Below are 72,089 nucleotides of genomic sequence, written 5' to 3' on the forward strand. Positions count from 1 at the left end.
GCCAGTAGCCTGGAATTAGAGGGTAGGGAAGCCAAGCAGCTGGGATCCCTTTCGAGGGAAGGGGGCATTGACAAAGCAATTGGAAAAGGGACACGTATCCTCAGCCTTTGGAGGCGACTCTTGTCAAGCGTGAAGGAAAGGTATCCCTTCAAGGAAGATCTCATATGTCACCCAGGCAAGTGGATCACCATGGAGAAAGGTAATCCAGTTTCTGAGAGAATTAGCTGTGCTGGAGGTGATTTATGGTGACCTGAACAATGAACAGCTATCCAAAGATCCAGATGAAGTCAAGCGCACACGAAAGTATTGCAAAGTGTGGGGACCTGGGCATGACATAGAATAAGGGATGGATACTGTCCTGGTTTCGGCAGGGATAGGGTTAATTTCCTTCCTAGTAGCTGGTACAGTGCTGTGTTTTGGATTTAGGATGAGAACAAAGTTGATAACACACTGATGTTTTAGTTGTTGCTAGGTAGTGCTTACACTAGCCAAGGACTTTTCAGCTTTTCATGCCCTGCCAGCAAGAAGCTGGGAGGGGGCACAGCCAGGACAGCTGACCCAAACTGGCCAAAGGGATATTCCATACCATATGACGTCATGCTCAGTACATAAACTAGGGGAAAGCTGGCTGGTGGTGTCGCTGCTCAGGGACTGGCTGGGTGTTGGTCAGTGGGTGGTGAGCAATTGCATTGTTCATCAATTACTTTGTGTATTCTTTTATTATTGTTATTATTTTATTTCAGTTATTAAATTTTTCTTATCTCAACCCACGAGTTTTCTCACTTTTGCTTTTCTGATTCTCTCCCCCATCCCACCGGGGTGGGGAGAGTAGGCGAGCGGCTGTGTAGTGCTCAGTTGCCGGCTGAGGTTAAACCATTACAGACTACTTCTGTTCCACATTGTGCTGTCTATGGCTGGGATACAGTTAATTTTCTTCCTGGTAGCTGGTACGGGGCTGTGTTTTGGATCTGTGCTGAAAACAGTGTTGATAACGCAGGGATGTTTTTGTTAGTGCTGAGCAGTGCTGACATAGAGTCAAGGCCTTTTCTGCTTCTCACCCCACCCCACCAGCGAGTAGGCTGGGGGTGCACAAGAAGGTGGAAGGGGACGCAGCCGGGACAGCTGACCCCAACTGACCACAGGGATATTCCATACCATGTGACATCATGCTCAGCTTATAAAGCTGGGGGAAGAAGAAGGAAGTGGGGGGACGTTGGGAGTGATGGTGTTCTGTCTTCCCAAGTCACCGTTATGCGTGATGGAGCCCTGCTGTCCTGGAGATGGCTGAACACCTGCCTGCCGATGGGAAACAGTGAATGAATTCTTTGTTTTGCGTTGCTTGTATGCGCGGCTTTTGCTTTGCCTATTAAACTGTCTTTATCTCAACTCATGGGTTTTCTCACTTTTACCCTTCCGATTCTCTCCCCCTTTGCACCGTGGGAGAGTGAGCGGGTGGTTGTGTGGGGCTCAGTTGCCGGCTGGGGTTAAACCACGACAGACGTGTACACCTCTCTTCCCAGACTTTCTTCCAAAAATATTAATGTTTCTATTCAACACTTCTAGTATGACTGAGCTGTTACTGCCATTTTTGCAGTTAAAAATAATCTCAGGTGTGGTGAATGGTGTACTTGGTTTGTATTTACTAGAGAGTAATTAGTGTTCATGTCCAACTTCTTCAATTAAAATACTGCTGTGACTATTCTCATGTGATTTTTCTTAGCTCCTGTGTGTTACCATTTTTGATTCAAAATTCATAAAGAAAATAAATAGGTGAAGAAAATGGAAACAGTGAAATAATCAGAAAGAATGAAGTTAGTTATTTTAGGAATAAATGCTAGGATTTTTAATACTTTTCTGTACTTTCCAAGAGTTAACATGCTGCAACGTTGATACTACTTAGCAATTTAATTGTCTTCATTGGACCATACAGGTAATTTGTAACTAGGTGTGACCATTAAGCACTGAGCATGGATTAAGGAGACAATATTTGGAATAAGGATGACGTCTTAGTCTAATAGGTTTAGTTCTGATAGTCTGCTTGGCTTTCTGCACATATAATTGTCTGTGTACTCTCTGTCAAAGTCACAGGGCTAATGTCATTAGTTTCTTCATCTTACGCATGTCAGGCAGAAAGGCAATTTTAGTTGTGGGAAGAAACAGCCAAGTGTGTCGTCTTTTTTTCCCCCCCGTCCTTGACTTTTGAGATCACCTTGTGCTCTTTGACAGCATTTAGTGCTGGGAGGGGCAGGCTTGACAAAGCACATGGCTGGGCTTCTGCAGTGTGTGTGCCATGATGCTGCCTAATGATGTGAGGAAGTCGTTTATGCAGTTATGTAACGCTAGGTTGGCTGATCAAGATAGCAAGCAACGCACAAAGCTGAGACTAGACTATGAACCCAAACAATACTCTTTGCTCGTCATGTAAAAGCTAGGTGGGAACTAGGGAGACTGGGCTTACCATCCTAACTCTGTGAACTACACTAGGAAACCTAGGCAAAGATTTTATCTTTATTTTTTAAATATATATAGGCTGCAGGGGACATACATGTGATTCAGGCACAGATTCATTTTGCTGAACTGAGGCATTCAAGATAGGAGATTAGTCACCCTAGGTCTTCCTCTGGTCAGTGAAGAGATCTGGGTACTGCCAGACTGAGAACTACGGTGGGTGAATTGCTTTCTGCAGGTATTTTCTTGACTGGTTCTAAAGTCTTAGGCAGGTTGGTTAGATGCCTTAAACTAATCCAGACTCTTAAGTGCAAGCTTAAATTTTTGTTTTAAAAAAAATCATGTTCACTTTTTGCTAGGGCTAGAGACAGCTGTTTGCAAGGCAGAGATAAGCAATGTTTAACATCTTTACTAGTAATAGTTATAAAATATTTTAAGAAATTATGAAAGACAAAAATCAGATGGATGACGTGAACAAACTTATTTTTGGACTTGCCAGGAAGCTGTGTGGAAAGTTATACAAGTTAGAACAACTAAGGACATCCTGTTTTCTGCCAGCCTTCAAGGGGATCCATAAAGAACCATATATATGCTGTCAAAAATATTTCTATAAAGTTGTCTTTTTTAGAAATTGAAATGTAAAAAAAAAAAATCTGTCTATGGCTTTTAGGAGGACAAGATAGCCAAATTACCAGTTGTTCTAAACATTCTAAAATGGACCATGATAAAGGGTTCAATTCTGACTAAAGGATCTTGTGTAGTCTGGAGAGCAAAAACCATGAACTCCAGACTTTTCTCAGAACTTCCAGGAGGAAGTGAGCTTCGACTGGAACAGCAAAGGTAGATGTGAACACCAAAGAAGAGCCCATCACCAGGTTGTTCTGAGGCAAGGCTAAAAGGGGAGGAAAGAGACATAAACTCTGCTAGCCTGGCTAGACAAGGATGTCAAAGCTTGAGGCATGAGCAAAGGACAGCATGAGTTTGTTGTCAGAATTGCAGTTCCAATTTAACACTAAAAAAAGCATATAGACTGATGACTTTAAAAGAGACAAAAGCAGACATTTGACTGATTTTTTAGTAGCATTTTTTAATAGGTTATAACAGGTGCTATGTGTCTATGGGCAATTTAACATAGCCAGATTTAGGTAACTGCATCTTTAGATGCAGAAATACATGCATGTCCCTCTTATGAAAGTTATTTGTCAGAAAAAATATATGAATTATTTTGTATTGCAGAGTTTACAGGAATAAATGCATCATCATGGTTCAAATCTTGCAAATGTATGTCATTGATATGAATCCACACTAGTGGTAATGTATTATTAGATTTGCAAAATCAATTTTATTACATCATTCAATACTACTTTTTTAACTAGTGCTTTTATTTATAATGTAAATTTAATTTAGCTTTGAAAAAGGTTTTAATTTATTGTGAAAGTCCTCAAAATATCCATAAAACCTTTCAGAACTGTTTCTTCCTTTCACAACTATCACCACACTCACTTTTGAAGGTCAAAGATACTTTCAGTACTTTTACAGGCCAGATGGTAATGCTTTCGCATTTGTACCTCAGACTTTCACGCTGTGCCTCATTCCCATTGAAATTAGAAGGAACTGGGCATCTTGGCATGAGTTCACAGTGTGTTAGTAAGGCACATATTAGAGAACAGAGATTGTTCTCCCTTCACATTAGTAATATCATTCCTATTTGTTCTGGTGCCTATGCCAAAATACAGTGTTTCCCTTACAAAGAGTAGATTCCAAGGAGCTGTCTTTGGCCTTTTCAAACAGGGGAATAAGAGGAGCATGGAGAGAGGGTTTGGTATGACTCTTTAGTTTTATGTCACATTCAAAACTTAGTTTCGAAGATATTTTATTATTCAAACGTTTAGGTTCATACATCTTTGGACTAAGTCCAAATAATTAAATCATGTCCTAACTTCTGGCATTTCTGAGACTTTTTCATATTCTTATGGTAGACTTATATTTCCAAGTTGTATTAAAATGAAAAAATACTAGCATTTGAGTGGATTTTATTTATTTACTTATTTATTTTGCAACTTTTTAGCTGCATTTGCTGTGAGGCATAGCTGTAATACCAACGGTAATTTTAATCTTTTCCAGCTTTCAGTCCTTGAAGGATAACAAAGCCAGGAGTGCAAAATTTACTATGGTGAAAGCATCTCAGAAATACACAGATGAAATGCTTTAAAATTAGCAGCTGTTGAAATGCAGTTCATAACTGATCACTAACATTTCCAGTCTCCTTTGACTGCATTTTGGTACATATTTTAAACAGACATTCAATTTTGTTTTTTATTATAGATGAGAATTCCATGAAGCTACAAGACTTTGAAATATCTGGTTTTAATAAATCATGTTTTGCCATTAGCATTCCATATTTTGTGGGACATTTTCATCAAGTTCTTTAAAAATCAGTCTGATTCTTCCACTTTTCAACTGCTGAGGGTCTTCATAAATCAGTAGTTGCACTGGTATTTCTTGGATATCAGCATGATTCCAGGTATGATTCAGACCCAGCATTGATCTTTATTGGTCCCAGGTGCCTTCCTCTGGCTGCAGGTTCCAGGTGCCCTCTCCCATAGCTGAGACCACCCTGCAATTCCATGTGATTCCCACCATGCTCAGTGACTCAGAGAAGGAGACCTTGTTCAGCTGATAAAACTCAAACTAGACAGCATCCTTCTTTGCCTACCACCCTCACTGTTCTTGCCAAAATGCACATTAACTGAACAAACAAAACACAGTAAGTTCTGCCCATTCTGCAGGAACTTTTTAGAGATTTCTAACTTTGGCTGTGTTGCCTCAAAGCAACATCAGAGAATGAATGAGAGTGCAGATCCCCATACTTTCCTGGATAGGAAATCAAGGCTGAACCTGTTACGTTTTAAGAAAAAGCCTGAAACAGGTCCAGGTCAAACCACTGTCTAACATGGTTTCCCGTTACACATTGAATGTCACTTTAAAAAGCTCTGAATTCTACTTTACCTGGGACTTTACTTATTTGTATTACAGTATCCATTTGCTCATTCATACAGACATTTACTTGTGGTTTGTTCTTTGTCTTGTTTTGTTTACTGGATCTTTAGAAAGTAATGATAGGGTACCTTTTAATAAATATGGTTCCTATCAGCAGCTTGTAAAACTTCTACCTGCAGGTTGATAAGCTGTGATACAGAATTGCTAATGTTAGTGGAGGTCTACCTTATGCTGGTATTTGGTACTATCTGTGCTAGGATGGACTTATAGGACTTGTGCAAGCTAAATAAAGTTCTAGGAGACGGCAAATACTGTACAAGTTAGGGGAAACATTTTCAGATATGCTTGCCATATTTTAACAATTTAAAAAAATATTTATTTGTTGAAAACTTGTGTGACCTTGTGTTCAAGCCACATTTTAACTGAATCTTGAGTTTCCACTAAGACTTAGAAACACAGTGGATTAATAGATGTGTTTTGCCTTTAATGCTAGGTTATCCAACTATCCAACAATCCCAAAAGAATTAACTGGTAGGGCCATGAATCCTTTGAAAAGCCTATGCCTTTCTGTGCCTAAATCCAAAATTGCTGTCTGACACTGAGAAAGATTTGGTTTAAAATTTCTTACTGAATAGATTAGAAAGTAACCCAAGTTGGATCCATCTATAGCCATATCTATTTTTATTCTGATTGTCCTGAAAGGTTGGTTTGTTTTTTTTTTTACCTCCAGATAAAATGTAGCTATAACAGGTTGCATATTCAGGGACTGAGAAGCTGTGTTTTTAATACTTTGAGTCTGATGCCAATGTAATAACAAACAACATTCTAATGGTTCACTACTCTGATTATCTATCTAGGGCAACAACTTGCATATAAAACTTATGAAATTACTGATGCTTTTAATGTAATGTGCTTAAAAATATATCAAAGTATATTAGCATTTCTCTAAATGCTTCATTCTGTGGGTAATGAAATTACATTTCAAAACTACAAAATACTCCACCAAACAGAATTTTTACTTTCCCAGTGAGCCCTCAGTTAAAGGTCAAAATTGATTGATACATATGAAGGTCTAGTTTTTATATCAATTATTTCTCTAATAGAAGTGCTCATTATGATGGCAGTAATGGTTTATGTACAAGCTTGTGTGTGCCTATGTGTGCAAATACATTCATTGCAAACTTCTCTATTTTATTTTTGTTCTTCCACAGCTGTTACTACATAAATTTCTGCTATGGTAATGAAAAAGAAGTCACTGCCAAGTCAGCCTGGATCTGAAACGGTAAATTAGGCCCCTAAGGAATCACAGAATCACCACTTTAATTTTCAGAATTTCTATGGAAAGATACATAACAGTGTTCCTAGGCCATATCCCAATGCTTTGTAACCCCACAGTGATCAACTAGAGATAGCCATCCCATGAAACATAAAATCACTTCATCTTGTTTGACTTCCAAAGTATTTAAAACTACAATTGAGATAGAAATTACAAAAAGAAATGTTTGTGGTTATGTTTGGAATCATGCTGGTTAGCCACCTGCTAACCAATCTATCCCTCTTTAGTTGAAATATTTTCTTCTCCAGCAAAGTATGTGTTAAGCCTGAGGGCCTAGCCGTATTTACCTTTGTTGGGTTATAACTTGGCTATGTGCTGCACTCAGCTGTGGGAAAGAGAAACTGTGTTCTGCAGTGTGGTCCATCTGCCCTTGTGGTAACCTACTGACTATGTAAAAGCCATCTAGGGAGTAGCGACTACTCATCTTTATTTTATAATAATATTTTATTCACACTCTTCTCTTTGTTAACATTTTTTAAATGTTCACATTTAACAAAGATTTTTCTCTTTTTCATGTCAAACATTTAATGTTCTTTTCATAGAATTTGAGGTTAACATAACCAGCCTCAGAAGTTTCATACTTTTATAAGGCCAAGTGGTTTAGCATATCCATTTTGTATATCCTTCAAATTAAAAATATAACATCAATTCTGTCAACATAAAACACTTAATGGCTGCCTATGAGATCTGCAATTATCTAGTCACAAATGTCTTGTGCAAAGAATAGATGCAAAAAAAGCTTGTAAGCTATCGTAATGTTATGTTGCTGCTTTTTTTTTTTTTAGTGTCACATAAACTTAGCTCTTTAATGCTTGGATTAATAACTCTCTGTTTCTGAGATATTTTTTACATTTTTTCTCCCCAGTATTAGGTGACTAGCTCATTCATAGTGAAATGCTTAAGATTTCTTTCATCACAGCAACGGTATAACAAATGCTTAATAAATATTTAAAAGCTCCATCTGCCAGAGCAAGCTAGCACAGGCAAAGCTTCCGTGTCCTCTGGAGGTAGTTAGCCCAACATATTCCACAGGAAGTCATTGCTCTAGGAAGGCATATCCTGGCTCTATATGGGAATAAAATGATTGTAAGGCAATCAGTTATGAATTACATGCTTCTTTTGGCAATAAGGCCTTCATAGAGAACGCTCTTTCTTGATAGTATGAATAAAGTAGCAAAGATGAAACAAATGAATTTTTTTTGGTCTGATTCTGTTGGTGTAAAAAAATATTGCCTGTGTAGTTAGCAGAGCAGATTATGGTGGTGGAGTTAATTCCATCCAGGAATGAAATCTAAGGTTTCTAGAGAATGTTAAGCATGTGTGGTTAATAACGTGGCACAACAGCTTCTTGAGAAATCTCTTAGTGTGATATAGCTAGCTCTGACAAATGATGGCTATATTTGTCACTTTGCATTCTTGTTCAAGCAGTATCTTTTATTCTTCAGTTTGTTCCCTGGGGGATTGCTGAGGTGTGCGAAATCTTGAGTGTATTTGGAAGGATTAGACTATCAAAGGGTAAAGTTATCATTCATATGAGTGTCATTCTTCATAGGATATATAAAATGTGAAATATATCAGGTGGCCCAGAGTGGAAAGAATCTGCAGAGATGTTTTTTCCATCAGCAGAGGATGGTTGTTCTGCTTTCCAGAATGCCAATGAGTGCATCAGCAGTTGCTGCTCTAGCAGGTCTTTTTCAAAGCACCTTTAAAAACAGGGGAATGATGGGAGGAGCTTTTCTTTGAGGATTTTAAATGCCATAATAAAAATGTGCTTGTCCAGTTTCACATTATTCCACTTCACATTTGGATTGGATGTAGAAATAGGCTAAACTGCCAATACTCTTATATTAAAATCATAGTCCTATGATCAGCTGAACTAAAACTGAAGACCAGACTGACCTAGAGAGAAAAAAAAAAAATTACCTCCAAGTTGTAAAAGCTTAGTTTAAGATTTGATAGCATGGAGATTTTTTTTATTTGCATTTACTGCACTCTCAGAGATGGCCTAGAGTTGGATGAAAAACTTATTGACAGCATGATTCTTCATCTTTTAAAGTATTACATTCAATCAGGATTTTTTGTCTGTCCTATCAATTTAAGCAGAAGTGATAAATGGGATAGCTGGTGCACCCCTTCATCCAGTTAATGATCTGAGGAAAGAAATATGTGAATAATTTTGAAATGTGTTGGAAACACTCATTTGTCTCTGTGTTTCCGTGACTGAAAGCATGGAGTGAAATCGGAGTAAGGAATACAATACATTGTGCGAAATAATTTCTTGTTAAACATGGGCATCATAAACTTGATTATTGTGTAGGAATAAGCAGTGGTTTGTAAGAGTCACATTCAATCTTACGAGTTACATGAGAAGTCTTTTAAAGCAAACTCCAGAGCTTACTCCAGCTGGTTTATTTTCGAACCTTATTGTAGGTGATGAAAGTAGTTTGGTAATGCTCTGAAAACTGCATAAGAATCACTAAAAAAATCAGCTGCCAAAATATCTTATATTGTGCATGTTTTTTCAAAGCAATTATAGCTAACTCGTCCCCAAGTGGTTTGGACAGATACATTGAGAAAGCATAAGCTTAATTCTTACTCTTTCTGCACTAGTTCTTTGTGAAAGGTTTTCAAATATCTTAAACAAAACTCTGAGGCAGAAACCTTTGAACTGCAGTCAAAAATCAGGGTTAGAGGACATCTTAACACTTCAGTGGGGTGTTTCCCTCATCCCACAGTGCTCCTCTCTCCCACATTGAACAGCAGAATAAAGATATTTTAATGCCACTGTCAGTTCTCCCTCACCAAGAGATCCCTGTATGGTCAGCATCCTCGAGGGACCTGTTAGGCACCGTTCAGAGTACTTTTTAATGACTGAGGTTTCATTACAGCACTTTAACATGGTTAAGGATATGCAACTTAGGTTATGCTAAAGTATTTATGGTCTCTTCAAGGTTTGTTTTTTGTTTTTTTTTTTAACTTGATGTTCTGCAAGTATTCAGTTTATCTGAAAGAAATAAGGACATTATGTCTTTTAGGAAAATATTCATTGAAAGCTATTGTTTTCATTTCAAAGTTGTGATTATTTCTTCCATTTAAGATGCAATAATTTTTATAGTGCTGAGGTTTTTTTCAGTTTCAGACCCTTGCATGTATTTTCTGCTTTAGAATTAAGGCCCTGCAGAGTGAAAGTTGCCCAAGAAATCAAGACATTAGTAAAAGTTGCCATCTAAAGATAGTAGGGGGCAGTGAATGCTTTTTTTGGTATATTACCCATACTCATAGAAGTTCATCCTTGTGATTGATTTGGCTCCTTTGCAACATACCGAGGAAGATTAAATACCTTGCACCTCCTAAATAAATAAAAACATTCAGAGATTCAATATTTTCCCTAACATTTGGTCATTTGAGACATCTATGGCACAGGTGGTAGAAAATCTATATCTGTCTTAACCTGGAGGGAAAAATCAAATTAAATTGGATTTAAAAGGTGTATCCAATAAACTAGTGGAGAATGATGTCATAAACTGCAGGCATTGGGGAATCAGTTCAGGGCCCACAACTCCTAAAAGCCTCAATGATAAAGAATGAGGATATTTATTTCATTGACAGAATGTATGAAGACCAGAGTGAACAATTCAATCTTAATATGTGTATTTAGAAGACACTGGGAGAGTCTCCTACTTATGCCAGATAGATTCAAGACATTATTGAAAGGAAAGCAGAAACATTTACTACATATGCCACAAAGAATTTTTTTAAACCACCTGAACACTTCTCAGTGGGCCTGGAACTAGCTAAAGAATCTCTTGCTGTTGATTTTGGTTTTATTGAAGTTATTGAAATATTTTATAGTTATTCAAGTGATTGAACAGATACAGTCATAGTATGATTAATTTATATCTATATAAATCTACTTACCCTAGGAAATTTATTTCCTTTCTGGTAACACCAGAAATGTCTATGCTAGTAATTTCACTTGAGTCAGGGTGTCAAAAGGTATGATTTCTGTTCTGCTGGAAAATGTATGGGTAAAGTTGCACTGGCAAACTTACTATTTTGTCACTATAGGTATTGATTGGGTTCAGAGGATGAAGTACAAGTGGTATTTTTCCACTTTCCTGGAAAAGTTTCGTGTATAGAATATATTTCAATCAGCAACATGAATGCAGTAAAATGCTGTTCTTCTATATGAGGTACTTATTAGGACTGTTGGACAGATACGGCTGCATTTGCGTTAGAATGATCATACCGCACTATTAGTGTAGGATAGCCAGCTCAACTGCTTAGTATGTGATGCTAATAACTTTATAGCTGTGGCTATAAACTCACAAGCTGATTATAACCTGTCCTCCACTGCCACCTCTGTTCAGCAAATACCTAGCTATTGTTCAAATCTGAGTACAGGAGTAAGCTCTAGAAATGTTTTTGTTTTGATGAGGTGTTTTAAATTTTTCCTTATAGATCAAAAGACATGGATTTGTGACCTGATATAACATTTTAAAATTATTAAGATCAGACTGTTTTTAAAATGAATTGTAATTATTTTTTCTTGGGGCGTAAAATTCTTTGCACTTCTATAGGTTTCAGACATCAAAAATGCAGTGCATGTGTTATATGATACTGTCTGTTAACAGTGATATGTCACAATATACATGAATCAAGAAATCCCTTTTAGTAGTTGGATGAGCCAGCTAACTTCATTCTTTTAATGCACTTTCTGAAGCTCACATCAAGGCACCATACATCTGAGGAATTTATTAATGTTACACGCAGAAGTGAACGCTCTTCTCACTCTTTAATTAACCAAGTATGAATACGAAGTTTTAGACATTAGATTTGTGGTGTTCTTGTTTTCCATACACAGTTTATAAAATTTAACTGCAACTCTGCTCCAGGCCAAAGTCCATCTCAGTAGCTCATCTTCAGGAATGGCAACTGGAAATGCCAAGGAAAACCACAGAAGAAACAGTTAATGCAACAACTACATGTGTCTGGCAATCAGTAGTTTATCAGAGGATTCCTGAGCTATACATTTCATGTGAGCTATTATTCTCAATAGTCATTTTTTGATCTGTTTTGTGTCTTTACCTAATTCCTTTCTGATATTCTTTATCTTGGTAGGTTTCACAAGAAATACATGGAAGGATATCAACACAGTTAATAATCTCTTTTCACTGTGAAAATTGTCCATTTATTCCAGTCCCTTGCTTTCTATCTTTTAAATCAGTATTCATTTAGAAGTTGACTTTCTTTTATATCTTGCAAGACTTTAATTGCTTTATTTGTCTTGGTGAGGTATCTCATCAAAATCATTCAGAAGACCAAGCATGTTATATCAACTCCATAACCTAGATGAAAATGCCTGTTGGAACACTGGAAGAAATACACTGTGAAGTCTCACATCCCTGTGTTACCTTCCCCTAGTATGATAGAACTCTGTTGGTTACCTAGGATGTCTGTAGTAACTGTTATAACTCTTATCAGCTAGGTTGGTGTGGAAATCAGGTTTTCATACCTGCACTTGCCAGGTCCACCTCTAAAACTATGCTTCAATACCAATGTGGTATTTGCCATCTTTCATTCCTCTGACACCGAGTTTGCTTTACACGTAGGAATTGATATTTAACCAGGTGTAATGACCGAACACAGACATCAAATTGCTGCAGAACTGTCTGATCCTATTGATTGAATGTTGTTCAATTTATTGAGTTGTGTTTTGTGTGGGCTTTAGTTGTTTTAAACATCTGAGCCTTTTCTCTGACAGTGGATCCCTATCCAGGTTTGGTGTGAGAACTGTCTTACCACCATTAGGAATACCAATACAAATAATGGGTTTAGCCTTTCTGCAATAGCCTTAGTTTCACTGACTGGTCCTTTTACCTCTTGATCATCTATCAGCTTTCCTGGCTTTCTGTTATATAGTTTCCAATACTTTTATTATTAAATTAAATAATTTTATTAAATATTAAATTAAAATTAAATAATTTTATTATTAAATCAGTTTCCAAGACTTTTATTATTAAAGGCATAAAAACTGATAAGCTGCTCCTTAGCCCTTTGGCCTATCCTGTTGTGATATTATATGTAAATTGTTAGATATTAAGTTGTTAACTATTTTCCTTTCCTATATTTCCTTGAATATATCTTTCTGATATGCAGTAGTGTCATCTTCAACTTCCCCCCCCCCCCGGGAATAGAAGAAGGGAAAGAAGTGAAAAGAAGTGGTAAAGGGGAAGCATGAGTCAATATCTGTGTCTAGGTATTATGTCTTTAAATGATCTCCATGTCATCTGCAGGCATTTTACATATTTAACTGCTCATTTTCTTATTTATTTCTGAATTACTTTTTGTGTACTTTCTCTTTTTAAGTGCTAAGGACTGAGTGACTGAGTGCATTGTGAACTTTATCATTTCACATAGCAAGCAAGCAAGTCTCCATGTAGTTCCTGATGACACCTTTCATGTCTGTGTTCTTAATAACTAGATTCCCAGTAGTGTCTGTGTCTCATCTTATTGGCTGGTACCCTTGCCTTCAGAGGAGTATGCCTGGAGCAAGAGGCTGTAGGATACATTATGATATCAAAACCTCTTTTACCTTTTTAGATCTCATGTTAACCTCAGTCAGACTGGAATTAAGCTTAGTGTCAATGTTGATCATTTCAAAATTCATATCCATAATATTTAATATCTAGGATATTGTACCATTTTGGCTTCAAAGGTCATGCAGTTCACTCTGGTGTCTCTGACAGAAAGGTGAATGAACTTTGTAGAAAGGACAGAGGGATACTTTACTGACAATGTTAAAATATAATTTGATTTCTAAAGGTATAGGTACAGATTAAATGTTCTCAGACAAATAAATAAGTGACCAGCTGCTAGATATGACTATGCTTGAGCTGTTAGCCTGTGATAAAATCAAAATAAAGTGGGTTTATTGAACCAGTATCTGTTGGTCACAGCTGGTCTGGGCCAGAGAGTGCATAAGCTCAAATACTGTTGTTCAAGGGATAGACAGGGTCAAAACTATGGTAATGTTGCAATGTTTGATCATATGTTCATAGCTGCATAGCTAGAGATTTTCTAAAGCCCCAAAGCAGCAGATTTACAACTGCTATGTTTATGGTTGCTATTTTAACAACTTTCATTGGCAATGGGTTCCACAATTTAATCACAATATGAGAAACATTTACTTTTATCAGTGGACCATTTGTCATCTTTTCATATAGTTGAATATTTCTTTGTTTTAGGCAGAGGGAACACACACTCTTGCTCTAAATCCTTTTACCATTCTTCATTCCATCTACATTTACTAAGTCACCTCTGTCATCCTTTTCTTTAGCATAACCAATCCTTGTATCTTTCAATCATTTTTTTTCTCAGATCCTTGACCATTTCTATCACTTTTCACTGAATGTTTTATTAAGTTTTGCTTCCTTTTAAAGAGCGGTATAAACACTGTATGATTAAATCTCAAGAAACTACTGCAAGTTAAAGAAGGGAAAGATATCCTCATCTGATGGGGAAGCCACAACAAAAATGAGGAAAGAAACACGAGTAGAGAAAGGTTCAGGTACAAAAATACCTAACCGCGTTGGTATCTGCCAGATATCCCTTACTTTTGTGGGATTTAGTCTAGATGCCTTGCTTAGTCAAAAGCTCCTCTGTTGGGAGGGAGTACCTCCCAACAGGGACTATATCAATTCATACATTAGGAACCTCACATCCTTAAATTAAAGGCCTAAAATCAAATGACCTGAATCTCTCTTTCCAGAGAGACTAGTAAAAGGTTTTTTAAGGTACTTAAATCAGTAGTTGAATATCTTGAAAATTCTAGCTTTGATTTGCTTAAGATTAAATAGGATACCTGAAGCCAATTAGGAAATCGAATCCAGGTTGTCTTTGTTCAAAGCTAGCATTGCAACAACTATTCCATTTCGCCATCCCATAAAATATGTACATTCGAGGATTTCTATTCTGGCTTTCATTTTTGCTGTATTATTTAATTACGTAGAAGGAAATAAAAACAACAGTGAGTTTTCAGGAATAGTCCTTTTATTCATACAATTACAGATAGATAATGCTCACAGTTTCTTTGTACTAATGCCCTATTCATTGAAAAGATTTAAATATTTGTTTAAATCATTATTATTATGGATTTTTTTTTTCCTTTCCTCTCTTTATGCATACAACTTCTCTTCCTCTCATGTAATGTTTTTCATTTTGGGACCCCTATTTCTGTGAAATCCATGTAAATCACTTTTTCTTATAAAGCACGTGTGTTTGGTGTGGCTGGGATAGAGTTAATTTTCTTCGTAGTAGCTAGTATGGGGCTGTGTATTGGATTTGTGCTGGAAATGGTGTTGATAACACAGGGGTGGTTTAGTTACTGCTGAGCAGTGCTGACACAGAGTCAAGGCCTTTTCTGCCTCTCACCCCACCCCACCAGCGAGTAGGCTGGGGGTGCACAAGAAGGTGGAAGGGGACACAGCCGGGACCGCTGACTCCAACTGACCACAGGTATATTCCATACCATATGACGTCATGCTCAGCATATAAAGCTGGGGGAAGAAGAAAGAAAGGGGAGACGTTTGGAGTGATGGCATTGGTCTTCCCAAGTCACCGTTACGCGTGATGGAGCCCTGCTTTCCTTGGGGATGGCTGAATGGGATTCCATTCAGCCATTCAGAATGGCTTTCCCTGCCGATGGGAAACAGTGAATGAATTCCTTGGTTTGCTTTGCTTGTGTGCGCAGCTTTTGCTTTCCCTATTAAACTGTCTTTATCTCAACCCACGAGTTTTCTCACTTTTACTCTTCTGATTCTCTCCCCCTTTGCACCATGGGGGAGTGAGCAAGCAGCTGTGTGGTCCTAGTTGCTGGCTGGGGTTAAAACACAACAGTCCTTTTTAGCGCCCAACATGGGGCTCGAAGGGTTTGAGATAATGACAGATTTGATTGGAATGTGCTAGATCGAATTTATAGCTGTTATTCCTGTTTAGCTATTAATTGGCAGGCTTCTGTGTTTTCCATGGGGCTTGCTTGCGTTACTGAATATTAGAGTCTAGTGCTCGTTAGTGGCTGCTTTTTGCTTTCGCTGCATGCTGTACTGTTGTACTGCTGATCATCTTACTCTGCTGTGCCTGGGAACATTTTGATAACAGCAATGGCGATGCGCCTGGGCTGGCAGATGGCCAGGGCATCGCTGCTGTACTGGACAGGCTGGAACTCCAGTGCGAACGTGAGTCAAAGGGACTCACAGTCAAAGGGACTGTGACCTGTGGATAAGTCCATGTGGGAGCAGGACACCCCGAAGCATCTGTGGCCGTGGTTATGTCTGTGCCGCAGCAGCTAAACCTCTGAAAGGACTGTGGCCCATGGAGAAGGCCACACTGGAACAGCTGCATCTCAAAGCAACTGTGGCTGTGGATAAGTCTATGCTGCAGCAGGTATACCCCTGGAGAGACCGTGGCACATAGATAAGGCTCCACTTGGAGCAGGTACTCCCCTAAGGGACTGCAGTCTGTGGATAAGTCCAAGCCGAAGCACGGGCAAGGGGAGGAGTTCATTGCAATGTTAAACCCAATGGTCTGGTCCAAAGGGACCAGGGGTGGAGACTGCAATGGAAATACCTTTAAACTGTTGTAAGCCGTGATTTGAGTTGCATGTTATGGGAATTACTGTAGCAGGAACCACCTGAACCAATGGAGGAGAAGCCTTACAAGAAGCAGTGCAAGTGCAGCAGTGACCCGACCTGAGCTGGCTTTGGTGCCCAATAACTCCACACAACATACCACCAATATCTTAATATTCATAAAACTTAGTTTGCTTTTCTCCCCAAATCTATTTTTGGGCCTAATTAAAGTTGTAATGTCCCCCCTAAGCTATTAAATTCCTTACAGTCTCTTTTTAGTCCTGATGTGCCATTTCATTGACATTTTGGAATTAGTTCAGACATCACAACTGCCAGAGCCCTTTGATCATGCAGATCTGGCCCTCCTGCTACTGTTGCTGTTCAGAGCATTCATGGCTACAGCTGCTCAAAATGAGATCAGCCAGCTTACGCTCTGGGCTCTCCGCAAGCTTGCTCCTGTAGCTGATGTACTTCCACCTGCTCTACCCTGAGTAAAGAATTTGTATTGAATGAATACACAAGGACCAAAAGAGTACCAAATGAGGTGCCATGGTTGTTGCCTTCAGCCCAGTGCAGCTCCAGTGACCAATTCAGCACCCACTCGGCAGCATCATATAACTGTCAATGTCTGAGTTTCCTTTCCATCCGGGAGCTGGACACAGGGGGAATCTGTTCCACTACTGATTTACTGTTATATATTTAGTAAAAAGATACTGCTTTGTGTTCATTCTACTGCTACTTTTTCCTGTCTAACGTAATAAGAACTTTTTTCATTAACTATAACTTATTAATAGCTTACATATGATAAATAAATAATTAATTGATGTCCTAAGCCTGTTTTGCACTTGAGTTGTATTTATTTATGGAGTGGTATTTGTTACTGATGGTAAGAAATGAATTAGTAGATGCTTGTTAAATGATGTTTGTGCATAAATATATGAAACCTACTATGTCCTGAATTTAACAAAACAGTTATTGAACAATCTAACCACATATGTAAATTATCTAAAATTTTACCCTTAATATAAGACCAAACCAAACATTACATTGAAAGTTTTATAGTAAATTTATGTAATTAGATTTTTATGGTGCGATTTATATTTCATACACTCCTGACACTCTTTTTTTTTTTAAATGAATCCTTCTATATTTCAACCTCTATAACAGTTTTAAAAGAAACAAACAACAGAGTTTAGAGTAAAATTGTACCAAATATACATCATGTAGGTATATTTGAAACATCTGTAGTACTAATGGTTCAGCTGCTTGACAAGCAGCTACTCCCATCCCTGGATGTAGCCTACTAGCATCCAGTACTGACACTTAGCCCACAACAGTTGTTCATTTATTTTATGCTTGTGCTAGTTAATTTGTTTTGATATGAATTTAGTGCTATGGGCTATGAACAATAGCAGAGGCCCAGCAGTGTTAGTGTGCAATTTATGAAAGTCTCTCTAACCACTATCTCAGGAACTTCAAATTCCTACATGTGCTATTTCTACTCTTCTCTCTTTCAAATATTTATATTAACAGATCATCTAATCATTTCAACTCACATTTTGGTAACTAGTTGTTTCTTGTTTAGGTATTTTAACTCATTCTCTCCACTTTAATTTCTCAAAACAGTTTAAGAATGCATCAATTACAATTACAGACCCTGCAATTGTTTCCAGCATGCAGTAATAGAATATTTCCATTGATGAGATTTCATATGCCTGATGATTCCGTATGTCCTTATAATTTTTGTCACAGCTATTTTCCTGTTACCTTCGCTCTCCTGACCTGCTGCTGCTTCTTCCCCCCCCCCCCCCCCACTGGCTCCTTTTACACTCTTTAAATATGCTCCAAAGCTAAGAGTAGTCCATGTTTAACTCATTTGTTGAGGACATGAGCAATGATGATTACTTTGTTAGACTTGTCTTTACTTCTCTGTACATGCTTTACTTCAGAGCAATATCAAACCAACCGGCAGGGCTCCATGTTGGTCACTGAGAAGCTTGTTTGGCATAATTTATTTCAAACAGTAAAGAAATTTCCTAAATTTATTATTAGGATCAAGTTTTCAGAGTGAGGCTATCTAAGAGATGGCCTCTTAGTTCTCTTAAGTCTGCATGAAAGAGCCATTATTTTAACAAGTTCATCTAAAGGAATAAAATGGGGAATGAAGAAGTTAAAGTTGTTAGGAATAAGTTGGACAACGAATACAAATATGTTTGATAGATACATATAACATAAGTGACTGGAATTTCTCATCAACACAGTAAGCCACCTTCTTTGTATAGTCTTTGTATCTCACCTTTTGATATGCCCTTCAAAAGAAAAGCCTAGATTCTTATCTCTGTAGGTAAGGACTTCAGGGTTGCATTTTAATTTGCATGATGCTATATTCACCTTATATTTCTATTATTAGGATTTTGAGGTACTTTGTTTGCTACACTCCATATCTAAATAACATCACTTTTTTATTAGAAAATTTCACTGCATTTCTTTGGTGCAGTGCATGCAAGGAAACTAAGGCATCTTAAGCAAGTAAGCAACCTTTAGTAAGCAACCAAAATCCCAGAAGATGGAGTATATATCAAAAAATATTTCTGTATGCAGAACTCTTCTGCTGTTTTGATTGCTATTTGACTGGTTCAGTGGGTTTTGTGTTTTTGTTTTGGGAGCGGTGACAAAGTAAGAAGAAAAGTTTGTAAAATCAGAGAATGAAAGCTGAAAAGTGTGCAGGAGGCATGTTTCTCACCACGTAGATTGCTTGCCTACTAATATTTGCAGCTGTCAGTTTCCAGTGACAGCACAGCTGGTGAAGGAGAAGGTTGTGTCACAAGGGGGACTGCTGCACCTGTAGCCTTGTAGCACGGGCAACTATGCAAAGGACTGTTCCTATGCAGAGGTTTCCTCCACAAAACTACATTTTTGCTTTATGAAATGGAGGGATGGTTTAAAAGTTCAGTCACCTCTGAGGGAAGTAGCACCCTCATTTCTTGCAACAAAAATTAGAAGAAACTGAATGGGACAAAAGGACTATGCTGGGAAATAGTTTATTATTAATGAGGAAGAGAAAAATACTGAAGAAACTGAATGAAGGAAACTTTTTAGCAGTGAAATAGGGACACCTTAGCTTTGATTCAAAAGGGCATCCATAGGAATATAATTATGTAAATGTCAAGAAGGCTAGAAGTGGTTTTAATGTTGTACATTAAGATATACATTAATAATATGATGGAATTAGGAACAGAAAAGCCTATAATAAATATAATGAAAAACGTTCTGACAGGAAGATACATTAGGCTGTGGAATAGTTTTCCATAGGGAAGCCATCACTTAAGGGTTTTTACTTCCATCAGTAAGTTCCCCAATTCTATGAAGATTCATACTCAGCTCTTCATGTCCAAATAGCAAATTAAACAAGAGAGATAATTTAAGCATATCCCTAAGTCCCTCAGTAATTTTAAGGAAATTCAGTTACAACCTCTTATCAAAATATCCCTTGCTGGGGTTAAGAATAGACCTCTCTTTATATATTTTATCAAGTTATGTTTAAAAAATAATTTCATTTAATTAAAAAGTGCAGATCTTTCTCCAAGTTTTGATCTCAGTCTTTTTGTGATTTTTCTGTCACATACTTTGTCCTTCTGCAAAATTCTGGCGCTTTTGGCTGTATCTGGGGTAAAGAATGGAGGTGCGCAAAATGTTTTAAGTTTGAAATGCTGTGTAAAGTGCATGTTGCATGGACTTTCGGAGTTTGGGTTTCAAAAGAAAAGCTACTCATTTCATTGCAGACGCACAGCTGCATTTCCAGGTTGACAGTATCAGTGATCTGTGTGAGGCAGAAGGCAAACTGAGCCTCAAGACTGATATCATATCTGAGCTCTAGTCTTGGAGACAAAGTGTCTGTTTCTGTTACTATGATTAAAATGTTGGCCTTTGAAGTAACGGGGCATATCCAGAGGTATGGAAACCTCAGGGTGAAAAGTAGGTCTTTGCCAGAAATTTAAGAGTTTTGAATGTCAACTCACCCTGAAGTTTTCATTCTTTTTGTGGGATTTTCCTTCTTTTTTTTTTTTTGACCTACCCTTTTTGGTGAATGATTTTTACTCATTGTTTCAGTTTTCAAATAAGGCATGAGGAGTATTTTCTTATTTTTATTTTTTGATGTCACTTTCATTAGCATTGGGGTTTAGTTTGGGGGAAGACAATTTTTAAGATCTATTATTCTTTTCACTCAACTATGAGAGAAAGGGTATTCTAGTGCACTGGCCTTGGTCTGGAAAATGAGGGTTTAATTCACTTCTCTGTCATAAGTTATCTATATGGGATTAGGCAGCTTGAGATACAAAGAGATTTTTCAGTAATATGCACAAGGACTGAAAGGTGGAAGACAGCACTTTGAGAAAGACCTTCTTAAGCACAAAGAGGAATATAACATGATACACCTTTTTGGATGTTCATCCCATGTTCTATGAAATCTTGAATAACTTACTCAAATCTCTATCTAATAAGGATATTTAATGACTATTTTCATCCACCTAACTGGTACTGTAGAACAATTTAACATGTCACTGTAGCAACTAAAATATGGAAGAAAATATATTGACTTATGTTTTCTCTTTAATTAGACAGTTGCAAAATTGCACGTTTTGCTGAAGATAAATGTATTTCATACCGTTGGTGAATTTTGTGGTTTTGTAACAACAACATTTTGTTACCCTGACAGACAGATGGTTGGTCTTCATATTGATGCCGTGTATTTTAATTACTTTTAGTTCAGTTTATTGTAAAAAATATAGATCTCATCTTTTAGATTGTTTTGAGTGCACTACGTTTTCTGCTGAAAAGGTTTCCTATAACGACTGTGGATATTAGTTTCTAAACTATTGATTAAACAGCACAACAAATTCTCACATTAAAGCATTATATGTATATATCTGTCTCCTTTAATTGCCTTGTTTAGCTTATTTTTCTTTTGGCAATCCAGAAGGTACTTTACACATTCCTATGTGTCCATATACAGTTTTCACTGCATAGTATGTACTACCACTTAAATTAATTGATAAATATTAAGTCAAATAAACAAGTTTAACTTCTCTGAGTAACTGAATTGCATTGAACTGCAGGCGTTGTGAGAGTTTTAGCTGAACTTTTTCTCATCAATAAGTCTGCAATCCTTTGCTAAGAAGCTTTGCCTCTGAAACCCTCTTGGGGTTTACTAAATGAATTTAAAGCAATACAGATACCTTCCAAATCCCATAACAGAACTCACAAGTAAGCTGGAAAAAAAATCTGTAAGTAGGGAAAGGCAATTCTTGTTGAATCAATTAAAACTGAAAAAAACCTGAATTCTCTTGTTGCTTTTAGCCTGACTCGATAACAGTCTCTGAACAAGTAACTTAGAAAAGACAATAGAAAGTGAGTTGGCTAACTGTAAAATGTTGGCCAACTACAATAAATTAAGCAATAAAATTACTTTTAAAAAATTTTAAGGTAGAAAACTGTAAAATGAGGTGCTTCAACCTGGAAGCAAACCATCAGGTCCAACAAAACCCAAGTATAAAAAAAAAAATATTTTCTTTTAAGATGCATAAATGCTTGTGATTCTTTTACAAGATCTTTCTTAAGATCACCACTTTCCTTACTGCTCTGCATATAACATATAAAGGAAAGATGTGAACTAAACTTCAAAACTTAATGCTCTGAAATGTAGGGGTGGGACCCAGAATCCAAAGCCATATTTGAATCAGAGATGTACAATTGGCCCTTTTTTATTTAGTAGTACATAAAAGTTTATTGAAAAAGTTTCATTGTTGAGCTCTGGACACCAAAGACCCTCAAAAACCTTGGGTATGTCAGTCTATTTGTGCTGCATCTGGGAAATAAATATTTTTTTAAAAATAAATGGTATCTTAAAATCTGTGGTGAAAAAGATAAAGAAATAGGCTGATATTGATATAATCAGATAACTTATAGTGAATTCTCTGCCCATCTATGGACTGCATTTAATTGTCCACTTAGATCTACATACCTTGGTTACCCTGACCAGATATTGTAAAGAGCTGGGTAAAGGGAATCCAGAGTTCAAAGTAACAGAATCATTAGAAATAGAAACAAATAAGTACAATAAGAATGGAGAGCATACACTGTGTTTGATGAACTATCCCATCAGTATCAGAAACTTTAGTTGTGTGTATTCTAGCAAAGTCATGCAGTAGTACACAAATAAGATATATTCTCCCACTTGTTTTTTCTTCATCATCCGTTACAGAGTAGGAAGAATACCTTTGATTAATGAAGTTGTATTTGAAATGATGGATTGATTTAAATCTAAATGTTGTAAGCTTTAATGTTTCTTCTAGGAATATTGCTGAGAATTTTTCACCTGTCCCACTTCTTGTTTGGGTCTGGTTCTTTGTGATGTTTTTGCAGTGCTTCACAGAATTGGTAAGTTTTTGCTGAGAACACAGCAAAAAATGCAATAATCATGTTGGCTATATATATAGTGGACCTCATTTCTACAGAGTAGGAGTTCCTCTCTTAAATGTGAGTCAGAAATAAATGAAACCCAAAAGGTTATATTCATTGCTCATTTTAACCTTCTCCCCTTGCTTTTTTTTTTAAATTATGATTTTAAACCTAAGTTGTTGATGCTGAATTCTAATCAAAGATTAACTTATAAAAGACCAAATAGTATTCAGATAGGTTACCAAATATACCTCCTGTTTCTATATGTTTCAAATGTTCTCCCTTTATACCTCCTTTGCCTTGATGATATTTCCCAACAAGACAAGCTTTTACAGAATGATCAGCATTTTTCTGGACATATTTAATATCTATTGGATAAAATCAACTACCTTCCCAAAGCCAATGTTTAAGTTTTAGCCACTTAAACAGAAGCATTCCTGAAAAGTAAAGATTTCTGTTCTTGTAAGACAGATAATAAAACAAGAGGACAAAGTATTTGTACTTGCTGTTGGTCTAGAGTTAGTTTGCAAGGTAAGTCTTTGTCCAAAAGCAAGATTGTATCATAATTAAAAATGGGCTCTTTAAGAAAATTACTACTGTTGCCAATCCTGGATTAAGTTTCTATGTTTATGTAGTTATTTAAACAGTTTTGACCTTCACAAATTGGATTATGAGTAATTTCTTGTTTTATTTTTCTTGCAAATGAATATTTATTAGTGTTTAATTTCCAAAGTGTCCAAAATCATTATTCTCAGATTTATTTCTCTATTAGTATGTCACATACTTTTTGCCTTTTGGAGTGTCCCTGCTAAAACCTTTGTTTTCTATGTTCAAGGAAATATTTAAAATCCCCCGAAAAACTTGTCTTTTTGCTGTTGATCCCGATCAGAAATTTTCAATGGGTCTACTATTAAACCATGTAATTGACAACAAGGTTTTTGTTGGTGTTTTTGTTGTTTTTTTGGGGGGTTCCCCACAACCAAGTTCTTATAGTACTTTTTTCTCTTTGTTTATTCTTCAAAATTAGTTTAGAAAAAGATTGTGGTTTTCTTGGTTTGCTGATGTAAATGGATTTGTTCTGTCCTCTGTGACACTAAAGAGCCTTAAGGAAAGACTCACATTCTTTTTTTGTTTGTTTTTGGATATCAGACATTATTATTAATAGTATTTCAGTATCATTTCAAACTATATAAAAATAATGGAATTGAGCTTTAGAGTTCTTAATTATAGGAATTGTATAAACTTGGCATTTTATTTAACATAGTATTAATCACTGTTCTCCTGTCCTGTGATTAGTTGGCTTACAAACACAGAGCAATGTAAAAACAACTTGTTCTGTAAATTATTTGGCAATTACATTTTAACTTATCAGTAGTCTAAAATAACTATAATTTTAAAACATTTCAACAGCACTTTTTGCAGATAACATTATATGTCTCCTTCAATTAGACAGTATTCAATATAAAGAACAAACAAAATCCTAGACACAGCATTTATTTATATATATTTCCTCTAATTGTAGTGAACAAAAGCCTTGTGTAACCATAAACACAGGCTTGACTTTAATGTGAATTAGCAGTGCTCTGAAAGGTGGAAGGAGACTGATAGGAAGAGGTGACAAGTATGAAAGTAAGATGGAAGAGCTCGAGAGATTTAATTTCCTAGCAAATAATTATCCCCAAGATGTGTAAACTTGCTTAAACAAACACTTTAAAAAAAAATCAAACCAACAAACAAAAAAAACAGATTTATCATTTCAGCACAGGTGATAATAACTGAAGTCCAGATATTTACACAGGCCAGCAGCCTCCACAGGAAGACATCTCTGACTGGCCTTGCTCTCATCAGCACCAACAGCAGTAAACATCTCTATTTTTACCAACTTGTATCCTTTATGAATCCAAATACATTAAAGGAATATATAAAATAAAGGTTTAGACTTGCTTACAATCCACTGTATAGTAATGCCTCCTTTTTTGGAGACTAACTCCAAGTTTATGATTCTGAGCAGGAAAAAGATTCACTCTGGTCCATTGCTTACAATATTGGTTGTACAGCAATGCATATGGAAGACACCTGTGTTCTTCTTCATAACAAAAGTTTGATACTGTCACAGATCTAATGTCAACTAGTTAGACAAACTAGTAACAACCATACTTTGCACTTATTTTGATATGTTTCCCTTGCGTCTTCAGGCCTTGTCAAATAGATTTTTTTTTTTTGTAATTTAGGTGTTTACATGTACATCCATATACATTTTTTTATAAAAAGAAAGGAATAGTATGCATAGACAAATGCATAATTGGATAAATATATATTTCCATACATACATTATAAACTGATTGCTGCTTGACAGACAACAAAAAAATACACTAAGAGATAGTTTGCAGATTCTGACTCTCAGCACTGAATGGTGAATAAGTATTGCCAAGAGTTTAAGAATGTCATAACTTTGTCCAGAACAGCCGATTAAATTAAAATTGGGCAGTTCCAGGATCAGTTATGGAAATTCGGGCCTGAATTATATTTAACTACAGGATATACACTTACTGTTTAATCCTTATATTTGAGGCTTTTCAACAGATAATAAATCTTGGTGTTGGGAGGACGTTCCTAACATCCCTGACTGTACAGATCACCAATTGCAGCCTACTGGAGAAATGTCTCACCACAAGAGGTATCTCACAAGAAGTCTCTCACCACTGTAAATTTCTTCCTGAGACACTGAACTCTGAGCCATAGCCAAACAGGAAAACAGATTCTGGAATTCTTTTTATTGTGCAATTTAGAAACAGAAAACAGGATATCGAAACAGCTCCTACTTAACATGGAATATGTCAAATTCTGGTGAAGTACAGGATTTTTATTTGAAGACATTAGATACAAAGAACTTGCAGTCCAATACAATAATCACCAAAAGAAGGAAGACAGGAAATTATGGAACCTGAAGGCAACAGCATTTCTTCCAAAAAGCCCTCCATCAAGACGTATGTTGAAATGTAGTGGGGGATTCACCTCTGATTCAGTGTCAGAAGAGCTTGTCATGTGATACACATTTGCAACAGATTAAATTATCTCTGCTTTATTAAGATTCCAGAAAGAAGGACTAGAATAAATTTTGTATTAATTAGTCTTCATCTTTTTATCATATCCATGCAAAAATTATGCAATATAAGACTTGAGTCTTTTTTTGTTTTGTCTAGAAAACAAAAGCAATTTTTGTGAAGGCCTTGGGGGTAAGCTGGTTAGATAGAAAACATGGTACATGTAGAAAGACTTCACGTCTGATACTTGAAATCAGGAGATTTATTACATTAGATAGCTAGAATAATGAGAAGGTAAGTTAGACCGGTGCTTGTAATGTTAGTTGTACCTCAAAAAAGCTGTATAAGACATCTGTACTCTTGTGTGAGAAAAGATTTTTTATTTAATATCTAAGCTACAAATGTTAATTTTTTTTTTTTTCTAACATGAGTCACCTTGTTAGAACAGCAGTGAATCACATTTATGTTTATTTTCAGTTACTCTGTTAGATCCCTTCCTCTTTCACATTTTCTGGCTTTAATATTAAATGATATTTTTTGTTTAGCACAAACTAATTTCTGCTAAGAGAAAAAGAAAATAAAATACAGGAAGTGAGAGAAAATTTTAGTTTTAACTCTGTGCATGTTTGAGAGGTACTAGACGTAATTGGGGCACAAATCATCAAACCGTGTTCTGCTGCTTAGCACTGCAGCTGCTTTCTTATTTCTATCTCGGTGAAATATTGACTCTTGTCTTGCTGCAGTGCTGTAGATAGTTCCAAAATCCTTGTGAAATCCAGCTTTCTTCAGTTTAATTAGTCATTGCTAGTAGATTAAGTTGACTGGCTTTGGTTTTCAGCTACAGCTCTTGTTTTTTGTGATTGTATGTCTGTGAGAGCCTGGGGTATAATTATTAAATCACCTCATCAGTCTCACCTGTGAAGATGATGATTGGTGGTGCCAAATTGCTCAGCTCCTAAATACTTACATTGGCAACACTTTTTGTCCCTTTCTTGTTTTCAGCATGGTGATTTCAATTTTCTTTTTCTCCACCTCACCGCCCCCCCCCCCCCCCCCCCCCCCCAGTTACTTTTAATATTCAGTAGCGTGACTGAAAGGAGAATGAAATCTGCATTGAAAGTAAAATAATGAGCACGTATCTGATACAATCAAAGCAATGTCTGGACACATTTTCATCACGTTCTGTTATAAATCAAAAAAACACTATATGTGTTTCATCCCAAAGATAATTAAAGTCTGGTCATGTAATTTAGTAGATCTGTTGAAAAAATACAGTCATTGAAGATTAAAGATAACCGTACCTTTGAATAGGCCTGGTTGTGATGCACTGGAAGGAATACTTGGGGTATGGTCCTTTAAAGAAGTACATGTAAAAGTTACTGCTAGAAGGCAAAATAACAAATCCTCTCTCCCTGAAGGTTACAAAGTGTGATTCCTTTAGGTGAGTCTCTTATCAGCAGGGGTATCACACTGCAGTAGAGAAAGCTTTGTAAGTGTATAAATGTAGGAGTTATAGCTCATTGTCTTTTCTACTGTATGTAGAGTTAAGAATGATGTCCACATGAATAATAAACTTAATAAATGATTTTCACAAGTTGAAATTTATGCAGTTTACTCAAGTCAGGTGAAAGCTAAGAAAGTTAAACCCATCAAGACAGAATACCAAGTTAACAAAGCATGATGATTTCCAAGTAAAATGGTTAGGATCTCTAGGCTGATACTTTTCTCTTTACACCTAAGAGGAAGAGGTCGATGTTATGTCACAGATAAGTAGTTTGTTTGTTCATTTGTTTTTCTCTTTATAAATAAATTCCTCAATAATGTTCTTAAAATCATATTTTGTTCCTTCTATACTCAACATGGTGTCACAGTATTTCAAATGGTATCCTTACTTTTCTGGGTTTAATTTTGTTTTGTCATCTCTGAATGATTTTTTTCTTTTTCTCCCTTCAGAGAAGTTTTGGTAAAATCTTTCATACAAATCTTTCTTTGTTTGAAGATTCATGTCAGGCCAAATTTGGACCTGACTGAAATCAATACGTATGATACTACTTTCCTAATCTGAATACAGAATTAAGGTTCAGGTTAAAAGAAATATTTTCTTTTCCTCCATGATTTGATAAATGCTTATATCATGTGTTGCGTTGTATACAGCCATGTTATTAATGTAAATTTTATTAAGCCTAAAGAACTTTATTCTGTTCTTTCCAAAGAGAGCCACAAGAGTAAAATAACAACTGGACCTTGCAATAAAAATATTATATAAAAAAAAAATTATAAAAATAAAAATATTACCTTGGGCTGTGGCTCTAAAATCCTGTGTTATGACTTATGGAAATTCTTCCTGCCACATCAGTCCAGTCAGATCTAGTCAGCAGCCTATAAAGAATTGATTTTAGCTGATACATGTGTTTTGCTAACTAGACAGAGGGGTTGCCAGGTAAAACATGAGACTAAAGAGAAAGTCTTTCTGTGATGGAGATTTTTGGCAGATAGGTTAGAAAAAAGTGACTAGAACAACTTGTTAGTTCATGCTTTGGTGTGTACGTGTTCTTCTAAGTACTGAGTTTTAGTAAATATGGATACAGATTCTGATGTGATCTAGTAGTACATTAGAAAGTTTTGGCTTTCATCAATGTGTGTTGCAGTAGTGAAATAAAACCAATACATTTATAATTGTTTGCTATAGGGAAATATATTTTTGAAAGATATATGAAATAACTGAAACATTACTCAATCTTACTTCCTATATATTATTTTTCTAACATACAATTAAGATTGTACTATATGCTTTCAAGGGCAACTGGGCAAGAAAGAATTTTTACTGCTCAAGTAAAGAATACCTTCCAATCCCTTCATTTTGACAGGCAAGGTATTCTAGAATAAATTGATAAAGTACTTGAATCATTCAGATCATTCTCAACTAAATTTGAAGTTCAAGTGATTAATCAATAATGTAGTAATAGAATTTTAGATGTAAGCTAGACCGATATGGATTTTGCAGCATTAATGTCATTATGCGTAAGAGTGAACATTCACCTTAGCCTATGCATTAATGCATTTTTCTTTTTAATATATGTATATCCCAGTAAGTCTTGTTACTTATGCAATCTTATCCATAGGAAGACAAATGTTCTAAAGCGGTGAATGATTGGTGAGGGTTAGTTAATCTCTACAGCATGATTTATAATCCCATCCAGAACAGTCAGATACAATATCCCTAGGTCGTGAACAAGGAAGAAATGCAGTGATATTTCACTTCTAACTCTTTTCATTTCTTGAGTTGGTAGAGAGTTTTCTTACAGCCTCATTTAAATTTTCCTTTGTATGACCTGAAGTACAAAGCAGTGGAACTCTGCTACAGTGGAACAAGTTTTCAACAGCAACAACAAGGTCACTTGACAAGTCTTCCACCAACAGTTGAGAAGAATAGTCTGTGCTGTATCTGCTTGCTGGATGTTTTATACTCTCATCTCACAATTAGTTTTCAAGTCATATCATCCTCTTTGTAGCTAGAAAATTGTGTCATTATTCTTAAATTGAAATAATCAAGACTAAACTGTTTAGTTTGTGGGACTACTTGTCCTTTTTCAATGGAGGTCCCTGTGGTGGGTTGACCTTGGCTGACCAGATGCCCACTCAGGTGTTCTCTCACTCCTCCTCCTCCTCAACAGGACAGGGGGAGGAAATAAAAAAACACCTCATGGGTTGAGATAAAGACAGGGAGATCCCTTACCAATTACTGTCATGGGCAAAACACACTTGACCCGGGGAAAATTAATTTAATTTATTACCAAATAAAACAGAGTAGGATGGTGAGACTGTCAGAATCAAATACTCTGACCAGGGTCTTTTAGATATTCCACTTGTGGAGGGCATAATGTTTAATATCTAATATACTTATTTGAAGATATTTGATGTTACACAGGATTTCTGATTTAGCAGAGCAATACAAAATATACTGAAAACACAATACATGTGCAAGTTACACTTAGCAAAATATAGCAATTGCAATACACAGTTCAAACACAATACCAACGTATTTCCCATTACCGGTCTCTATGATACACTCACCGTCACGACGCTGGGTGTCCCCACACGCCAGGAGGGAATGCGTGGGTTGGAACCAGCTCAAGCCCATTGCTCTCTTCAAAGTTCTTTTGCTGGTTGTGTGGTTTTTGTACTCCATGTTGGGCCAAAGCAGTATGCATTCCCCCCCCCCCCCCCCATACTGGTCTGGCTAACTCAGGGAGGCATTTACACCTCCAGTTAATCCACTCAACTGTTGATATCTGTTCATCTAAGACAAAGGACGCCCTCTGCTACCCTCTGCGTTGAGACAGAAGTCAGCTGCTTTGCATTATTCTCTGAGACTCATGGGGATACCGTCCTTGCCCTTTCTCAGCCAGGCTTTCCCCGAGGCGCCCGCCCGTGGCTGAGGGGCTCAGCCGTGCCCTGCGGTGGGGCCCTTGGAGCCGGCTGGAACCGGCTGTGTCCGGCACGGGGCAGCCCCGGCCCCTCCTCACAGGGGCCGCCCCTGCAGACTCCCAGTGCTGCTGCTACTGCTGCCAGCGCCTGGGCACCTGCACCCGGTACAGATACAAGTAAGTAAAAACTTCCTATTCAGTGCAATCCCTATTTGTAAGGTTTACCTAGGCATATGCTTAAGTCCCATTTGTTTTAATAGGATTTTAACTGTTGGTTGAACTAATCTGCCGAATTGCAATTGCAACTGGAAAACTGCAACTGGATGTGAAGTTGGCGCTTTTCCCCTTCATTTTTGTAAGGAATACAGCCCAATACTCTTAAGAGTTAAAATATTTGAAACTGTAAGAATATATTATACATTTATATATATTTATATATAAAGTACTTAAAAATTCTGTATGACAAGGTAAAATGCCCACTGTGCTCAGTTATATCATGCACCATGGAATAGTGTAAGTAGGTAATGACTTTATTTACTTTAGTTTTACTATTAGGCAATTATGTGCAATTACAGAGGTAGTGAATTGTATTTGGTTTCACTCGGACAACTGTGCATTTAAATGTATCATTCACTTGGTTGGACCTTACTTTGCACGTTCACATCCCCTACTTGTGCAAGGTACCTGGTATTTTTAAACCACATCTGTGCAGATGCAGGGATCTGTGAAAGATACTGAAACAATGTTCTGCTTAAAGAATAACCTGCTTAGCTGTTTGGTAGAAGCTGTATGATTTGACAGTTATGTAAATATGATTTGTTGATCTGTGTTTTACTTCTTGTGCCTGATTCCCTTATCCATTTATTTTTATATGAGAATTGAGATGCTCCCAAGTAGGGAACATTGCTTATCTAATGATGTAACTTTATATTGAAATAGAAACGTACTGAATACAAACTGTACTCATAATTAACACCAACTAAATTTAAAAGCCTTAAGGGAGAAAAACTCCTTTCCAGTGTGCTCAACATCTTTCCTAACAAGGCAACAGTGGGCATAGCACTTCCGAGCACATTATCAGCAAACTCTGACTCCTGCATGGTTTTAAACAGCTGCGTCACTGCAGAAGGGTGAAATAGCTTTCAGCTGCCTCTAATACAGCTATGTGTGGCAGCTATACAGGCAGAGAGGCTTGGGCTGCTCTTGCTGAAGCCTGTTCAGGAGCTGGAAAAACAAGGCCATGTGAACTCAGCTCTGTCGCTGTACTAATCATGGTTAAAGCCACCACAGTTAGGGTGAGGAAGGCATGTACTGCAATTGTACAATTTCTAATGCTTTGTGGGACTCAAAGAATGCTCTTTGGACCAGCTACAGCCTTCTCATTAAATACACGTATGTGCTAACACAAACACAACGTACTCTGTCTCCAAACACTGCTGTGCTTTAAAGGATGAGTCTTTCATTCAGGTCAGCATCAGTTCAAGCACCATTTTCTATTGCTCAGCAAGTACACGTTTGTTGTGAGTTGTCTGTTATTAGGTATCTTCTGTAAGATAATGCAGTGCCTGTTTATGGACTCAGTTGATTCCAGATCCCTAAAAAGTTGCATAAACCTTAGTGGGAGTGGTATCAGATGTGTGGCAGTGTATTCATTTCTCCACTTGAGATAGAGACAAAAAAACTGGGAAGTTTCCATACCAAGTGTGATACTCATATTCTTTCCTGTCACAATTCATAGTTGTATGAATTCTATGTTCAACTGTGTTATTGAATGCTCACAGGGTAATGAGGTAATGCATGTGGGTGAAAAGCTTGACTAGGTAGCCTTCTGTACATCATTAGTTTACAAATATCAATTTATCTCTTCATATGGATGACTTATATTACCGTTATGGACAACAGATTATTTTACATAACCCACTGAAACTTGATAAAATGAGACATCAAAGTATATGTTTTGTTATTATTGTTTTCTTTATTATTGTTGTTGTTCTTGAGGTTATATTTTCCAGTTGGATGAGTCAAGTTAAGATTGTGGTATGTTACAAAATATATAATTTAACAACTTCCTCATTAAGGTTTCTCAATGTTGTTGATACTTTTAATGGCTAAAAATCAAGGAAAAAAAACCCTAATAAACCCGTCTCAGACTTACATAACTGTGATGTCTCACATGAGTGAAGGGTATGCTGTTGGCGCCTACAAGATATTGATGAGATAGGAACATTCAAAGCATTTTAAGAAGTGGGGTTTTTTTTGTTTTTTTTTTTTTTTAAATTAACCACAAAAATAAAGCAGTTTACAGAAATACACTGCTGGTCCCCTAAGTTAAGAACTCATAGGGCATGGTTTAATTTGAAGATTAACTTATATTAATATAAAAAAAAGAGGATATGTAGATTGATTTGGGGGCTTGTTTTTAATAGTTGGTTCTATTTTGTGGAAATGAAGCTACCTTTGCCTACTGTTAATAATTAAAATATAGATTATATGCAATTTTCAGATCTATGAAAACACAAAACATTTAAGTCCTCAACAGTGCAAAATTCCCACTGTTTCCACTGGAAGTAGAATTATTACAAGGTGTATCAAGGTTCAGGCTTACAGTGATATATAGTCTAAAAATTATACAGAATGTTAATGATACAAAAACCTTTTATAATTTGTAATGTTTAACTTGTGATAAACTTTTCATAGACTCTCTCTATAATATGCACAGATAACAAGAGTGATCTGAAGGTAGGGTTGCCAAGACTGTGAAACTCCACCTCATGCTTTCTTAGATTTTCAGTAACCCTCTCACAAAAAAAAGTATTTCTTTAGGAAGTATTATAAGAGCAGGCTGATATTTCATCTCACAAATAAAACATTATGTGATATTTGATTTCTGATCTAACAATAGTAAATTACATCAGTAAAAATAACTGCTTTTAGTGTCTGTCTCACAGAAGTAAAATTAATTTAATTCCCTCAGCCTATGCCTGATCCTTGTAGTAAGCAGTGTAATCAGAATTATTTTGATAGCTTGAGTTTCCACTATGAATCGTTGCCTAAGTGAAATTCTAGTCACTAATCACTGAACCATTCACTGTGCAGGTTGCATATGGCTTTGTTAGCAATTACATTTATTTTAAATGGAGAGAATTACTTGGAAACACTGTTCACTGAAGATTCAAACAGACCAGAGCAATTAAGCATTAGCTGCCAAAGGCCTTCAGTTAAAATTATTGGATGGTACTTTCACTATAAAAGTTCATCTACCTGATCTCTGGAGACTCCTGACTGATTTCTAATAAATATTCACACATTCACATTTCCTCACTATACCAGTATGAGCATTTAATAACTAAAAAAACCCCCTCAAAAACCAAAAAAAAGGAGAGAGAAAAAAAAGGAAGAAGAAGAAAAGGGGCTAAGTTCTACTAAACTTTGTTCTGATGGCAAAAGATGGAGGGTGTTCAGGGGCTGTTTCTTCCAGGCACTCTAGTAGTAGAGACCCCATGTGATCTTACAATATTTCCATCTGATGGAGTGCCTAAGCAAGGTCAAGAAGCTGTAAAGTCTGCCATTATTAATTGCGGCTCCCTCAATGTAAGTACAAGACAACTTTAATTACCTTAAGATGCTCCTCCTCCAAATTTACTGAATCAGTCCTAATATGTTTACAAACAGATGTAGTGGACTTGGAGATCCCTTGATTAGATGTTCCTTGGTGGCCCCCCATAAAACAGTTATTTTATAAAACCATGAGAAAAAATATAAAAGCAGTCAGAACTTACTAGTGTGGGAAGGAGGTAACAGAAGATTATTTAAGCAATTATTAATTTTATCAATAACACCCAATACAGCTTCCAGTGTAACCCTTGTTAACCCCCAATTTAAGTATTTTGGTCAAAAAAATATTATTCTCAACCTTTGTATGTCAGTAGTAACACTGCGCTTTTGCACAATCATTGCAAAAGTTTTTCTGGTTTTACTTCCAGTAATTCTGTAAGTGATTTAGAGCCATAGACTAAAGATGGGAAGTGTCATCTTTAACTAGAAAGCATGAGGATTTAACACTATCGTATTTGTAGAATATACCAGATTCATTGTAACAAATTTCAACTTTTGTTACTAATTTCCATTCTGGTTGGTGGTTTCAGTGTAATTCTAACAAATGAAAGTAAAAGAAGTTTAATTTATCTTATATTTAACAATTGCTCTAGAATGATGAAGGGGAAATTATGACTATAATTGTATTTTAAAAATGTAGATTAGCCATAAATCCTGAAATATAAATATATGTGGTCAGTACATTGAAGAATTTGTTTTTATTTGCATGTATAGGATGAAGAAAAGCTTGGATATATACTTCCAGGGGAAAAAAGTATAAATTAGAAAGCCATCTATTTAGAAATTATTGGCCAAAAATACATTAGCAATGCATTGAATAGCATTCAGAGAGATTATAAATTCAGTAATTGAAACACAAATTATGCATGCTTATTATTTATGAAATTTTAAGTATTGCTTTTCATCAGAAAATGTAAATGGCATTTAAATCAATTAATTATTCAGACTGGCGAAAATGGAAAAGCTGGCAAAGCACTTTACCATCCCTGAAGTGAAACTAAATAAATTGAGAAGACTCTAATTTCTTATGCTGTTTAGGCTTAATGTAGCAGCTTAAGTTATTGGGTTCAAAAACTAGATGTAATTCTGAAGTGTGCAAAGTACGCTGCTAATATGTGTTCTTGTTTGTGATACAGAATACTTAAAAAGAATTCTTAAAATGTATTTGTATTGGATCACCAAGACATTTTACCCCTTTGTCTTCTCTAAGAAGAAGGGGCTTGTTTTTAAAAAATAGAGTTATAAAATAAGGGGGGGACGGGACTATCATTGGCTTTAAAGCAAATTTATCTTTATCGCTTTTCCTCCTCCCCATCTTCCACTCCTGAAAGACAGATGCTAGAGAGAATGTGAAATTAGAAGAACAAATAGCATTTGACACCTTCTGGTAACGCATACCTTTAAATTGATGTTAATACCAACATAGTGGGGAGATTTAGGCCCAATGTATGAACATCTCTGGGAATACATCATGATTGTTGTTATTTAAACTGAATTTCTAAAGATTTTAGGATTGTTTGCTTGGTGATGTCAAATAGTTTTAGGGTTCTTTTGCCTTGAATCTGTACTATTGTATTCTTTTTTTTTTTTTTTTTTCCTCCCCCCTCAGGGCATGTAAAATATCTGTAGAGTTCAGGAAAGTCAGGGAAATGATCTTAGTAAGTCATCAGAGGATTTAATGTAATATCGCGTAGACAGTGACATGAGGATAGTCCAAGAGTTAATCAGATTTTCCAGATTTATAAATGGGGAAATTAGGAGGATAATGAACTGATAAATCAGTAATAAACCTATTCTAAAGAGTAAGACATTTTTGGCTCTCTTCATTAAGATTTGTATCTCCTAAAGGAAAAGTGATTTCTTAATGCTAAGCCTTCTAGAAGTCACTGTGACCTATTTCTGAGAATAAAATTAAAAAGATAAACTTTCCTTTGAAATTCATAGGTAGGACAGAGAAGTGACAAAGGGAATGTAAACTTATTTTCTGCAGATAGCTGTCATGCTAACTGTTTCACAAAAGGCAACTGGACTAGAGCTGCCATTGATTCAAATATCAGAAATCCCACTGTAACTGGTGTTCTTGCACTTTCTGTGATTCAACGTAAGATTAATTCTAAAGAAAAGGTTTAATTCTGTAGTTTGAAATAAGAAGCTCAGCAACATGTATGCTAACGCAAACTCATTGCCTAATTCTTCTGGGCTCAAAACATATATTCATATTTGCACCCTATTACTGTCCTCATAGAAACTGTCAAAGATGTATGGAAACTTTATTAAAAAGCATAACCAAAATTTCTCAGTTTTTCTGTATGGGGAGAGTGTGCTTTGCCATCATCTAATTTAGGATACAATCTGGATCCCTCTGCAGTAAGTGAAACATTCCTGGGGACATCAGTGGGCAGGATTCATTTGAAAATATTAGCCTTCATATTTGCAAGTCTAACTTAAGGAATTGTTTTTTACCCCCTTTTGGAAGTTTAATGGTTGAGCACTCATAACTATGTGTAATATATGTCTGATAATCAGTTTTATTGGTTGAGCAGCTCTGCCAATAATAACGGAACTGTGGAAGTAATGATCCAGGAAATCACCTGCAGTGCTGTCTTCCTTATCTTCCTGTAATCACCTACTGATATAGGTACTTAAGGTACTGGTAATTTAAAACTGACTGGAAGAAAATAAGTCTAGAAATTTATACAATCTCAGGCAATTTTGTCAAAAAGAGGAAAAAAGCTAGATGTCAAATTTCTCTTGAGTTTAGAAAAAGATCGGTTGGCTGTATTAAAAACAAAAAATAAAATTAGCATATAAAAATATAATACAGTGTATAATGAATTAAAATAAATTATGGAATGATAATGGACTTGTTCACTATTTTTCCTGGTTGATATTCAGACCAGTTAGGGGCCTGAGCTCTAGCTTGCTGATGTAAACCAATATTAACAACATGTAACTAGGTTGTGTTCAATATCAAAATCTAAACAGGAAATCTACTGGAATCCACAGTTGTGTGCAGTTTTATAACACAGTAGTAATATATGTTAAGTACATTTTTTCAGTAGAGTAAAAAAAAAGAAAAGGTAAGACTTCTTAACATGTTCAAGACAGATTTTGCAGCTAAAGAAAAGCTTCCAAAACAGCCTTTATTGTGTCCGTGGATTAATGTCTATAATTCAGATCTGGAGTAAAAGAGCAAAACACTTTCTCTGTGGCTATAGAATGATGTTATTTGTATTTGAATGCGAAAGAAATGTCCTTTGTTTTCCAGTTTTTTAAGAAGAGTTAATTTTAAAAAATAAAAAGGAAAAGATGAGATAAAGCTTGATCATTCATCACTTCTTGTTTGTTTTTCTTTCCCTCCCATCAGTACTGTGTATTTTCTAGTTCAGTTTTTCCTAACAGCAAAAATAAATGTTCTACTTATTTCTGAAACTTTTATTGCTATATTGTTCTCCATGCTGTTCAATACGATGGTTATTTTATCCATCAAAACGACATTTGTGGGGTTTTTTTTTAATACTGTCCTCTGTCCCCCTTGTCTGTAAGTTTCTTTTCCCTCCCCATAACTCCTCAGAAGAAAATTGTGACTGTTACTTTACTGTAAAAATATCTCTGTTATTGGAAAAAAAAATTGCTTATCCCTTATCAAAGCCTTAGTAGAGATTTATGAGATACGTGACTAAATGATGTAGGCAAAAATACAAATACACTTAGAAAACAGTTACTTCTATCACGGCTATGTTTGAATGTTGATGACGTTTCTTAATCAATTTGTCTGGAGTTATTTCAGAGATTCTTATTTTCTGCTCACCCACGCCCTCTCCCCCACTGCCCTTTAACCCTTGAGTACTTGAACCCAAGTGATCCCACAGGCAACTTGCAACAAAACAGAAGTAAAGAACAGTGAGGGGCATGTGGGAGACATGCAGCAGTGTTGCTGCGGATGCACACACAACCTCATATAATGCTAAAGGCACGGGGTGGGGGGAATGATTTGGTGTCTACTTTCCTTTCAGTTGTGCCCCTCCTTTTATCTATTAACCTCACCCCATTTAATGAGCAGATGTACAGCAAGTCAGTTAAAATAGCAAAGCATGAAGCAGTCCAACACAGAGGAAAATGAGCTCTATAATAGTTTTTTTCCTGTCATACACCTAGCTCCACTCCCCAAACTGTGTATGTACTATAAATAATTAATGACTTGTATGATAAAAAGACGGGTCCTTCTGATGAGTCAGGTTACAGCTTTTCCAGCCTGTACATTTACCTGAGAAAATGATATAAATTACATATGACTTGGTATCCAGGAAGTCAGTGTTATTGCTGTTGGAAGAGTAGCTTTCCTCCTAGAGAGCAGGAGGATTAACACACAGTGTCAACGCAGAAAGATGAGAGGCACCTGGTAAATGTCTCGAGACATCAGACTACACATCGTTATATCCAGGCGAGTAGATTATAATAGTGATATAATTGATCTCCCTTTCATACTGTCTGCAATATGAGCATGTATTTTGTCATTCTTATTCCATGTGATATCTGAGGCAAATTCACACTTGTTTGGCTTTTTCCTCATTAAGAAGTTAAAAAAACCCACCCCATCTGCCTTTTGGGGTGATTTGGGTGCAGACCAGTTGGAAAGGCCTAAGCCTCCCAACAGAGTGCTGTGCAACGGATAAGCAGAGTTTCTGGAAGCTGGGGGAAATACTATATTCCTCTCTTTCCAGGAACAGATGTATGTGGCTGTATATTCTCAGCCGCTCTCAACCTACTCTTCATTTCTACATTTCATTTCTTTTATTTCATGATGCAACTTTCAGGCCAGGAGCTAGCAGAAGGAGACCTCGCAGTTTGTGCACGGACGTCTGTCAGAACACGGTAGGACAGTGTAACCAACATAAGAGGTTTGTGTGTGTTTATCTTTCTGGGTGGGAGAACATAAGCTGTGTGTGAAAGCATTCAGATGCAGTGGAAACAGAGAACTACTGAGGTGGTTTTGTTTGGTAAAGGAGGTGGAAGAACAGCAGTGGTGAAAGCAGCTGGGATCCTCTTACTAAGATTTTTCTTATGCAGTGCGGTTGTACTGACCGCCTAAAAATGGTAATTCCACAATGGTTTTCTATGTGGAGTTCTTTCACATTTTCACTAGGAGTGAATGATTTGGTTCCTTAGGAGGAAAAAAAGTGGTAACAAAGTCTTGTCCTCAGCTGCAGGTGAAATTGTGAATGTCAAATGACTTAAAATGCTGTGGGTCTCATTTCCTCATCTAACAAAGGGATAATGTTCATAGTGTTGATGTTTACTTTGTTGATTGCATAAAGCTTTTACATATTCACTAACAGAAGCTGTTCCTGAAATGCGTACAGCTAAAGTTATGGATGCAGTTGAAGCATAGGGGTTTGGGAACTCAAATTACTGCTGGGCAGTACTGGACCTTAGTTTTGGTATGGCTCAAATTTTCTGTGTTGTTCTGCCTGTACTTCAACCAAGGCTGAGATAAATTTCCTGATCTTAGATGTAATGGAGGACATTCACTGCTGAACTGTGTAAACTTCACCACGTCTCTCATTCTCTGGACTTTGAGCCACATCAAAAAGATTTAAAAAGGAACTTTTCTTTTTGGGGTTCTTTGCAAAATTAAATCCATGGAGTGAATAATTAAATCTCTTTGTTTCTTTCAAATTAGAGTGTCTGGCAAGGAGGTTGCAGTTTCGTTTTATCTTGTAAGATATGAACTAGAATTTATCGAAGTTTTCTCACTATCTGAACAGACAGGGTCACCTGATCTGCAAATAATCAAAGAGCAAGTGTTGCTTTTTCCGCAGTCCACTTGCTTAAGAGCATAAAGCAGTTGTACTGTAGGAAAGATGTTAATCTTCTACCATGTATTGAACAAATTAAGGTTTTTAAACCTAAAGCACTTTGTTGCTTATCCCAAATACAATTCCCTTCTCCTCACAGACCTTAGTAAGAATCTCACGGTATTGTTTTTAATTGAATAAATCCATAAGGGTTCTAGCAGATATCTCATCATCTGCCAGGTACCTCACTTTTTCAGCCAGGGAATTCACAGGGATTCTATATTCCTAACATTATTACACCTGGGGCTGGGAAGGCTGTTGGGAATGTGAAAGAGTTCAGCTAATAAAAAGGCGTGCCCACCTTATGGATAGTGTTTGTTAGGCTGAGGTTCATCAAGATCTCTACAGTGCAAAAGTTCAGTACTCTACAAGCAACAGATGGATTTGAATCAGAGAGAGAGAGAAATGCTAGGTTAGGCTGAAATCAGCTAACTTAATTTCTTATCCAGGACATGATTAATCAAAATTTAATTACTCCTGGCTGCAACAATGTTCTGCAACTTACTGGCAATGCAGTCATATTTATTAAAAAGAGACTTGTACCCTTAGGTTTTTACGTTTCCATTTCATACAGTTAGTGCACTTCCTTAAGAAACATTTTATTGTGATGACAAACTGAAAATAACTGAAAGGAAAAAATAACTGAAAAGAAATCTTGAAAAATGTAATGAAAATGATCTTGACTCAGAGGACATCTAAAATACATGTACTATATGATCTCATTGTATTTGTTGTTTCAAATTATGTAAATTCTGTGTTGTCTGATTTCAGATATATTTACGTGCTTGAATTACTCATTTTTCACTGTTCACCTTAGGGGAATTAGATGGTGCAACTGAGGAAGCAGGAAGCAAAATACACACCACCATCACTCCCCCTTCCCCCCAAAGAAGAAATTAAAAAAAAATCCATGCTCAATCTAAAGTAAAGGCTCTGGAAATATAAGCAGCTCAGGCATACAAATTACTCCAACTGGAGCTGATTATTTTTGTAGTAGTTCTTCAAAAAGTGTACTATTTAACAACATAAATTTGTTTTTTAAAAATAATAATAATAATTGTTACCAGTCTGATGTTTAACAGTTAAACTAATTTGAGGTTGCTTGTGAAATGCTTTGGAACAAGATCAAAATTAATTCCTCTCATGATGCTATTATTAAAAAAACGTATTTTAATGCCAACGATGTTATTCACTAACGTATAATAATTTGTGTATTGCAGGAAGGAATACTTTTTTCACTGCATACCTAAGTATGTACATTTACTAAATAATGAAACAAAACCACAACCACCTCAAATATGTGTTAATAAAATATCAAGGTTAAGAACTATAATCAGAAGCCAAGAAGACCTTGTTTAAGCTTGAAGGATATTAACTATGCCCTTTCTTGACCATCTGCCTTGTCAGTCATTATGAGATATCTCGTCAGTAGTATTTCAAATAAATTTTCTTTCTTAACTGTGCACACATGAAGTCAGGTTTCCTTACACAAAATCTCTCTGCATATTTTGATTTTTTTTTTTTTTTTTTGGTCTCTGTAAGACCCTTGTCCTGGTTTCGGCTGGGATAGAGTTAATTTCCTTCCTAGTAGCTGGTACAGTGCTGTGTTTTGGGTTTAGGATGAGAACAATGCTGATAACACACTGATGTTTTAGTTGTTGCTAGGTAGTGCTTACACTAAATCAAGGACTTTTCAGCTCCCCATGCTCTACCGACTGAGAAGGCTGGAGGTGCACAAGAAGCTGGGAGGGGGCACAGCCAGGACAGCTGACCCAAACTGGCCAAAGGGACATTCCATACCATGTGATGTCATGCTCAGTACATAAACTGGGGGGAGTTGGCCAGGGGGCGGTGACCGCTGCTCGGGAACTCGCTGGGCATTGGTCAGTGGGTGGTGAGCAACTGCATTGTGCATCACATATTTTGTATGTTCTTTTATCATCATCATCATTATTATTATTACTATTATTTTCCCTTCCTTTTCTGTCCTATTAAATGGTTTTTATCTCAATCCATGGATTTTACTTTTTTTTTTTTTCTGATTCTCTCACCCATCCCACTGTGGGAGGGGGGGAGTGAGTGAATGGCTGTGTGGTGTTTAGCTGCCTGCCAGGTTAAACCACAACAGACCCACAGAACAAGCCAAGTTTGGAGAAAATATTCGTTAACCTTAAATACTAGAACCTATACTTCATGGTTGGGGAACCCTCCTGGTGTGCTCACAGGCTTTCAGGCAGCAGAGAACCTTCTTCTGGAATTTACAACATGAAACTTACCAATAAATTGTAATTCATTGATTAGGAATGTGAACAGTGGTGCATTTCCAGCCCCTGACAAAGCTTAGTTGCTAAAGGGATTATGTAAGTACTTCACAGCAAAGCTGTTGAGTTATTGCAAACCAAATTCGTCTTCTCTGTAAGGCAACACACAGAAGTTACCCAAAAGCATAATCAGAAGAGTTTGTGCCATTCTTTTTGTGTGCCAGATTGGGGTGGTGCAAGTAGCTGAAATAAGGAGTTGTGGAGAAAAGGCACCAGTAGTTTCCTGACAGGATCTCTTAGAAGGTGGGAGCTCAGCCCCAGTACAGAGCACTCTGGACAGAAAATTCACCTCAGAATCCTGGCAGACCAGGCAAGTTTAAGCTGAACTGCGTAGTGCCATTTCCAGCAAAGAACTGATAGGAAAAATATTCTTGAGTGTGGCACCTTAGTTTACCATGGATGTATTTCTAGTACTCCAGTATTAACTGTTGCTTTTTTTTAGAGAAAATGACACCAATAGATTTAGTATTCTACATCTGTATTTTTCAAGCTTCAGAACATGCTGAACTTAAAATGTCTGGGTTTTTTTTTTTTAAATTTCATTTTTTTCTTTTATTTTTAAAGCAAATTATCTTAAAAAGACCAAAAAATTCATGTGTTAGAAGTGGGGTAGAAAGCACTATTAGAAATAAATTTAACATTTGAAATGCCATGTAGAAAAAAGCTGGAATAGCATCTGATTTTGCAAACTTGAAGCCAGCATTTACCACTAGCAACTGGAGTAGCTGACTATAGATGAAACTACAAAATGGGGTTTGCCTCTGATAGCAGAGAGCTGGACTTAATGTGGGAAATCACATGCTTCCTAACTGGAAGATGGAGATTTTCCTTTCTAATATTACTAAGATTGCTTACTATGGAGGGCCTGAAAATGAAGAAAACAGTAGGGGCAAAAAATAAAGAGAAATATGTATGAATCAGCGAAGAGGATGGTTGTGTGAAGGGTAGTGTATATTCTAATTAAATAAACCTTGAAATTAATTTTGATTCGTCTTCACTTTATTCCCCAGTTATTGTTGACAAGCATTAAAATAATGCTCTAAAAATCACATATTTGAGTTATTTTCGGTATCTCTCTTTGTTATCTAGAAATCTTCCATTAAGAAGTAGCATTTTTTCCAAAGACGATGCATAGAGAGAGTTCTCTTTAGTGAGCTGCCTTGCAATTCAAAATTTTTTTGAGAGATTTATTAAAACTTGACTACATAAGAAAGCACATCCCAGGGAAGCTGAGTTGCTTAATTCCATAAACTCTTCCACAGTACCCACATTAAGATGTGTAACAAAATTATTTAAGTAACCTCATCCTCTCACATGTAGTGTAACAGTAATAAAATAAACAAGCTCTTTACAGAGGGTGTAAATTTTCTGTGCGACAAAATGTAAAAATTAAGAGCTACTGCTTCACCGTAGAAACTGAGTTCTTTGTACTCCAGTGCAACAAACATAATAAAGATAATAGTTTACAATCAACTAAAGTGATAATATGAACAGAATGGTTTCTGGAAGTACTGCTTTTCTTCTTCTTCCTTTTGTGTTATGTTACATCACAAAAATATAGAATTTTATTTCCCTAGTAATTTCTTTGGCAACTTTCTTTCTAGTTAGCTATAAGTACATAAATATTTATATTTATTTATAAACCTAACTTTCTCATCTAGCTATTAATATTTTATTGATGTATCATTTGCCTTTATTACTTTATTAAAAATTATGCAACTTCAGTGTACTGTTTGTGCAAAAAAGATTCCAGTCCTTCATAGAACAATGCAGCAGAACTTCGGAGGGGGGGTTTGTTTGTGGTTTTCTTATGTCAGGATGTAATTTTGCATGTACTTTCTGTATGGTATTTACAGAAAAGCACTGTGTTCCCTTAAAGGTGCTTAAGAACATAATACAGTTTTGCTAACCTTTTGCTATATACTTCCATATGCTTGGGAAGGATAAAACAGTCTGCGTTATTCAAAGCATATGGAATTATTTGTAATATGCTTTCATATCATGGGGAAGAGGACAAAAATTAGATCATGGAGGGATATTAGGTGATTCTTGGGGAAATGTGTTGGTGCAGGATTTCATTCTGCTGAATCCCCATAATTTTACTTGCAATGTGGCAGAGTCAGTAGTCTGTACATCTAATTCTGCCTAAACCAGTGGTGTTATCCTGATTAAACAGAAATTGCTTGAAAACAAATAAAGCAGAATTTTTCACTGACTTTTTTGCAGATTACATTATGATAAAGTACATGTTACCTGAGAAGAAAGCAGAGATTTAGTGCAAAGAGAAATGATTGTTAAAATGGAAAAGAATGAACTTAAGTTCCACTTAAACTCTACTTGGAAGCAAAATAGTTGGAGCCCGCGTTTATAGGACATTCCAGCATAGCTTCCCTGAGCAAATCTTTTCAGAAGTACATCTATGAGATGCCTTTTGTGGTGCACTACATTTAAATTGATCCTGCATTTTATGGTCAGATTTGACATAGAAACTTAGTTATGTTCAGCAGCTTGTCAATAATGCTGGTAGCGAGGGTACTTACCAGGTGACTAGCAAAGCTCTAACAGACAGGTGTCTATGCAAGCCTTAGCATGGTGAGGCCAGTTGTCTTTTTTGGTCTGGAAAATATGCAACATTACTTCTCAGGGTAGTTTACATGGGTCTCAGTCTTAAATAAAGGAGGGAATGAAGCAGTGGAGGCATGTAGGCAGTGTTCAGTATAAGGCTTTGGCAGTATTTGGGTGTCTAAAGCAACTGTTTCCTGTGCATGTCTACAGTACTGTGTAAGTTTTACATTTGAAGTAATGCCTCAGGCAGGCCTAGAAATCAAATTTTTAAAAAGGCAGGGTTTTGGCATTGGATTTTTACATCTGAAAGTTGAAAGTGGTGCCAAAACATCCAAGTTTTCTGCCATCTGGTAGAATTTACCTCATTCACATGTATACTAAACTGGCTTTTTATTTAAGCCCTTCCTTTATCCCACAGGCTACTTTCAGATGTAACATGGTACAGTTTGGTGATATGCTCTTACAGAAAGCTGTTTAATATTAGTCTAGCCTCCAATGAACCTAAATTTTTCGGCTTGCAGTGTGCATTCATGGAGTATATTTCCTATTACTATCTATCCCTGGACACAAGGTGATAAAGAGGAAATCAGAAGAGAGGGAATTTTAGCAACATTAAAACTAATGCCACTTGCACTGAGTCATCATATTTGACAGTAATGGGTATTCCTATATAAGTGTACACTCCAATTCATGCCACTACATGTTATCTCAAATTATCTCAGTAGGTGGTGTCTCAAAGGCTTCATCTGCAGATATCTGATGAGAATTTTTTGCTTTTAATTTAAGGGGACAGGATAGAGGAGGAATTCTCAAACGTAGGTGTAGAGAACCTATGCACCATTTTAACAAGCAAACTCAAACAGAACTCTAATGTACAAACCCAAGAGGTCATCTACATTCAAGGATGTTACAGGGAAGCTTCTGCAGAGTTTTGAGATGGGTCATGTGCACCTTATTTATTGCTGGATTTTCAGCCGTAGAGCACAAAGCTCTTAGAGGCTAAAAAAGATTTTATATCTCCACTTCCCAGTAAAAAAAGTGTCATATCAGACATGTCAAAGTCACAGTAAGTGACAGTCATGGAGATTTATAAGATTTTTAGTTAGTTAATGTAATTGCAGCTTTATAGTAATTCCCCAGATGTTAACTAGGTCACACGAATAAATTCCTCCATTTAGCATCCAAATAAGATTCAGAAAAGAAGAAAAAAGAGGCCTGAATAATTAATTATGCATGCAAAGTTAGTTTCAGCAAAAGTAGCTTGTCAGGTAGTGCTAATGCAAGTGATGCTTGACCTAGAGATGTTCTAATCTATTTCAGTAAAACTGAAACCAATTCTCATGCACTTTTTTTTTTCCTTTACCTTTCTTTTTCAACTCATCAGAGCTTCCTCTGAAACAATTGGAAAAAAAAATAAGAACACAATTTTATACATGAAATGGAACTGTGGACTGTATTTTCAGTCTTACCATTCAGCAAGTCAGAAAGGTTAGTGTTTCAGCCAACTGAAACATTGATTTTCATTTAAATCTTAATCTCAGCAGTATTTTGCTATGTCATTGGCATTTGTGTTCTACATCGGGGGATTAATGGCCACAAGATAAAAAAGGGAGTTAAGATATATTTTGTGTCAGAAAATGTTAAATAATGCAAAGCACCAGATTAGAATACAGATATTTTTGATAATTGATATATTGCCCTCGCCATCTTGCTAAGTGATAATTCTTTTGATGAAGTATTCACCATGCAGAACTGTAGTCTACACACAGTACTGACTTCTCTTACTAGTTAAACATCATGAATTGCGCCTAGTTGTGTGTCCCTGTTATTTAGGTGTTCTGGGTAAGAAATTAAAAGTATTCTTTTTTAGCTTAAATTTCATGAAAAGCAAGAGGAATTTTTACTGTATCTGCATAGTTAACTTTTTGTGAGTTTGGGGACTCAGAATTATTCCAATATTTTTTTAACTACTGTATGGGAAGCAATTCATAGTAATGAGTACTGTTTTACTGAATACTATGAAGAGTCTGATTTGAATGTGTTTTCCTTATAACTGATATTAATATGTGCCTTGCCTCAAACTGTCTTCCTTTCTAAAGGAACTGTTTAGGGAGAGGTGGAATAAAGGGGTCTAAAAAAGTGAAGAATTAAATTCTAAGGGAGGCATAAAGACAGCGTACTTTTAAAAAAAAAAAAAAAAAAAGGTTTCCCAGACAACAGAAACCAGAGGGATACAGAGCATTTGCATTGCTCATCTTTTGCACAAAGGTTACTTTTTATGGCATAGCATGTAGCTGTTAATGTCATTGGTTGAAATCTTAAGGAATTATTGTGCATAGTCTTAAGGCAACAAAAGCATCCATTGATTTTCCCAAGAGTAATATCTCACTGGTTGAGACCATCCCATGTATGGGCTGGACAATGTGCTTTACATTATGTTTACAAACAAAAAAAAAATTCTTCAGATTGATGCGTTAGAGAGGATATGCTTTTCTATCTGGGCTCATGCCTAGCTAGCAGGTGTAGAAGTGTAGCCTTTATGAAAAATTTACTCTATGTAAAAGTCCAAATGGTAAAACAGATGAAATGCATACTTTAAGGAATTTGGACAGTGAGTTATTTTTTCTGTCCTTCTCCATACAGTAATTCCTTCAAAATGTATACCTTTTCTTTTCTACCTTTGTACTTTCTCTTACAAGCCAACACAAGAATGTACAATACATGCAATTGTCTTGTATAAATACAGCTAATCTCTACCTGAATAGAGATTTACACCTCCATAGAAACTTACTCATTTTGTTATAGTTCCATGAAGATACAGTTACAGAATCTGCCAGAATATGTAGTAAAGATTTCTAAGAAATAACACTAGGATTAAAAAAAAAAGAAAAGAAACAACCCCCCCCCCCCCCAAAAAAAAATCCCAAAAAACTAAAACCATTCAAAACAATGTACTGAGAAAGTTGATTAAATAAAATATTAAGAAAGATGAACATACGTAGTTTGGTGATGCATGAAATAAATTTGCACCACTGGTTTATATAAAGAATACATATCTGTTTAAGAGTATATTATTAAAAATATATAGGATGTTGAATAGGTATGTTTCTAATATGTTAATATTTTTAGCATATTGAAATAGATCATTTTATATGAAATTAAATGTTAGAATAGCACTTTGATTTTTTGAGTAGAATTTTTCAGAGTTTAGAGGACAAAGTTAAGTTTCCACAAATTGTACAAGTATAAGCTGCAAATTCCTCATGGTATAGTAATAAAAAGAAACTTGACCACATGGAGAGAATTCTCTTTGTGTGTTACCTGGGAATTAATTTCAAGTCACATTTAGAGTTTTTGGCATTTATATGTTCATGAATATTACTCTGTGCTCATAGATATAGTTCTGTATGACTGTGTCTGAAGTATCACTGTAGATATCTGCAAGGGCTCATAACAGTTGGATAAGGTGTAAAAATTTGGTAGAGAATAAAAGCCTAATTTTCAGATATAGATCTATGTGCAGGATATTTCTCTGCTCTGGCTGAACATATGGGAGCTTATGAGTGGGATTTTTATCCACTTGCTATTAAAAGAACAAACAAACAAAACAGACTGTAAAAGATAATAGCCTGTGCCCTGTAGCTGCTGCATCTTTTGATCAATGTACTTACAGCAAGCTTCCCAGTTCCAACTTGTGCCACTTCCATAGTTGCCTGCTTTTTTACTGTCTTAGTCTAAGAAGTCTCAAGTTATCTTTCACCCTGGCTAGCTTGGGATGAAATGTTTATTTTAAAGATTGTTTTTATCTCTCCCCGGCAAAGCCAGTGAAAGAATTGTGGTGTTTACAAAACTGAAAAATGTTGGCCACACAGTGCACCACAAAGAGCAAGGAAATAACTGAAACAAGGGTCGTAATTTCATTCTTTCACTTCTGTTGCTGTTACTGCGGTTTTGTTTTGCTTTGTTTGAATTAAAAATTTCTGCCCGTGATAAAAAGTGTAGTGAAACCCTTCTTGTGGAATCTGGAAGCAAGGTAAGGTCATAAATTGGGTTCATCTCTGTAAACATAGCTACTCTTCCATGATTCGTAGGTTACTGATGCAGAAAACTGGTCACTTATTTCTCCTGCACCTTTTTTTAGACTTGAACCACTGTCCACCTGTGTTTTATTCTTTTCTCAGAGTTTTCAAACTTTGTGGCCTTGATCTTTTTCATCTTTATTAAGACTTCAAATCTAGGGGGTATTTGGTTTAATTAAACCATTGTAGCAGAGCTGTGTGCTGATATTAGAGTTACTATGAGTTGAAGACTAATTACTTTAACTTAATACCTAAAGATCTAATGATGTGATATTGTTTTCATTTGCATTCCTTTTGATAATTTTTATTGCTTAGGATTGCTATGTCCCCAAATTCACTACAGAGTTTAAAAAGGTAACAGCCAATTTCACTTTTCTGTTTAAGTTAAACCAAGAAACCCCCACTTATATCATAAGGGCTTAATACTGAGACTTTGGTTCTACCCCCCCCTCATCGTTTTACTCAGCTGTTGACATTGTGGAAGAAAACCAAAATAAAAAAATAGGAGCCAGACCCTCAGCTGATGATAAGCTCTTCAAACAGTACCAATTGAAAGTCTGTTGCAAAGGTTATAAAAGTTATCAGATTGTTAACTGATATTTCCAAGTAACTGTTTGGGGCTTAGTACTTTCAGTAAGGTAAATCTTGCTAGAAATAGTCATTTCTAATCATGTCCAATCCTAAGTAGGAAAAAAGAATCTTATGAGATGTGTTCATTGAATATCTAATTGGAGAAGGATCATAGTCAGATGCCTGGGAGGAGAGGAGAAATGCTCCTTTCTCTTAATTATAGTATGCCGGCTACCAGACAGATTAGTACTAGTAATATATTTTACAAACCAAAAAAGTATTAAGATTATTTGTTTCAAAAAAAAAAGAAACAAGTCACTATGCATTTCTGCAGAGGTTTAGTGATTACCTCTAGCAGTGTTTACAGAGGGTGGGATGATAACATGTGATGGTTGACATCCAGCTGATTTCATTCACGTTCTGCAGCCTAAGTAGGTGTAACTGAGGCCGAAGAGGCTTGACATACCAGTGCTTGGTACTGTAATAGTGGTTAGTACTTGTTTGCATTGAAAATTGCCTAGCTTTTCTAGCCTGGAGATTACAGTCCCACTGTGCTAAACAGTGTGCAAACTGTCTAAAAGATCATCCTTGCCAAAAGAACCTGTGGCCTTTGAAAGTAAGACACAGACAAACACAAGGAAATAGAAAGAGGGTATTTGTCCATATGATCATCTGGAGCCAGAGCTACCACCTGTTAGCCATTGCTAAGGTTTTTGTAAGCTTTACATCATGAAAAGTTTTCATGGAGGGATTTGAAGGAGGACTGAGAAGTGCATTTATGGAAAGGTCTTTTGAGGGTGAGAGCCCAGGTAAAGGTAGAAAATCACATATTAAAAAGTGTAATGAATGGATAATGAGGGCTGAAATCATTGGCTGATTAGAAATGGAAATCACCGCTATGAAGCAATATCTAAGCACTTAGTTCTCAGAGGGACCAGCATTTTTTAGTACAATGCTGTTATTCATCCATCCTATATTTTTACAGTCATCATCAACCTCTGGGGATAAGATGGGGTGTTAGATTATTCCTTCTCCCCCTCTTTCTATTTGACACTTATTACTTCTTTCCCCTTCTCTCTTTTGATAATCTGTCACTAAACTGTCACTAAATACTGTCGTGGGCAGTATTCCTTTGGGACCCTGAAGAGGGTTAATCTCTGATATGAATAATATCTGCAATATTTCGTATATTGTGGGGTGATGGCTGGTACCTGTCTATTTGTTCTCAGCTAGAGAACTGCTTTTACTTTAAAAAAGGAGTGTCTGGGTCAGGTGAAACCCTGGTGGGAGGGAGAAACTGCTCAGTCCTTTGGGAGCAGCTGAGCCTCTCTGGGCAGAGACTAGGTTTCAACCTGAGGGGGTGCTGGTAACAGGTGGGAAGAGTCACAGTGATGAACTCTAATCCTGCAACTTGATTAGAATCATAGAATCATAGAATGGTTTGGGTTGGAAGGGACCTCTAAAGGTCATCTAGTCCAACCCCCCTGCCGTGGGCAGGGACATCTTCAACTAGATCAGGTTGCTCAGAGCCCCGGCCAGCATGACCTGGAATGTTGCCAGGGATGGGACATCTGTAACCTCTCTGGGCAACCTGTGCCAGTGTTTCACCACCCTCAGCATAAAAAATTTCTTCCTTATATCTAGTCTGAATTTACCCTCTTTCAGTTTAAAGCCATTACCCCTTGTCCTGTCACAACAGGCCCTGCTAAAAAGTTTGTCCCCATCTTTCTCATAAGCCCACTTTAAGTATTGAAAGGCCGCAATAAGGTCTCCCCAAAGCCTTCTCCTCCCCAGGCGAAACAACCCCAACTCTCTCAGCCTTTCTTCATAGGAGAGGTGTTCCATCCCCCTGATCATTTTTGTGGCCCTCTTCTCGACCCAGTCCAACAGGTCCATGTCTTTCTTGTACTGAGGGCTCCAGAGCTAGATGCAGCACTCCAGGTGGGGTCTCACCAGTGCGGAGTAGAGGGGCAGAATCATCTCCCTCGACCTGCTGGCCACACTTCTTTTGATGCAGCCCAGGATACGGTTGGCCTTCTGGGCTGCGAGCGCACATTGCTGGCTCATGTCCAGCTTTTCATCCACCAGTACCCCCAAGTCCTTCTTGGCAGGGCTGCTCTCAATCCCTTCATCCGCCAGCCTATATTGATAGCGGGGGTTACCCTGACCCAGGTGCAGGACCTTGCACTTAGCCTTGTTGAACCTCATGAAGTTCACACAGGCCCACTTCTCCAGCTTGTCCAGGTCCCTCTGGATGGCATCCCATCCCTCTGGCGTGTCAACTGCAGCACTCAGCTTGGTGTTGTCTGCAAACTTGCTGAGGGTGCACTCGATCCCACTGTCTATGTCACTGATGCAGATAGTAAACAGTACCGGTCCCAATATGGACCCCTGCGGGACGCCACTCGTCACCAGTCTCCATCTGGGCATTGAGTCATTGACCACTACCCTCTGGATGCGACCATCTAACCAATTCCTCACCCACAGTGACAGTCCACCCATCAAATCCATACCTCTCCAGTTTAGAGAGAAGGCTGTTGTGGGGGACCATGTCAAAGGCCTTACAGAAGTCCAGATAGATGGTGTCAGTAGTTCTTTTGGACTCGATGATCTTAAAGGTCTTTTCCAACCTAAATGATTCTATGATTCCCTTGTCCACTGATGCAGTCCCTCCATCATAGAAGGCCACTAGGTTAATCAAGCAAGACTCGCCCTTGGTGAAGCCATGCTGGCTGTCTCAAATCACCTCCCTGTCCTCCATGTTCCTTAGCATAGCTTCCAGGAGGATCTGTTCCATGATCTTCCCAGGCACAGAGGTGAGGCTGACAAGTTGGTAGTTCCCAGGGTCCTCCTTTCTACCCTCTTTAAAAATTAGTGCAATATTTCCCTTTTTCCAGTCACTGTGGACTTCACCTGACTGCCATGACTCTTCAAATATCATGGAAAGTGGCTTCGCAACTGTCTCAAAATGAGTGATTTAGATCACTTAAAGAATCGCCGTTAAAGGTATTAGCAAAAGTGGTTTTAATATGATGTTATAAAAGTGTGACTTAACAAAGTTTGATGGCAAGGTTCACTCTATTAAGTAGTGCATGGAAGAAACATACAAAGGAAAATTGAGTTACACTCAAGTTAGAATGATTCACAGAGAGACCGGAGATGCAAAAGGGTAAGGAGGACCCTCCCATTGAGTCATGAAGATTCAGAGTGGACCCCCTTGCTTTCTAAGCTCCTCCTCAGAGAAGAGTCTAGGTGCAGCTAGGTCCAAACCTAGTCTCAGACTTGGTCAACGGTTTATGTCTAAGGGATTATTTATGCAAAATTTATGTAATGTTTCATTAGCATCAATTCAGCATGCAGTCAAAGTTACCAAGACAAAATCAAAGTTACCATGCTACGAGGTTATGTGCGATATTGGTCGCTTACCAAAGATCTGTCATTGCTAAAAGGTCTCTCTGCCTTGAAGAGGAACCTTGAGAGGTGTCTCAGCTCAAGGGGAGATCACCACCATGCAGCCATGCTGCTGAGCAGGGAGAGCTCCAAAAAGGCTCACCTAAGCTGTCATATTCATGGGATAAAGTGGTTGGCTCGTAGCCAAATTACATGCGATGGAAAAGGTATGCACGAGACTCCTTGTACCCACAACATTCTTTGTTCCTTGATAAATGAGTCTTGGAAAAGCCACCTGCTATTCATGTGTCAATCACAAGATCGGTGTTCCAAGCTCATACGTATCGATGCTCACTGTGTCACTGTGCTCCTTTGTGGGTTTTCAGACAACAGATTGAAACCAGGGGAGTTCACGCCTGGCTATGGCTCAGGCCTTTACCCCTTCTGGAGCCTGCACCAAACCACCACCAATCTGGTCAGGGGTTGAGCGCACCCGTCACAGCAACTACATCAACCAGTTCCCTCAGGACTCTCGGATGCATCTTGTGGAGTCCCATAGACTTATGTATGTTCAGGTTCCTCAGGTGGTCATGAACATGATCTTCTCTTACAGTGGGAGGGACTTTGCTCCCCCAGTCCCTGCCTTGAGGTCCATCCACTTGAGAGGTGTCGGAAGAGAGGTTGCCAGTGAAGACTGAGGCAAAAAAGTTGTTGAGTACCTCAGCCTTCTCCTCATCTGTTGTTACCAGTTTGCCAGACGTGTTCATCAGGGGGGTACACTTTCTTTGACCTTCCTTTTCTGGCTGACATACCTGTAGAAGCCCTTCTTATTATTCTTTGCATCCCTTGTCAAATTCAGCTCCAGATGTGCCTCAGCCTTCCTGACCCCATCCTTACACAACCGGGCAGCGTCCCTGTACTCTTCCCAGGATACCTGTCCCTGCTTCCACTGCCTGTGCATTTCCTTCTTGCCCTTTAGTTTGACCAGCAGGTCTCGACTCCTCCATTCCTGTCTCTTGCCTTCCTTTCCTGATTTCTTACACATGGCAATCAAGACCTCTTGTGCTCTATGGAAAGGGTCCTTAAAGATCTGCCAGCTCTGTCCTGCTCCCTTGTCCCTGAGGGCAGTTTCCCAGGGGGTCCCATTGACTAACTCCTTGAACAGTTTTAGGAAAGTTTGCTTTCCTAAAATTCAGGGTCCTGACTTTACTTTTCACCTGTCCCATATCCCTCAGGACTGCAAACTCCACCAGTGCATGATTACTGCAGCCCAGGCTGTCTCCAATCTTGACATCTGTGATTAGCTCACTTGCATTGGTGACCAATAGGTCCAGTAATGCATTCCCTCTGGTAAGGCTGTCTATTACCTGGCCGAAGAAGTTATCCTCGATGTGCTCCAGGAGTCTCCTGGATTGCCTAGAGAGTCTAGGAGATTGTAGAGAGGAACAGAGTTTCGGAGGGCACAGAGAGAAAAAGTTACAAGAAAGCAGCAGGAACTGGGCAGAGTTTGCCAAAGGCAAATGCATTGTGTTCTGCTGCAATGTCTTGAATCCTTTTGTTACTGTGTGTTTCAGTGGCTTGTCCAAGGTAGCACACAAATGTTTATAACAAGGTTAGAAGCCAGACTGATGAACATTTATATTACGTAGTGGAAAGTGGGTAGAAATCTTCAAGGTAGCAGAGGTAGGAGGAAGCATGTCCACATGGTGCAATAGACTTAGTAGTTTTGATCCAAAGCAATATTAACGTGAACACAGTGCTATGTGTTGCAGCTAGGCTGGATAGGCTTTAGCTGGCTGGCTGGTAAGCAGCTAGCTCTGGTGTCTCTGCATGTATTCTTCACTGTTTCTTCTTCAACAGCATGGGTGGATGCAAGTAATCCAAGCTTCTTTACGTGTTTGCCTTTCTAGTCTTGGATTGTAAATTAATTCCTTATCACTATAACCCTAGAATTTCCAAATATTTGGACTGCAGCCTACTGCTGCCTCTAGATCCTTTTTAGCCAAGTTCTCTTTCATTGTCCTCTGTTTTTAAAAGCTGGAAGGATTGCATGGTCCTGTGCCAAGAGCTAACACAGTACTTGTTAATGAGTCAGAACACAGTATTATATAGGAATGCAATAGAATATAGAAATTATTTTTCTTAAAATTCATTCAAGCGAGAATGTAATTACAGGGTCATAAGAATCCTATGAAGAGGCATACTCTAATATAACCTTAACTGTTCCTAATTATGTGCCACATTATTAAGCCTGACCTACTAAGACTGCCTTCTGAATACAGCACACTTCCTCAATGCACGTTAAAAATGTCTAAGTACCACTAGAGACTGCTGGAGACACTATGTAGTAGAATGCCTTCCTGCCTATATATGCTCCATTTCCCAGCAACCAAGCCCCTTTCTAGCCCCAGTCCTTACTGGTAGCAGGAGAAGCTGGTTATCTTGAATATGAAGGAGAATATGTCATAGTGTCTTTCTAGGCTTGTCAGTGTTTAAGGAGGTTCTCAGAAAGTGGGGTTTGCCTGGGACTCACTGTGTTCCAGAGTAAATTTTGTGTTACTAACCACTTTAACTTTGGATTTGCACCATTTGCCGCAGTCCATGAGGTGATCAGATCTGGGAGGAGCAATGCCATCTCTCTTTGAAAGACACTAAGACATCTTCTCCTCCTTATTCAAGATACCAGGCTCAACCTGACATCATAGCACTTGTATGTCAGTGATGCATTTATGAATTCATTGGAATAAATGGAGTCAGAGTGTTTTTGAGAATTTGAGCAAGCAGAAATGGCAATATGCCGAAGTGGTGACAACCTTTTCAAATATGTGATTGCAAGGAGGGGAGAAAAGGCAAAGCTTTAATGTCTGAAATGTGAAGTCTGGTGGAGTGAAATACTTTGAAAAGACTTCAAAATGTGCTTTGTGTAAGTTTTGCTGCAAATGAGTAACAGTTTAAGATTTTCCTCCTGATGCTGGTGTGAAAGGCTCATGCCTGTAGATATGTCAAGCGGCTCTGAATGTTCCCTGCCCACAAAGCAAAAGATTCAAACATCCTCCCCCTTTCTATCTTCTCCTTTCAAATCCTACATTTTCCTTCTAGGGGTCTTTATGTCCTGTGAGGTAGTAATCCTCCCCAGGAAATTTCCTAATGTTGTAGTCTCTGAAGCTCTGTACAGAGTGTTTCATAGACCTGGGACAGGTTGCTCAGGTGCTCGTAACAGAGCTATAGCCCTTAACTGTAAGTAGGCTCAGATTGTATACTTTGGTGGTGGTGGTGGTGGTTTCTCCCCCTCCTGATCATATTCTTTCAAATCTTTTTTTTCTGCTGTCTTAAACTTTTAAAACCTGTGACTGTCTTCTATGGTCTCTCCTCCTTTTTTCCCCCTTTCCAGTTTTACAATAATAAAATAAAACAGGCTGCTGTTGGCTTTTCAGACAGGAATGGATGTGTCACTCATTATTAATGGAAAAACGTATGTGTAAGAAACTTTCAGTGATGTCTCATACAATTCTAGGGGCCTAATGCATTCCTCATTCCTTTATTATTTGAATGTATTCTGTAAGTGACAAGCAATTATCAAATGGCATTTTTCTATTTCCTCTTGACTCTGCATGCTTTTCTCTCAATCTTAAGAGTCTAAAACTGCTGCTGTGGAGGGCCTTTTAAGAGTAACTACATACTTTTTAGGGAGATGTTGATATTCTTATGGGGGGGGGAGGAACAGAGCTCTGATGATCTCTCTTCCCATGTCTCACTTTCTTTGCATTTGGATTACACCATCCATGACAGAAATCTTTGGTCTTTTCCATAAAAGTTTTAATGCTTAATGTTTGTGGCTGAATACTGAATATTTTGAAGTTACTTTTTTTTTTTTTCATTCATGTCCTTCTTTGAAAAGGATGAGTATCCCTTTGCTAGAGAGAGTACCTTTTAATTGTGTTGCAGATTAGGAACTAAAATCATTAATCTCTTAGGACTCTTATTCTCATACATTTGTTGTGCATATCTGGTGATCTTTAAATAGAGTAGTTTTCTCATTGCTACTAATGACAATGGTGTTAGCATGATAATATAATTGCTGTGGATTCTAGAATCATAAATTGAATTAAGGGTCAGGGATTGGATTCTTTTGGTTTTTTTAACCTTCTCTGTTTTGCTATCATGTATTTCCATTTTGCTCAGTATTCAGTGGGATATTTTTATTGGGGAAAATCCTTACCCAAATACAATGCAACGTAGTTTTGCAAGTAAATAGTTAAGGCAGAAGAAAGAAACAGTTAAGGAGAAAAAAAAAGTTAAAACAAAATCTTTCTACCCTTTAGCTTTCCCTCTTTTCCAATATGTTCTGTTATTCTGTTTTGAGTAGATTTTGATACAGCTAAGAATGCCACGGGGTAAATCGTGAGGAAACATATGCAGAATAGATGTGCACTGCTTGCTCTGTAACAATTGCAAGAGTTGTTAGTAGTGGGTTAGCACTTATTAGGAAACGTGAATAAGCAGCATTGGACCCTGAGGGTATGTCTACACTGTGCAGTAGAGCACAGCACGAACAGTCCCCAGCTAGCTCCAAGTAGGCTGAAGCATCAGCATGGCACAGTGCAGCAGCATATGAATGCCGACAGCAAAATGGCTGTGCTGGCACGGCAGTTCTCAGCAGTACTAATGAGCACCAGTGAGTGACACAGTTAGACTATTTCTCTTAAAACTTTGTTTTACTGTCTTTGCTCTTTTTTTTTTTTTTCTTTTTGCATTGTAGACACAACACTTGTGTAGGCCTCATATAGGCAAGTTTATTTCATGTTGTAGGATGAGAACACTTGCATACATATATTTAATGCATACATATATTTAATGCAGAATGATAAATATCAAGTGATGCAGACTTTATTCCCTGCAAAAGCCCATCTTACACTTAATACAAAGTAATGTATTAAAGAAGGGAAAAAAAAAAGCCTTTGTTAATGCAGCACATATACATGTGACTGCAAACAGCCGTAATTTGGTTGCACATGGTGGTTTCTGTTGCAACATATACCTTCTCTGTGATTTACTCTTTCATGCAAGACTTCAGTAGCCACTGGTGATACATAAGCAGTTGTTTATTGCTGTTGTGTATTGATTCCTATTTTGGTGGTTTGGACCCTTTGCAATATCCATGAGTGATGATTTTTAGCTGGTGCACATACATCAAGGTCTCTGACACTCATGCTAACTGTTCACCAGTTGTGGCTTCGGCTGCATGCTGTGCACATTACATCAGCCTGCTGAGCTGAGCAGAGACATTCACCATCTCCTGTTTCTTAGCAGTCTTGCATAGCAGGCAGGGGAAACTTCATAATGTCTTAGGAGAAGGAAGAGTTACCTGCATCATGCTTATCCCAGAGAAAAATTAAGGAAAAGAAACATCCAAGGATGTTTGTATTAATACGATGTGCATCAGAGAAATGTTCCACAAAGGAGCAAATGCAGTAATCAAGTACCCAAGCTAAAAAAAGTGAGCAAAGCATCTAAAAATACTGATGCTTAAACACCTATTCATACACATCTGGGGACATTTTTCATGTAGTTTTAGCTAATGCCTGTGGTGGGTTTACCTTAGCTGGCTGCCAGATGCCCACCCAGCTGCTCTCTCACCCCCCCCCCCAACAGCACTGGGGGAGAAATAAGATGAAAAAGCTCGTGGGTCGAGATAAAGACAGGGAGATCCCTTACCAATTACTGTCACAGGAAAACAGACTTGACCTGGGGAAAACTAATTTAATTTATTGCCATGTAAAATGGAGTTTGATAGTGAGAAACAAAGACAAATATGAAAAGAACACCTTCCCTCAGCCCCCTCCTTCCTTTCCCAGGCTCACCTGGGAAATATGTGATATTTTTCTGTTGAAAAACTAACATGCGAGACCTGCATGTGGTGATAAGTAAGGACTGATGACCTTTATTTCACTTGCTTTACAATCAAATTCCCTAAAACTTCTCATGGAAAGGAGCTACTGATGAGGAGGCAGAAGAGAAACTCAGGTGGGACACAGAAAGCACAGGGAATCACGGCTCTGTTTCACAGGTTCTTTTCCTGCCACAGACCGACATTCCTGTTTGCTTGCAAAGGGCATACCTGCATGGCACAACTGTGGGCATACCACATTTGCATCTGTACTTAGCATTTTAGCATGCACTAATCCCATCTCTGGTGTTGCAGTTGGATGCAGCACTCCAGTGTGCAATGCCGACTAGCAGTTAAAAGGAATAGTGATGTGCAGTGGAACATGATCATTTTCATGTTCTGGTCAAAGTGGAAATGGTTACTTGGAAGCACCGATGTTAATTGTCTGCTTTCAGGCAACTAGAGAGTTTTGTTATGCTCCCTTGTATCTGCCTGGCATGGGAACATAGATTCAGTCATGTCTAGGATTTTGCACAAAAGTAGATGATCACATCCCTGATATATTTCTTGGCAGTTCTCCTCAAGCTATTGCATGTTATTACATTTCTTTAATTTAGTATTCTGGGTGCAATGCTGACTCCTCCATAATCAATTGCTAAATACCTTACCTGTTCCAGAGGGCTGGAACTGTAATAACCGGTTTCTGTTAGTATTGATGGCTGCAGCCTCACTCTCTCTAAATCAGAGATCAAGAAAAGGAGATTGGGTGGGGAAAGAGAGGTGATGAGGGGGGCTGGCAACAAGATTATTAAAATTTCTTGTTTGAAGAATGTGAAAGGCTCAGTTTGAGATTTTTAAAAATCGGTAATTACACAATGGTTGTGTCTGTCTCTCTTCCCATTTATCATCTCTGTCTTTCTTATTTCCCTCATGACAGTTGTGTTGTTAAAATGTATTTAGGTAAAACCAAAAATTGTTAAAGTGTGTATGTCTGTATATGTAGGCACAAACAAATGCATGAGGTCTAAAACACCTAGATAAAATATTGAAGAGTAAAATGATGCCGTACAGAGAAATACTAATGTTTTTTGTACAGCTACTTTTAAGGTATGAGAATGACTTCAATTTTAATTTTCTAAAATGACAGAAATACAGTCCCGTCTGCCAAATCATTTCAAAATGAAAGTATTAATCAGAGATTCTGAGGTGACATGGGTTATTATTGCTTTAAATTATTTGAGAAATTCAGAATTCCAAAAAGATATTCATTCATCAGCAGCACCCTTTCTTCACAGGTACTGAAATTATCACATACTTTCTTCTGTCTAGTGTTATAAATATTATCTGCCATTACATTTCCCTCACTGCATCCTGCTTTGGCTAAGCTTTGCATTAACTCCATAAAGACTCGCTGCTCAAAAGGGTCTTTCCCCAGGTAAGTTTCTGGTGTATAATCTACTGCCACTTGCTACTGGCTACCCACCACTGCTGTCAAAGTTAGCGTTGGAGAAATACTGAAAAATTCTGCTGTTCCTTCAGTACACAAAATTTTATGATGATGTGTTAAATGAAAAAGACAACTTTGTCAAATGATTTGCTTTGGGATCTAGACTGTAACTTGTAAATGAGAGAAAATAAACACGCAGGCAGTCTGAATATTCAAAAATCCATACACAGTGGAGGGTTTCTTTGTTTTCTTTTTAGACGACCAAATTTGTCCCAGCTATAGTCATAGCATACTGTTTCATTTAGATCTGGAAGCAGCCTCCTCACATTTTTCTCCATTTGTTTGCATTTCTCTTATGCTCCTACAGGCCTTTCTGCCATTTTGTGTTCTGCACAAACTGCTATCTGTATCTATAATGAGATAACTCACATTCTAGATGTATATATTTCTGATAACTGTAAACAAAACTTTTTTTTTAATATGTATATGTGCATACAATGAATATTCAGGGTTCTTTTTACCGCCTAATCCTTTTGAATACAAAGTCACAGATTTTCATGCATTTTGTTTACTTATAGGTCAGCTTAATCTTACCTTGTGTTTCAAAAATGATCGTAACTTGTTTGTTGTCATGAATGGGTTACTGGATCTTGATTATGAAATAACAGGTTCGTTACTCTGTTATAGAACTAATCTTCAAATAACATTAGAAGAACTTTGTCATCTTGGTATTATGTGTGCAGAACCAGATGGGAAGGGAAATGAGAAAACTCCCTTGGTACAAATACCATCTGACAAGAAGAAATAAAACCACCTGTTATGCTGGGTAAAGGCAGAGTTAAGGCTTCTTAAGATAGATGAAGATTTTTACTTTCTTTTCTTCTTTCTGGCCGATGTAGACCTATGATTTCTTTATTACCTTTTATTGGAATTATTAATTGTATTCCTGAGGCCACAGCCCAAAATGCACAGTTTATCCAGTGGTGAAATCTTGCCTCTTTTTGAGTAATTAACAGTTCTTGCACCTCTTTTATGCTCTCCTTCCTTCCCTATATATACTCATTATCATGGTTTGTCAATTATCTTCCAAACTGTATTAAAAAAAGATAACTCTCTAACATTAGCAATTGCTCAGAAGTTGCTAATAGCTCTCATGAGAGCACTTGTCTCACCCCATATCTCCCACCTTATCAAAAGGTCACATTAATTACAGGACCCTTGCTGGGAATAAATCAATGTGTCAATCAGAGGCCCACAATTGTGCTGCAGTTGGAAAGTAAAAATTCCAGAACAAGGTTATATTTAGGGGCTCTTTTTTTTTTTTAATACTAAAGTTGTGAGTTAACCTGAGAACAAAGAATAGTGGCAGTATATTGAAGATCAAGGTGTATGTATATTTTCAAATGAAGATTTTAATTTGTACCTTTATTATCAATTATTCATCTACTTCTTAGAGTTATAATACACTATTCTTACTTGTAAGATCTCAAAAATCATTGCCTTCAGTTAAAAAGAAAATTTAAAAAAAGAAGGAAACAGTGAATTCAAGAGATGTTCGGTTTCTCTGACAAGCATTTCTGTATTTCTGTCTTTAGTCATTCATCTGAATATTTTAATGCTGTATCATAAAACAATCACAGCTGTAATAACAGATTTCCTTATTTAGTCTCTTTAGGTCTAGGTGTGTTCACAGTCTACAAGATTGTTTAGGGCATTCTTAACATTTGTAGGGCTGTTTGTTTTGTTGTTTTGTTTTGTGAAACAAAGCAGATAGGTAGATAGTTTCTAAGTGAAATGGCAGTAGATGAGAGACTGCATGAACAAATAAGAAAGGCAAAATGTTTAGTTTATCCAGTGCCTCACTCATTTTTCCTCCTGGTCTCGTTTTATTATATTAAGCTGGTTTCCAGTGGTGATAGACTGCATATAAACTCATTCACAGACTGCTGTTAAATCCCAAGATTTAGATCAAATTCTCATATATTGTTATTACCACCAGCCTAATTCTTCAAGATCTTAATTGTGTGCTAACTGCTCAAGCAGGTTAACGTAAAATTTAATTTGTGCTCATTGGCTTCAGGCTACAGAAGTGTGTAATAAACTTGATTTATAAACTTCATATTTTGCTGGTCATTAAATAAAATAATAATTTGCGTGTGCATATGTTAATATTGCAGAGGAAGCAGTCTAATAACTTTCTAAATACAGTTGGACTGGTTATGTTACATCCATTTAACATGGTGTCTGAGTCATTGTTTTAGATCCAGACAACTTCAGGACTGATTTTGGTAGTGTTGAGAGGCAAAAGTGGAAAGCTTCCACCTTTAAATTATCCAGGTGGAGAACTCAAGTAAGAGGAAAAATGAACAAAAGATATAGGAGAAGATCCTTAGGATACCAAGTCAAATGGAGGAAATAGAAGATTTTTTTTTTCTTTTTAAACAGAAACAGAATATTAGTTCCAGTGCAAGTCAGTTATTGCCATCTCCCTCTTAGTGCTCAAACAGAAGAAAACGTTATGTTTGTGAAGAAAACTGGAGTATGTGAAATGTTCTTAATAATATGGTACATCTCTAATTCTCTAATTTAGGCTTATAAAAATACATGCTGTTGATATTAGGTAACTCTTGGAGGAATTTGAGACTTGATTAAAAAAAGATATTTTTTTTTCTACCTGCCAAGACTTTCAATGCTGTCATAACATCCTGATACAGAAATCAGAACGACGTGAATAGACTGCAAAAATGTAAAACAGGCTGTGTTGTGTGACCTATTACGATAAGGGAGCCTGAACAGAAATTAGGGGCTAAGTTGTAAGTACAGGGTGTTTTGGTCTTGACTCCAAACCCTGTGGAGGTTGCCCTTCTGGTCAGTTTGCTGCTCCAATCTGTGAAGAATACTGCATCACACAAGTGGCCCCTTGAGTCTAAGAGCAACCAGTGTTGTTTTACTTGTCCAGTGCTTTATTTGCATTGAAGCTGGTGTGGGAGGGGGAAAAAAAAATTAAAACCTTCCCTGCTACTTTTGTTTCATGTAGAAAAATTGGTATCAGTGGAACAGTGGGCATAGTGTAGCTGGCCATTACAGAATGAAACATCTTTGCTAATCTTTCTGACGGTGATTGGTTTATGAGCTGAAGTAAGATTGTATATGTATTTTCAAAAGTGCTTAGAGTAAACAAAAATCCCAAATTCCTCCATGCTATACTATGTATATGTAAACAATATCTCTTTTTATCTGCCAAGGAGAAATCAAGTTTCACTATCTGTGTGGAAAAAACATTGTAGGCATCTCTAAATCTCATACCAACCTCTGAATCACCTAATTCTATTTTATTCTTTGTAAACTGGAGTGCTCAAGCACACTTATTAACTGTATATTTTTATGTGAAACTAAATGAGGATGAGGGTGCTAGGATACTTCAGACCGCCTTGTTGCAATTTTATCCATGCTTGGAAACCTTTGGACATTTTTACAGTTTTAGTTTGAAAGTATGGAAAATACAATAACAACATGCTACATGTATATATGCCAAAATTACTTATCACATAGAAAAAAAAATTAGGTGTTAGGAATGAACTTAAGTTTTGGATAAAATCAAACCAGTTTTGATCAAAACCCAGCTGGTCCAGTTATGTGATGTTATTTTTGAAACTTTTTCCTCTGAAGGAAGTTTCAAATTTTCCCTCATAGTGCTAAACATGGCAGGAATTGTTAGTTTAATTTTGAAATTTGTGTAATGCTTTGTTCTAATCAAAGGTAAATCTGCAGTACAAATGGTGTGTTCCAGAGGCTGCTTAGTTTAATAAAGATGATACCTGTAGGCGTATAAGTAAAATCTAAATCTCAGTTTTTGGATTGTGTGTGACAAACTAGTCCATTGAACAGACTCTGAGAGATGAGCTACTTCAGTAAAGGAGAAGAGAAGAGAAGAACGAATCTGACTTGCAAGACTGCACCTGATTTATTTATTTATTTATTTATTTATTTATTTATAAATATTGGGAGTCATTTGTGTCTGAAAATGTTTTAAAACTAGCATGTCTAATCAAGCCTCATCCATTTCTGATCACAGCTGAACACCATTGCTAGCTCCTTTTAACTTCTTGCATTTACTCCATTTTTTCCATTATTTCATTTAGATAAATAAAGAGAGAAACAAGTAACCAGAAGACAAAACCTGGGTACTGCAATTCATAAATAGTTGTGTCATTGGTCTTGTTCTCCTTCCCTCCGCGGAAGTGCTTTGCAAAAAAGTGTGACTGTAGCTGGTACTGCTAATTAGCAGTATGCTGTTACAATTTCCAAAATACGTGTTGTAATAATTATAACTCAGATTACAGGGCATATCCAGTACTGTATGAAACAAGGAGTAGTTCCCATGAATAATTTCTAATAGAATGAATAATTTCTAACAGCAGACTTCACATTAAATGCACATGTGTACCTTGATTTCACTTAGGCAAGAGTAACGTGTTTGCTGAGATGTCTAAGAAATGCTCTTACGAGTGTGTCCCGTCGTAGATGGCCACTAGATTAGTCAGGCATGATTTGCCCTTGGTGAATCCACGCTGGCTGTTGATATACTACACTGCATCTGGAGTTACCTGTATTTAGAGTTTCCCCCCAAAGGTCTCCTTTCTTGCTTGAAAACTCTGCTCAGATATATTCGAGGAAATCATGAGATTTCTGCATAAACTGCATAGCTGTTCAGTGCATGGTAAACTGAAGGCATCCAGGATGCACTGAACATATTACTCATAAGCAAAATAGTATGTGAAGTGCTGCAAAGCACAAAGCCTATGGAAGGTATAGTATGCCGTTATGGCTCATGATTTGTCACAGAAAGTAAGGTGTTTCCCAGATGCACTTGATTTACTCAGCATGCACAGAAGATATATTTATGCACAAGGTATTAATCCAGAGCGTCAGGCTCACTATTTCTGTTAGACAAATCTTAGGTGGAAATATGACAACTTTGTTCAGATCTGAAAAAGGTTTAGTAATTTGTTAATATCTATGAAATGGTCATATGCAGTGATGATAAGCTGAGTATTAATAGAAAAGCTTTTGAATGAACAATGTAGTGTTCATTCTGAGGTCACAAGGTGATTTTTTTCTTTTTTTAAATTAAATCAGCATTTAAGAATTTGATCATGAACAAGAAGGTCAGATGTCCTTTGACATGTTGAAATATTATGCTAGATAAGGCATCAGAACTATTCTGATCTTATTTTCGTTCTCTATTTTTTTAATTCCTATCATTACAGTAACATAGGCACAAAAAGAAGAGACTCAACTTACCTACATTCCAATTTGAAAACTATACTGACTATTCAGTCTTGCAAAATACAAAGTATTCTGCTTTCTGTTCCCCAAGGCCCTCTAGCATCTCTGAGTCTGAGTACAGCACACAACACACTTCTGCTTCTAAAGAGCATTACTTGCATAAGAAAGATAGGTTTAGGTGCTTTGTTGAACATGAGCTTTACACTCAGCATCCTGTTGGTAAAATGTAATCTAAGGCTTCTAAAGCCAGGCTATAGTTGAGTGCAGTTTGTAGAGGATGATGGGTTGTGTTCTGCTGCAGTCCAGTGAGTAGCCGCCTTTTGTGCCTCCGACTGATTCCAGAAAACAAAGCAAAAGTTGTGCAGAGAGAGGGACAAAAATGCAAAGCTGCAACTACGTTTACTGAAGAAAGTATTCACTTGCTAAAGCTCTGAACAAATTGTTCTGGGATGCAAATGGTTGCAAATCTACTTGAAACATACGTGCCTTAGGAAAATGCTATTAACCCTTATTATCAGAGACATTGTAATCACACATCGATTGAAAATTGGGCTACATTGTAACACTTATATTATTGCTCAATTACAAGTTCAATAGAAAGATAGGTACTCCCTCCTAACAGATTTTTCAAACAATCTTTTCCTTATCTACTTATCATTGAGATGATCAAGGAAACATTACTGTGTATTTTAGTGTGGTGATCATTCTGTGCTGTTTTAGTATTTTAAGGTACAATGCTGGCATGTCATTCCACACAAAATCTTATAGATTATTAATTTCAAGTAGTATTTAAAATATTTTTCATTTGTTTTCCTCTGGATAAATTTATTTACTTTTTAATTTTTTATAGTAATTGTTTATAAAATATAAACTTTTTGGCAATAGCACATTAATAGCCATGCTTTTTTCTTCAATTAAGGAACAAAGGACAGTATAAAAAAAAATCTCTTATTCATAATTTTTCCTTTTGCAGAGCTGATTGATTGACTGGCTTTATTCATTAACTGGAAAACTCATTTACATATGAACACTACATTCTTTTCTTAGGAAATTATAATCATTATTAAAGAATACCTCATTAGCTATATTGGTTTTTTTGACAATAACTAATCATGAATCAACTAAAATATAGAAAAATAATACCTTAATGTTTTATAGCCTGTATTAATTTTGCCCATCTCCCCTGACCGGTAATGCTCTTTTGAAATGCAAATCTTTAAAAAATGTCAGGTAGTCAAAGCTACGTCCTCTATGTAGATTGTTTGAAAATACTACAAGTTTTAGAAAAAGTTTCTGGTTTATGTTGATGGTTCCCTTTCCTATATCACTTTGAGCTGTCATCTGGCTAAAGGAGGCAGAAGCAAAAGGCACAGACCCCTAAACTTTCTGCTTTTGGGAATTCACAGGATGCTGCTTTTTCCTGTTTGTCTGACAAAAGGCCATATTAGGCTAGTGAACGGTGCTGCTGGTCACTGGGAAAAGTGTTGTAAATCTTATTTCTAGACTTAACAGCTTTGGACCTTATGAACAAGTTATAATTTTCTATGTTGTTGATAATAACTTTTCAGTCAAAGAATGCAGAAAGGCAATTTTTAGCCTTTACTGTTTTTAGACATTTCTAAGGCTGCCTTCCATGCATATTTTTAAAGATAAATTTAAATAAATACATTTAGGTCTTTCTTCCAAATGAAGGAGCAAACAGAACTTTTTCAGAATGCTTGCAGAAAGTATGAGCTCTTAATTTTTATGCCAGACTCTTTTCTGAGGCAAAAGACAGGGTCCAGTAAAGTAGTTTTGTGTTCTGCCAAGGTATTTCTAATGCAAGTAGAGAGAAAAAAAGACTATCATAAAATAGAAGTGCCCATCAAAGCTTCATGAGAATATTTGACAGACAATTTAGCTGTCTAGCAGTAGAGTATTTATTGCAGGCAGATAGGACATATGTCTTTAAAATTTTTGGATTCCTCTTGTGTGACGTTAGACACTAATTTAATGTAACTGTGTTATTGTATTGTAATATAATTGTATGGAATGAGATATATAGAGGTAACTTAAAAACTTCCTCTATATAGCATTTAAAAATATTTTGGTATTCCTGCAATAAAGTTAGCTCAAGTCAGTAGTTTTAACATAAGTATATTAATCATATTTAATAAGATAAGAACTGAACTAAGTTTACACGTCTAATATCAAAGGGTTGTGGGATTTCTTGTTGGATTTCTTTTTCATTAAGCTTTTTTCAAAAAGCTGGAAAATTATTTGTCATAGCCTTTCAGCTTTGTATCTCTGTATCTTCCATGTTCTGGCCAGGAGCCATCATGAAAGGCTACTGTTATTGTATTCTTGGTCCAGCTCTGAAACAACTAAGGTTCCGTGAAGAATGATTTTCTTGCAATTTTGTAATTCTTGGCTGTTAGGCATCCATGTTTTGGAGGCAGGGAAAGTTTTATTACTAAAACATCAGAACTATCAGAGGAAACCACTCTGGTAGTATTTTTGTGATGTATCCCATTTAAAAATGTTGATTTTTAAAGTAAATAATTAAGCCATTTGTTTATTAATAGTTAACCAAAACAGATGTTTAGGTAATTTAACCTAAAAATACCTGCATATGCTCAGAATATTTTATACACCTCTTAAAATGACGTTCATGTACCATGACAGGAAAATGACTGGTTTTGTGGATTACCAGGTTATTTCTACTGTATGTCCCTTTTAAAGATGATCTTTTTTTCCAAAATAAAACTTTAAAGATCTGTGTCACTCTTGGGGTCTAAGGCTGGCTGTAGTGACTTGCTCAAGAAGGTAGTTTGGCTTCCTGTTCATTAGGAAATAAACTAATAACTTCCTTCAACTGTTCTTGAGAACATGCCTGAAATTCCTTCCCTCCTGGATTATGACCTTCCTCGGTTCTGGATCAGTCAGTGAATCCAGAATTCTGGGTGAAATCGGCACAGAGGTGAGCAGCAATGGGAGGCTGAGTGTGTCTTTGCTACACAGGAAAGTAGAGACATGGAAACTTTTCTACTGTTGAACAAGGAATTAGGATTCCAGGTAAGATGCTGTAGCTACAAGAATGGAAAATGCAACCTGGCTCTGGAAGCTACTAGTGAAAAGGATAGCTGTCTTCAGGACCTTACAGTAAGCAATGTGTATATTTACTGCAGTGTGCATTTATAGAGGTCAGTTGGAGGCTACCTTTAAAAACAGACAGGCCTAGGACATGGCTGTTAGATGGGGTTAAATTGCATGAATTAATGCAACTTTTAACCAGACTTGCAATGGTTTCCTATATGTGTATCTTTTTTCAGTGTAATAGCATCAGTTTGTCCATCTACGGCCAAGAAAAAGGAGAAAAAAAGTGATTTTTCCCCATTATATTTTATAGCTTGTATATGGTGAAAAATGTTCCATTTGTAAAGCAAAGGGAAATACAGTAGAGCTAACAAAGCAAACACTGAAACAAATTATTTTTCTGTAAAATCTATAAACACCATATACCACAGCTCACAATTAGTAGTTGGTTACAGTTAATTATATTTACCATTAAATACATCACAACTTCATATTGTATTTACAAATGTGTTTTGTGTAATTTAATTTGTGGCTGATGCAATGTCATACGTTTTATAAGCAAAGCAGGGATACACAACTGTGCTACCTAAAAGTTCTTTAAAATATAGTTCATGCCAGGGTCAAAAGAATGTTTAATTCTCTCGGTTCTGGAAATGATTTTTCATCCAAGATGGGTAATTCAAAAATAATTAAATCCCTTTTAGATTGCCTGCAGGCAACTTTATTATTTAACTTTATTATTTTTGTAACTGCATGGATTCTAAGCCAGCATGATAGATCTGTAATTGTTTTCATTTCTTTATCTGCCATGTTTAGTTTTCCCCCTCCCCTCTCTCTACAGCAGGCATTGTCTTCATTTTGGTTTTTTTGCTCTGAGCATGCTGTCGGTACACAACAAACAATAAGTACTAATCACAGTCATCAGCCACATTCTATAATCCTTAGGACTTAATGCAAATCCTGCCAGAGCTGAGAGGTATCTTTCACACGTAGCATGATAGTTAGAGCTCCGCAGTCAGACTTAGGATGCTGTGATTCTTACCGTGGTCCTAGGATTGAACTACTGCATGGATTTGTGCAGATCTCTTTACCTTTCTATATCGCAGACAGGCAGTATGTAGCACATGTACAATTTTGCTTATTCAGATGGCAAGCTCTCCAAGGCAGGCACTGTCATTCGGACTAAGTTTGTCATGTCTAGAGCTCAGCTGCAAGAGCGGTGGTTGGTGACTATGTGTCTTAGCAGGATGTTATTTTGACATAGTGGAGAAATATCTTGTGTTCAGTGACTATTCCTGAATCTACTGGAACTGAGTCAGAGAGACCTTGTGATGGCAAAGCCTTATGCAATTAGCAATCAATAATGTATACACTCATACCAGCTGTGTTATATGCTCAGTTCTAGAAGATTCAGGAATGGTTGCAGTTGTATTCCCACATGATGAATCTAGGCAAGCTGCAATATCATTCTACATCAATATTAAAGCTAAACGTATATTTTTACTATATGAAAATTTTAATGTTTTTTCTATAGGTAGTTTTCACTTGTTTTGGTATTTTAAAATAGTCATGTTTGGGTTTACTGTTCTGTCATTTTAAGCATGTTTTTAACCGAAAATGCAATACATTAGAAATATTTTATTAAACTGTGTACCTTTATTTCAGGGAGATTTCTTTCCATACACACTGGATTGATACCTGTTCTCTTGAGAAACTTCCTCCCTCTTTTTTTTTCAGCTGTCCTCTTATTAAAAATCTATGGCCAGATTTTGGAAAGTCTGGCTGAGTTCACATCTCATAATGTCATTCCTCAGCTAGAGATTAGAAAAGAATATGGAACAATCTGATACAAGCCTCTTTCTGCCTCACATTTATAGCCTATTTTTCCTATTTCTCTCTGGGTCTAGGAAAAAAGAACGCTTTCTATTTTAAAAGTCAGATATCATCAGGAAGTGGGTATCAGAAAGCAGCTAATGTTATTAAATAACTCTCCATCCAAGGCAAATTGGTAACTTTGTTCCTTAAAAATGTATATTTATCATAATCATAGTGTAACACATCTTCAAGTAAGGGGGCCAGCATGTCAACAGAAAATCTACAGTGATTAGTTATAGTATAAATATACATTCAGCTTTATTATTGGCATAGAATGATATTGCAACTTGCCTAGGGTTAACATTTGGGAATACAGCTGTCTGTTAGTGTTCTTCTTTAGGTAAAGTCTTGCTCCAAACACTGTGCTGACTTAACACTTGAAATAGCAGTGGGGGGAAAGCAGCATTATTGTCCCATTTGAAAGAGGCCTCATATGATTTTGTTAAAAAGTGAAGTGTACGTAGCAAAGCCAAGTTGACTTTTATTTGTCAGGAGGCATGGTACTGTTGCGGAAATTCAAGGAAGTGTGTAGCAATCTTTCTGTAATTTGGAGGCTTTAATTCAGTTCTTAGCATCTCTCTCAGAAGAATACCCTAACTGAAATAGATTTCTCATCTTAGGACAGAAATCATAGGTAGAGACAGTTTACTGTCCCTGTATCATGTAGGGATCTGTACTGGATCCCGAAATACTGATTCAAAACCTTTTTTCTCCTCCAGGTCACAGACAGTTTTCCAGAGTGCTGGAGGCTTCCAGGGGAACTACCCCCAGATGACTCCTGCATTGCCTGGACCCAGTGTTTCCAGCTGTCAGCTCCGGAGCTGATGTAGCAGCCCTATATTTGAGCAGCTGCAGTACTGGGAAAGTTGACTTACAGAGTGAAAGGCCACCCAGGCTTCTGGCAGAACTGACAGGTGGCCTCACAGGAGGTGGGCACAAGATTTCAGCTCTGCAACTCAGGAATAGTCTGTTTCGCCAAAGCAACAACTCTTCAGTTGCTGCAATCACTTCTCTTTTCATGAAGGTTTGGCTCCTGTCAGCAGCCAGCATGGAAGCCCTGAGGACACAGCTGGACAGTTTTCTAGATAGCACTTGTATGAAACTGAAAACAGCCTGTGATCTGAAATAGTGCAGGGTTCTTTCTAAAGCTATGCTCCCGTTGTGAGCAATGTTACAATATATATTTAATCCAGAAACATCTATTTCACTTACCTTGTCTCAAAAAGCTTTCAAACTGCCTACATTAATGTAGGGCTAGAATGAAAGATCAAACTCTTAGATATTTTGCACAGAAGAAACTGAGAGTAGCTAATATACTAGTTTGTTTGGAAATCTGTTAGGCAAATTTCTCTACTGAAACTCAGGGAAGTGTCCTAACCAGCTTGGTTATGGAGTTCAGTTTAGTTCCGAGAGACATTTGAAGTGGGAGAGAGATGTTGTTTTATGAAAAAAGTATTGATTTTCAAGAATCCAACTCTTGTTATTCAAAAGGAGGAAAATTTTTCAACATTCCGACATGTTCTTGACACCTTTTCTGTAGAAGGTGTGTAACACAATGCAAACTGATGAAATATCAAAGATGGCAGAAGCAGCTTGAAGCACAGTCTGCTTAGTTTCTTCTTACATCTGAATTACTGAATTAGACTGCCTCCAATTGGGAGAAATCCAAGTAGCTAGTTGAGTCAAAATACCACACCTAAAATAAAAAGAGCTGTAATTCTGAACGATGAAATTCCGTGGTATACATAATGCATCACAAAGAAATGTTCCACAAT

Source organism: Aptenodytes patagonicus, chromosome 2 (assembly GCF_965638725.1).
Source record: "Aptenodytes patagonicus chromosome 2, bAptPat1.pri.cur, whole genome shotgun sequence".
Lineage (NCBI taxonomy): Eukaryota > Metazoa > Chordata > Aves > Sphenisciformes > Spheniscidae > Aptenodytes > Aptenodytes patagonicus.